We start from the raw sequence: 70,148 nt of genomic DNA on the forward strand, positions 1-70,148 counted from the left end.
CTTTCATTGGTAGATATTATCCTCCTGCTAAAATTATATCTTTGAGAAGTAGCATAATGAATTTTAAGCAATTGGATAATGAGCATGTTGCTCAAGCATGGGAAAGAATGAAATCTTTGGTTAAAAATTGCCCTACCCATGGACTGACTACTTGGATGATCATCCAAACCTTTTATGCAGGATTGAATTTTACTTCGCGGAACCTATTGGATTCAGCTGCTGGAGGTACTTTTATGTCCATCACTCTAGGCGCCGCAACAAAGCTTCTTGATGATATGATGATTAATTACTCTGAATGGCACACGGAAAGAGTTCCACAAGGTAAGAAGGTAAATTCTGTTGAAGAAACCTCCTCCTTGAGTGATAAGATTGATGCTATTATGTCTATGCTTGTGAATGGTAGATCTAATGTTGATCCTAATAATGTTCCTTTAGCTTCATTGGTCGCTCAAGAAGAGCATGTTGATGTGAACTTCATTAAAAATAATAATTTCAACAACAATGCTTATAGGAATAATTCTGGTAACAACTATAGGTAGTGGTAATGATTATGGTAATTCTTATGGTAATTCTTATGGTAGATCTGTTTCGCCTAATGAGGAAAATATGTTAGAAATTGAAAGATCTACTAAGAGCTTTATGCAATCACAATATGAGCAAAATCAAATGTTTACTAAAACTATGAATGAACAATCTGCCTTGTTGAAAATATAGGAAATCAACTTGAAAATTTGAATATGGAGATTTCTGGTTTGCAAACTAAGCTTTCAAATGCTGAAACCCGAATCTCATACATGTCTGCGCACAATCTTCTTTAATTAATAAAATGGCTGCTAAACCTGAGGATAATGATAATAAAATTGTTACTACAGCAAACGCCATCCAAGTTCGAATTAATGAAAATATTAGATTGATGGCTGAATTGCGTGCTAGGTGGGAAAAAGAAGAAAATGCTAAAGAGAATAATGTAGCTAAAGTTTGGACTATTACCACCACTAGTAATGTTGATGCTTCACATGTTGCTACACCCCCTACTATCAATGGTAAAATAATTGGTGTTGGCAATGTTTCTACTCCTAATGCAAAGCGTGCAAAACTGCCTGAAACTGCTAAAATCATTAAACTGCCTGTGATAAAACTGCTGAAATTTTTCAAAATATTGGGGACAATGATCCCATTGCTTTAGATCATAATGGTTTAGATTTTGATGATTGTCACATCTCTGAAGTTATAAAGTTCTTACAAAAAGTTGCTAGAAGTCCTAATGCTAGTGCTATAAATTTGGCCTTTACAAAACATATTACAAATGCTCTCATTAAAGCTAGAGAAGATAAATTAAAACTTGAAACTTCTATTCCTAGGAAGTTGGAAGATGGTTGGGAGCCCATCATTAAGATGAAGGTCGATGATTTTGATTGTAACGCTTTATGTGATCTTGGTGCAAGTATTTCTGTTATGCCTAAGAAAATCTATAATATGCTTGACTTGCCACAATTGAAAAATTGTTATTTGGATGTTAATCTTGCTGATAATTCTACAAAGAAACTTTTGGGGAGGATTGATAATGTTTGCATTACGGTTAACAATAACCTTGTCCCCGTTGATTTTGTTGTCTTGGATATTGAATGCAATGCATCTTGTCCCATTATTTTGGGAAGACCTTTTCTTCGAACTGTTGGTGCTATTATTGATATGAAGGAAGGTAATATTAAATATCAATTTCCTCTCAAGAAAGGTATGGAACACTTCCCTAGAAAGAGAATGAAGTTACCTTTTGATTCTATTATTAGAACAAATTATGATGTTGATGCTTCGTCTCTTGATAATACTTGATTCACACTTTCTGCGCCTAGATGAAAGGCGTTAAAGAAAAGCGCTTATGGGAGACAACCCATTATTTTACTTCTGCACTTTTGTTTTATATTTGAGTCTAGGAAGTTGTTACTACTGTAGCAACCTCTCCTTATCTTTATTTTATCGCATTGTTGTGCCAAGTAAAGTCTTTGATAGTAAAGATGATACTAGATTTGGATTACTGCAGAAACAGATTTCTTGCTGTCACTAATTTGAGTAGGATTCTCTGTAGGTAACTCAGAAAAATCTGCCAATTTACGTGCGTGATCCTCAGATATGTACGCAACTTTCATTCAATTTGAGCATTTTCATCTGAGCAAGTTTAGTACCCCAGAAAAATTCGTCTTTACGGACTGTTCTGTTTTGACAGATTCTGCCTTTTATTTCGTATTGCCTGTTTTGCTATGTTTGATGGATTTCTTTGTTCCATTAACTTTCAGTAGCTTTGTGCAATGTCCAGAAGTGTTAAGAATGATTATGTCACCTATGAATATGTGAATTTTTGATTATGCACTAACCCTCTAATGAGTTTGTTTTGAGTTTGGTGTGGAGGAAGTTTTCAAGGATCAAGAGAGGAGGATGATACAATAGGATCAAGAAGAGTGAAAACTCTAAGCTTGGGGATGCCCCCGTGGTTCATCCCTGCATATTTCAAGAAGACTCAAGCATCTAAGCTTGGGGATGCCCAAGGCATCCCCTTCTTCATCGTCAACTTATCAGGTCACCTCTAGTGAAACTATATTTTTATTCCGTCACATCTTATGTGCTTTACTTGGAGCGTCTTTATGCTTTTATTTTTGTTTTTGTTTGAATAAAATCGGATCCTAGCATTCTTTGTGTGGGAGAGAGACACGCTCCGCTATTGCATATGAACACATGTGTTCTTAGCTTTACTTTTAATGTTCATGGCGAAGGTTGAAACTGCTTCATTCATTGTTATATGGTTGGAAACAGAAAATGCTACATGTGGTAATTGGTATAATGTCTTGAATAATTTGATACCTGGAAATTGTTGTGCTCAAATAGATCATGTTTAAGCTCTTGCATCATGTACTTTGCACCTATTAATGAAGAAATGCCGTAGATCTTGTTGAAATTTGGTTTGCATGATTGGTCTCTCTAAAGTCTAGATATTTTCTGGTGAGGGTTTGAACAACAAGGAAGACAGTGTAGAGTCTTATAATGCTTGCAATATGTTTTTATGTAAGTTTTGCTGTACCGGTTCATACTTGTGTTTGCTTCAAACAACCTTGCTAGCCTAAGCCTTGTATTGAGAGGGATTACTTCTCGTGCATCCAAAATCCTTGAGCCAAAAACTATGCTATTTGTGTCCACCATACCTACCCACTACATGGTATTTTTCTGCCATTCCAAAGTAAATTGCTTGAGTGCTACCTTTAAAATTCCATTCTTTGTCTTTGCAATATATAGCTCATGGGAAAAATAGCTTAAAAACTATTGTGGTATTGAATATGTACTTATGTATCTTATTTCTTATAAGTTGCTTGTTGAGCGGTAACCATGTTCCTGGGGACGCCATCAACTATTTCACCTTTGTTGAATATCATGTGAGTTGCTATGCATGTTCGTCTTGTCTGAAGTAAGGGTGATTTATCATGATCAAATGGTTTGAGTATGCATATTGTTAGAGAAGAACATTGGGCCGCTAACTAAAGCCATGATCCATGGTGGAAGTTTCAGTTTGGACATCAATCCTCAATCTCTTATGAGAATATTATCTGTTGTTGAATGCTTATGCATTAAAGAGGAGTCCATTATCTGTTGTCTATGTTGTCCCGGTATGGATGTCTAAGTTGAGAATAATCAAAAGCGAGAAATCCAATGCGAGCTTTCTCCTTAGACCTTTGTACAGGCGGCATAGAGGGTACCCCTTTGTGACACTTGGTTGAAACATATGTTATGCAATGATAATCCATGTAAATCCAAGCTAATTAGGACAAGGTGCAGGCACTATTGGTAATCCATGCATGAGGCTTGCAACTTATAAGATATCTTATGCATAACACATATGAATTATTACTACCGCTGACAAAATTGTTTCTATGTTTTCAAAATAAAAGCTCTAGCACAAATATAGCAATCCATGCTTCCCTCTGCGAAGGGCCATTCTTTTACTTTTATGTTGAGTCAGTTCACCTACTTATTTCTATCTTTGAAGCAAACACTTGTGTCAACTGTGTGCATTGATTCCTACATACTTGCTTATTTGCATTCATCATATTACTTTGTGTTGACAATTATCCATGAGATAAACATGTTGAAGTTGAAAGCAACCGCTAAAACTTATATCTTCCTTTGTGTTGCTTCAAAACTTTCTACAAAGAATCTATTGCTTTATGAGTTAACTCCTATGCAAGTCTTATTGATGCTTGTCTTGAAAGTACTATTCATGAAAAGTCTTTGCTATATGATTCAGTTGTTTATTCATTGTCTTTACCATTGCTTCGAATCACTTCATTCATCTCATATGCTTTACAATAGTATTGATCAAGATTATGATAGCATGTCACTTCAGAAATTCTCCTTGTTATCGTTTACCTACTCGAGGGCGAGTAGGAACTAAGCTTGGGGATGCTTGATACATCTCAAACGTATCTATAATTTCTTATGTTCCATGCAACTTTTATGATGATACTCACATGTTTTATACACACTTTATGTCATTTATATGCATTTTCTGGCACTAACCTATTGAAGAGATGCCGAAGAGCCAGTTGCTGTTTTCTGCTGTTTTTGGTTTCAGAAATCCTACAAAGGAAATATTCTCGGAATTGGACGAAATCAACGCCCAGGGTCTTATTTTTCCACGAAGCTTCCAGAAGACCGAAGGGATTACGAAGTGGGGCGACGAGGTGCCGCCACCATAGGGCCGCGCGGCCTAAGGGGGGCCCGCGCCGCCCTATGGGGTGGGCCCCTCGCGCCGCCTCCAACCCTGCCCGTCCGCCTACTTAAAGCCTTCTTCGCGAAAACTCCAGTACCGAGAGCCACGATACGGAAAACCTTCCAGAGACACCGCCGCCGCCAATCCCATCTCGGGGGATTCAGGAGATCGCCTCCGGCACCCTGCCGGAGAGGGGAATCATCTCCCAGAGGACTCTTCATCGCCATGATTGCCTCCGGATTGATGTGTGAGTAGTTCACCCCTGGACTATGTGTCCATAGCAGTAGCTAGATGGTTGTCTTCTCCTCATGTGCTATCATTGTTTGATCTTGTGAGCTGCCTATCATGATCAAGATCATCTATTTGTAATGCTACATGTTGTGTTTGTTGGGATCCGATGAATATGGAATACTATGTTATGTTGATTATCAATCTATCATATATGTGTTGTTTATGATCTTGCATGCTCTCCGTTGCTAGTAGAGGCTCTGGCCAAGTTGATACTTGTAACTCCAAGAGGGAGTATTTATGCTCGATAGTGGGTTCATGCCTCCATTAAATTTGGGACAGTGACAAAAAGTTCTAAGGTTGTGGATATGCTGTTGCCACTAGGGATAAAACATCAATGCTTTGTCTAAGGATATTTGTGTTGATTACATTACGCACCATACTTAATGCAATTGTCTGTTGTTTGCAACTTAATACTGGAAGGGGTGCGGATGCTAACCCGAAGGTGGACTTTTTAGGCATAGATGCATGCTGGATAGCGGTCTATGTACTTTGTCGTAATGCCCAATTGAATTTCACACTACTCATCATGATATGTATGTGCATTGTTATGCTCTCTTTATTTGTCAATTGCCCAACTGTAATTTGTTCACCCAACATGCTATTTCTTATTGGACACTAGTGAACTGTGGACCCCGGTCCATTCTTTTATATCTGAAATACAATCTATTGCAGACATTGTTCTCTACTGTTTTCGCATACAAACATCATTTTCCACACCATACATTTAATCCTTTGTTACAGCAAGCCGGTGAGATTGACAACCTCTAAGTTAAGTTGGGGCAAAGTATTTGGATTGTGTTGTGCAGGTTCCACGTTGGCGCCGGAATCCCTGGTGTTGCGCCGCACTACACTCCGCCACCAACAACCTTCACGTGTTCCTTGACTCATACTGGTTCGATAAACCTTGGTTTCTTACTGAGGGAAACTTGCTGCTGTACGCATCACACCTTCTACTTGGGGTTCCCAACGGGCGTGTGCTTTACGCGTCAACAGTGGCCTATTGAGAGAACGACTAGATCGAGCAGTTGCAAACAATTATTGGTCGATGATGCATCCGGGAGCAGTTCTGCAACATCTGGAATATATAAAATTAGATCACATACCGATTCTACTCGATACTGCCTATCAAGATGTTTTAGCTCACCTAGATGCCCGTCCACATCGGTTTGAAGGAAAATGTCTGAAAGAAAAAGATTTCCGCGATGTGGTTCACAAGGCCTGGGAGAAGCCTCACATGTGATAACAACTGGGAGCGTGCTATCCAAACTAGCTCATCACAATTGGGATCGTTTGTGCTACAACGAACGAAAAAGAAGGTTGCGGAAGGCGCAACAGGAATCTGAAAAAGCTATTTCTGGTGTATTAATAGATGAGAGTGAAGCAAAGGCGAAAGAGATGGTGGAAATAATTGAAATGCTTCTCAGACAAGAGGAGGTGAAGTGGCTACAACGATCTAGAGTAAACTGATTGCAGCAGGGGGACTATAATACATCCTTCTTTCATAATTTCGCCTCAGCTCGGCAGAAGAAGAACTACATCAGTAAATTGAAAACTGATGATAGTGAATGGATCGAATGTACAGAGATGTTGAAGCCTCTAGTCTTTGAATTTTCTCTAACCTTTTTACCTCTGAGGTGCAGTTCACTGATCCGGTATTATTAGAAAAGATACAACCAAAAGTGCTCGAGGCAATGAATGAAAAAAATTCGCCCCTTTTCTGCGGAGGACATCAAGAAAGCAATGTTCATCATTGGCAACTTTAAAGCTCCGGGACCGGATGGCCTCCATACAGTTCTCTATAAACGCTTTTGGGGTGACATCTGCGGTGAATAAATTACTAATGAAGTCATGTAGGCCGTAAACACATGCATTATTCCCGAGGGGTGGAATGATACCACAATGGTCCTTGTTCCTAAAATTGATAATCCAGGGTTAATTACTTAATTTAGTCCATTAAGTTTGTGTAATGTGATCTACAAAATAGTCTCGAAGATGCTGGCCCTTCAGACTAAAGAAAGTACAACCTGAGGTTATTTCTCCTATTGAGAGTGCTTTTGTTCTGAATCGACTTATTACGGACAATGTCCTTGTTGCCTATGAGAGTGTTCATGCTATAAAAAATAAAAGGACTAGAGTTGTGGGTTCATGTGATGTCAAGTTGGATATGCACAAGGTTTATGATATAGTAGAGTGGATTTTTCTTGAAAATATGATGAGGAAGCTTGGTTTTGATGAAAGGTGGATCTCTATTATGATGGCTTGTGTAACTTTAGTGAGATACCAAGTGAAATTTAATTCTGAGGAGACGAACATGTTTATTCCTTAGAGAGGGCTCCATCAGGGGGATCCACTATCTCCATATTTGTTCCTTTTGTGTGCAAAACGATTATCGAGCTTATTGTTTTTTGAAGAAGAAGTTGGTGGCCTTGATGACATACGGGTGTGCAGGAATGCACCGTCAGTTTCACATCTTCTATTTGTTGATGATTTCCTTATTCTCATAACGACGGATATGAACAATGCAACTTCCTTGCAACGAGTGCTAGATACTGATACGTCCAAAACGTATCTACTTTCCCGAACACTTTTGCTATTGTTTTGCCTCTAATTTGTGTATTTTGGATACAACTAACACGGACTAACGCTGTTTTCAGCAGAACTGCTCTGGTGTCTCGTTTTTGTGCAGAAATCCAACTTTCAGGAAAATCCTCGGAATTCATGCAGAAGGCCCTATTTTCCCAGAATACTGACGGAGCCAGAAGGACAAATCAGGTGGAGGCCCGAGGGCCCCACACCATAGGGCGGCGCGGCCCAGGGGGGCCCGCGCGGCCATGTGGTGTGGCCCCCTCGGCCGGCCTCCGACGCCCTCCTTCGGACTATAAATTGCCTTCGACCTAAAAACGCACAGGGAGAAGTCGAAATCACCAGAAAGCCTCCAGAACGCCGCCACATCGCGAAACTCCGTCACGGGAGCCAGAAGTCTCCGTTCTGGAACTCCGCCGGGACGGGGAATTGGAGGAGATCATCGCCATCATCATCGCCAACGCCTCTCCATCAACCAGCCATGCTTCCCCCATCCATGTGTGAGTAATTCCCCCGCTGTAGGCCGAAGGGGATGGTAGGGATTGGATGAGATTGGTCATGTAATAGCATAAGATTGTTAGGGCATAGTGCCTAGTGTCCGTAATTGGTACTTTGATGATATTGTTGCAACTTGTTATGCTTAATGCTTGTCACGAGGGCCCGAGTGCCATGATCTCAGATCTGAACATGTTATTGTTTCATCATGATATTCATTGTATATGGTCTTACCTGCAAGTTGTATACACATGTCGCTGTCCGGAACCAATGGCCCCGAAGTGACAAGAATCGGGACAACCGGAGGGGATGGTAGTGATGTGAGGATCACATGTGTTCACGGAGTGTTAATGCTTTGCTCCGGTACTCTATTAAAAGGAGTACCTTAATATCCAGTAGTTTCCCTTGAGGCCCGGCTGCCACCGGCTGGTAGGACAAAAGATGTTGTGCAAGTTTCTCATTGCGAGCACGTACGACTATAATTGGAACACATGCCTATTGATTGCTTTGTACTTGGACACCGTTTTATTATTATCTGCAAATGCCCTGCTATGATTGTTACATGAGTTTCTCTCATCCATGCAACGCCCGTCATCCGTCCCCGTGCCTACAGTATTTTAATCCTGCTGTTTACTATAATCACTACTGCTGTCTCTGTTACTCTGCTGTTATTTCACTATCGCTATTGCTATAAAACTGTTACTACTGATAAACTCTTGCGAGCAAGTCTGTTTCCAGGTGCAGCTGAATTGACAACTCCGCTGTTAAGGCCTCCAAGTATTCTTTGTCTCCCCTTGTGTCGAATCAATAAATTGGGATTTACTTCCCGCGAAGACTGCTGCGATCCCCTATACTTGTGGGTTATCAAGACCGTTTTCTGGCGCCGTTGCTGGGGAGCATAGCTTTATTTGGAAGTTCACTTGGATTGATATTGTTCGCTGCAAATTCTCCATCATGGGTAAACCTCGCGATTCTAAAGTCGCCATATTACCATCCACTACAAGAAAAGGTACAATTCTGAGTACCTCCGCTACTCTTGATTCACCATCTGTGATAAGTCAACTTGTTTCACCGCCACAAGCTGGTACTTCTGCTGAATCTGAAAACTCTCATAATATTGATAATGTTTCTGCTGTGCTTGATGATAGTGGTTCATTGGGATCTTCTCTAGATGCTACAATTGCTAAGTCTAGACAAATTGAAAATACTGAAACTCCTAATGAAAATGCCACTACACCTGTTAATTCACCTGAACTTGATTATTCTAGTGATGATCCTGATGAAGATTATGTGGAGCTTAATGATGATTTTATTGATAAATGCAATTCTATTACTGATGCAAGAAACATTAAAAAGTTTCTCGCACAATATACTGTTAAACATAAGCTATCTCCTGATCCTGAATTTGCCACATCTCCTATATGCATTAAGGATAAAGATTATGATTTTTCTCTTGATCTATCTCATATAGCTATTGTAGAGAAAGCACCCTTTCGTGGTACTGAAAAAGAAAGTGCTGTAGAACACATGATTGAACTTTCTTCTATGAGTAGCTTGTTTTCTGATGATGTCAAGATGCGTACTTACTTTGTCGCTAAAATTTTTCCTTTCTCATTAAAGGATGATGCTAAAACTTGGTATAATAATTTGCCTCCTGGTTCTATTAAAAATCCAACTGAGTTGCGTGATGTTTTCTTTCAAAAATACTTTCCTGCTAGTGCTCAACATGCTGCTTTACAGAGAATTTACAGATTTGATCAGGGAGATGAAGAGAAATTGCCTGCGGCATGGGCAAGATTTTGTTCTCTTATCAGAGCTCGACCTGGACATGATTTAGAAAAGAATGATCTACTCGATATATTTTATAGTGGACTAACCATTGAATCTAGAGCATATTTGGATAGTTGTGCTGGTTGTGTTTTTAGGAAAAGAACTCCAGAAGAAGCTGAAGATTTATTGGCTAGAATAAGCCGGAATCATGATGATTGGGAAACACCTGAACCAACTCCAACGCCAATATTGAAGAAGAGGGGTTTAATTGAACTGAATGATGATGATATGCGGGAAGCTAAGAAGTCTCCCAAGGAGAAAGGTATTAAATCCGAAGATGTGAAGAATCTACTTCCTATAGAAGATATATGTGAGATAATTCCCCCTTCACCTATGATTGAGGTAAACTCCCTTCAACGCTTTACTAGAGAAGATATTCCGTATTCAAAACCTCCTGCGCAATGCTTAGATGAGTTTGATAATTATATTGTTAAGCAAGAAAATTTTAATATGAGAGTAGAGAATCATCTAATGGAAAATTCTCAAGCTATTAGCAATTTGCATGATATTGTGGAGAGAACCTCCAATGATGTTAAGGTGCTTGTAAAACATTTTCAAATGATTCAAACTCAAATTGATCAACTCACTAAAGTGCAAAATGACTTGCTAAATAATAATTCTAAAGAGAAACATGCTCATGAAGTAACAACTAGAGGTGGTGTCTCTACCCACGATCCTCTATATCCTGAAGGGCATCCCAAAAGAATTGAACAAGATTCTCAACGAATTGAACCTAGTGCTCCTTCTAAGAAGAAAAAGAAGAAGAAACATAAAAATGTTGTAGAATCCTCTGAACCTGTTAATGATCCTAATAGTATTTCTATTTCCGATGCTAAAACTGAAAGTGGTAATGAACATGATAATGATAATGATAATAATAAGAATGATGCTTCTGATAAAGAAGAGGTAGAAGATGAACCTGAAAAGCATGATAAAAATAAAAAGTATATTAAAGAAGATTTTATTGCTAAGAAACATGGTAATGAAAGGGAACCTTGGGTGCAAAAGCAAATGCCTTTTCTTGCTAAGAAACTAAAATCAAAGGAAGAAGAACACTATAATAAATTTTGCGATTGGATGAAACCCTTATTTTTGCAAATCCCTTTGACTGATGCTATTAAATTGCCTCCTTATTCAAAGTATATGAAAGATATTGTTACTAACAAAAGGAAAATCCCCAATGAGGAAATTTCCACTATGCTTGCTAATTACTCTTTCAATGGCAAAGTTCCAAAGAAATTGGGCGACCCAGGTATACCTACTATTCCTATTTCTATCAAGAATAATTATGTTAAAACTGCTCTATGTGATTTGGGAGCCGGTGTTAGTGTTATGCCTTTTTCTCTTTATAAGAGACTTTATCTAGATAAGTTGATACCTACTGATATATCTTTGCAAATGGCTGATAAATCTACTGCTATTCCTGTTGGTATATGTGAGGATGTTCCTGTTCAAGTTACTACTAACTGCTTGATATTAACTGATTTTGTTGTGTTGGAAATGCCTGAAGATGATAATATGTCTATTATTCTTGGGAGACCTTTTCTTAACACCGCAGGGGCTGTTATTGATTGCAATAAAGGAAAGGTTACTTTTAATGTTGATGATAAAGAGCATACTGTCTATTTCCCCAAGAAGATCGATAAAGTATGTGGAGTCAATACTATTTCTAATGTGAGAACTATCAAAGTCGGAACTATTGATTGTCCTATATATGAGCCTAAAGAAGGTTATCAAAATCTTATGATTGGATCCATATCAATACAATTCAAGGTAACATGATTGATTTGAGGTTTATTTCTTCTTATGTTATGTAAAAACTTATTCGGTGGCAAGACTTGATCAACCTTGTTAACGAATACTTTTTATATGCATAAAGGAGGTAAACAACATCTCTTTCTCACTCCACTTGTCTTATTTGCTGTAGCACTTTTGTTTTGCAAAGTTCCTTAGTTAATTAGAGTTTTCAAAAAAATTCCTGGCCAGTAATAATAAACTTAATACCCAGAAATGTGCATTTTTCAAAGTTTTCAAAAATTCACAAAAATTATACCGTTGGTCCTATTTTTTGAAAAGGCACCTGGGAGCACCAGAGGATGACCTGTGGGGCACCCCAGGGTGCCACACCACAGGCCGGCGCGGCCAAGGAGGGGGGCGTGCCACCCTGTGGTGTGGGCCCCTCCTTGCCCCACCACTTCATCTCTTTCTCCCAGCATCTTCTCTCTCCCAAAAAAAACTCGAACCAGCTTTCTCTCACTCGCGTTTTTGCTCAAGAGCTCAGGATTTTTCGATCTCTTTGCTCAGCCCAGATTTCTGTTTGAAATTTGGCACATTTGCTCTCCGGTATGTGACTCCTCCGCCTATCCAAGTAGAATTTTGTTTGGTTGAGTATATCTTGAATATTTTGCTGCTGTAGGTAACATGTTTAGTGAGCTTGCATGCTTGTTCTAAGTTGTATAAACTAGTTTTGATGCATGATTAGTACTCTAGCAAGTTCCTATAGTAGTTCCCCTTGATTATATGTCACCAAATCAAGTTTTATATCACTTGTTGAAAAATTTCAGAAAATGGAGTGGAATAGATATCAACTTAACCAACAAGAATTGGAGGTCCAACAAGTTATGAGAGTGAACCGTGAAGAGGGAGTATACCCCTCTTACTACCCGTGCGCGGATTTCATGAGAAGCGCGGGAATATTGGAAGATGTTCGGAGTCTAATTTCTCGTGCAGGGCTGAGTGATTTTGTTGAAGGAGAGCCAAGACAATATGCAAAATTAACTATGTCTGTTGTGCAGGACTTTAAGTTCAATTGGTCGCGATCTAACCCCACGGTTCAGTATAAAATTTACAATAAAGCTGTCAACTTGCCATTCAGTGATTTTTGTGCAGCAATTAGAGTACCGCAATGGGGATCATGCGAGAAGATAAGGGGATCGCCGCAAGAACTCTTAAGCCTCTTCAAGATGATTTGCTATGGAAGGAGTTTCTCAGAGGATAGTGGTAAAATCACTAGCATTCAGCTCCCGGCTATCCGCTACTTTGCTTATTTCATTACTAAATGCGTTCTTGCTAGAAAGATTGGTGGTAAACTTTCTATCCCGGATTTAGCTTTTCTAGCTGCGGCACTACAAAGTAGTAGGACTTATAATTTGGGGGCATTGATAGCTTATAGACTTGCTACTAACCGTGAGAAAGGTGGAATTTGTGGAGGTCTCATCGCCTCTCGTTTACTAGCTTTTCATAATGTAGAACCTCATCATCTTGATATTCCATTTTCCATAGAAAAACTTGACATAGCATCTATGATTAAACATGAATTTGTTTCTGATTCCTCCAACTTGGGTAACCTGTTTTACAAGATGACATTTTATAAGAAAGTCTGGAGAATAACTAAGAAAACTGAGAAACTAGTAAGATTGCCTGCGCCTGTTCTGTCTAACCTTGATTCCAGGGAGGATTGGTCGGTCACAGAAGGTGCACTGGATGCACACATAGAGAGAGGAGGCCATCATGCAAGAGACAACGCGGAGGAGGCCGAGGAACACCTCGACTCATCATCCGATGCAGCAAGTTCCTCGCGTCAACATGATGGGTATGTGGAGCCTCCACGTTTTTCTTCTGCACAGGAACTTTACTATGACTACGCCATGAATTATCCACCGGCGAGGAACAGCGACCCTCGTTGGGGTTGAACTCCACTTAGGCCAAAAGCCTAAGCTTGGGGGGAGGTATACCGGCATCACTCATTCTTTGCATATTATGATTGCTGGATACTTGTATATACTTGTTTTGTTTGTTTGAGTGGTTTTCTAATGAGAGGAAGATGATATTTGGGGAAGTGCTGCCTGAAAACAGATTCTGGACTGTTACCGTAAAAATTCTCAAAAATAGCCAGAACACTATTTTGCGAAGCCAATTTTTGTGCATGTTCCCCAGGTTGTTATCTAACTTTCATTAGTTGAACACTTTTCGATTTGAGCAGTGGAAGAATTTATTAAAAATCGAGTACTGTACTGCTGTCAAGTTTGACGAATTTCTGCTGCTTTGAGTTTATGCGAGTTTTCTAGTTTGCTATTTCTTGTTTTTGCTTTGTTTCCTTCCCAAAACACAAAAAGAACAAAAATATTTCTGTTGTTTCTCTTCATAATTTGTTTGCTTTGGTTTCTTGCATTTGTTTCGCTTTATTTGCTATTGCTAGTTTGCTATAACAAAACCCAAAAAGATTTTGCTTTGTTTGCTTGTTTCCTTTTGTTCTTGTTTCTAATTCGAAAACACCAAAAATATTTGCTGTTCTTCTTTGGTTTGTAAAGTTCATTATGAGTTCAATGGTCTTCGGTGGCTGGAGCGTGGTTTTCATTTCATATTATCCAAGCTACACAAGTGAAAGGCAATAATGACGATCTACGACAATTGGATTGTGGTGAGAGGCTGGTATGAACTCTATTTGTTTTCATTTTTGTACATATACTCATCCATGTGAGCATGCTTAGTTGGTTCACATGAGGTATATGTTATTTGAGAAAGTCTAGTAGTTTATGATCTCTCATGTTTAGCTCCAATTTATTAATATGAGTAGCATGTCATGGATGTTTGCTTGCATTGTTTTATTCATAAGTAAGTATGCCATTGTGGTATCCTCCTCTGAATAATTCATTTATATCGACTTGGCACATGCTCACGCATGCATATGACTGAACCAAAGTCAATTAAGCCTCGATGATTTATATTGTTTCAGAGTTCTTGTATCACTTTTATGCCTCCGTTAATTTATTTTGCCGCAAGCATGATTATGACAGTTACTGCTCTCTTGATTTGTCGCTCCCTAGTCTTTTGCTAGCCTTCACTTGTACTGAGCGGGAACACTGCTCGTGCTTCCAAACACCTGAAAACTAAGTTGTTCCAAAGTGTCCACCATAAATACCTATGCATGGCATTTCAAACCATTCCAAGTAAATTCTCATGTGCTACCTTTAAAACCTTCAAAATGCTTCTCAATTTGTGTTTATGTTTCATAGCTCATGAGGAAGTATGTGGTGTTTAGCTTTCAACCTTGTCATTTACTTTTGAAGGACTCTCATATGGACTAGTGGCACATCCGCTTATCCAATAATTTTGCAAAAAGAGCTGGCAATGGGATTCCCAGTCCCGAATTAATTAACTTAAATAGACACTCCTCCATGGTTTGTGATTGTTGGACGGCACCCGAAGGATTCGGTTAGCCATGGCTTGTGTAAGCAAAGGTTGGGTGGAGTGTCATCATCATAATAAAACTAAAATAAAAAGGCACTCCTTCATGGTATGAGATTGTTGGCAGGCACCCGAGGATTCGGTTAGCCATGGTTTGTGTAAGAAAGGTTGGAAGGAGTGCCACATAAATATGCAAATAATTCATGGGAGCCGCTCTTGGGAGTCCGGTTGGCGAGGTAGTTGGTGTACCCATTACCATTCGTTGACAACAACAAACACCTCTCAAAATAATTTTACTCCTGATTTCAAAAATGAAAAGCTCTAGCACATGTTAATCCCTGCTTCCCTCTGCGAAGGGTCAATCTTTTACTTTTATGTTGTGTCTCCATTATTTCTTTGAGCACTATCTTGAGAGCACAACTGTCATTCTTAGTATAATATGCTTGTCTCAAAATATGATTGATTGTGGTATAACTTTGATGCTTTTATCTTTGACAATCACTACTTCTAGTCTTTCTATGAACTCCAGAGGTGCCTGGGCATTTATGTTTTGCCAATCAAATACGGGCAAGCGAGATACCACTTTATCATACTCACTTATGAACATTGCAATCCTGCTTATATACATGATTCATGATGCTTATTATTAATTGTTGGTACCTCTCCATGATTGACACAGCTGTTAGATGGTCCTATTTGCATATATCTCATTATGAACTGCTTAAGTATTAGCCATAGCATGAGAATATATACATCATATGAGCAAATGTGTTCGTGAAAGTTCTTTTATCGCTCAGTTGTTAACTGAATTGCTTGAGGACAAGCAATAAGCTAAGCTTGGGGGGAGTTGATACGTCCAAAACGTATCTACTTTCCCGAACACTTTTGCTATTGTTTTGCCTCTAATTTGTGTATTTTGGATGCAACTAACACGGACTAACGCTGTTTTCAGCAGAACTGCTCTGGTGTCTCGTTTTTGTGCAGAAATCCAACTTTCAGGAAAATCCTCGGAATTTATGCAGAAGGCCCTATTTTCCCAGAATACTGATGGAGCCAGAAGGACAAATCAGGTGGAGGCCCAAGGGCCCCACACCATAGGGCGGCGCGGCCCAGGGGGGGCCCGCGCGGCCATGTGGTGTGGCCCCCTCGGCCGGCCTCCGACGCCCTCCTTCGGACTATAAATTGCCTTCGACCTAAAAACGCACGGGGAGAAGTCGAAATCGCCAGAAAGCTTCCAGAACGCCGCCACATCGCGAAACTCCGTCGCGGGAGCCAGAAGTCTCCGTTCTGGCACTCCGCCGGGACGGGGAATTGGAGGAGATCATCGCCATCATCATCGCCAACGCCTCTCCATCAACCAGCCATGCTTCCCCCATCCATGTGTGAGTAATTCCCCCGCTGTAGGCCGAAGGGGATGGTAGGGATTGGATGAGATTGGTCATGTAATAGCATAAGATTGTTAGGGCATAGTGCCTACTGTCCGTAATTGGTACTTTGATGATATTGTTGCAACTTGTTATGCTTAATGCTTGTCACTAGGGCCCGAGTGCCATGATCTCAGATCTGAACATGTTATTGTTTCATCATGATATTCATTGTTTATGGTCTTACCTGCAAGTTGTATACACATGTCGCTGTCCGGAACCAATGGCCCCGAAGTGACAAGAATCGGGACAACCGGAGGGGATGGTAGTGATGTGAGGATCACATGTGTTCACGGAGTGTTAATGCTTTGCTCCGGTACTCTATTAAAAGAAGTACCTTAATATCCAGTAGTTTCCCTTGAGGCCCGGCTGCCACCGGCTGGTAGGACAAAAGATGTTGTGCAAGTTTCTCATTGCGAGCACGTACGACTATAATTGGAACACATGCCTATTGATTGCTTTGTACTTAGACACCGTTTTATTATTATCTGCAAATGCCCTGCTATGATTGTTACATGAGTTTCTCTCATCCATGCAACGCCCGTCATCCGTCCCCGTGCCTACAATATTTTAATCCTGCTGTTTACTATAATCACTACTGCTGTCTCTGTTACTCTGTTGCTGTTATTTCACTACTGCTACTGCTATAAAACTGTTACTACTGATAAACTCTTGCGAGCAAGTCTGTTTCCAGGTGCAGCTGAATTGACAACTCCGCTGTTAAGGCCTCCAAGTATTCTTTGTCTCCCCTTGTGTCGAATCAATAAATTGGGATTTACTTCCCGCGAAGACTGCTGCGATCCCCTATACTTGTGGGTTATCAGATACCTACTGTGCTAATTCGGGACAATTGGTGGGTTTAGCTAAGTCAAGTATTTTCTTCTCTCCAAACACACATGTGTTAACAAGAGCAGTGATTTGTGAGTGCCTACATATTGATCAAGAAGCCCTTTCTGACAAATACCTTGGCCTTCCCTCTCTCATGGGGGTGGATAAGAGTGACATCTTTAATCACTTTATTGAAAGGATTATACAACGCATTAATGGTTGGAAGGAGCAGCACTTATCTATTAGAGGAAAGACGATTCTCATTAAAGCAGTGGCACAAGCAATAACCAGTCTATGCAATGTCGGTATTCCAAATTTCTAAAGGTGTGTGTAAAAGAATGATGGATGCTATTTCCAAATTTTGGTGGGGGATGATGGCAATAACAATAAAATGCAGTAGTATACATGGTAGAAATTGTGCTACCCAAAGAAAGAAGGAGGTATGGGATTTAGAGATTTCCATTCATTTAATTTGGCCATGTTAGGGAAACATGTTTGAATGCTCCTTCTTGAACCAGAATCTCTATGTGCGTGGGTTTTGCGTGCTAAGTATAATCCTAATGGTGATGTTTTATCAGCCGGGCCCAAGGCAGGCTCGTCATTTACTTGGGAAAGTATCATCACATGTTTAGCCACTTTTAAAAGAGGATATATTTGGAGAGTGGGCAATGGAGAGAGAATTAACAGATGGACTGATCCATGGATCCCTAGCAGTCCAAATAGATGGATTTTATCGGTAAGAGGGATGTTATTGGAAACATTTTCTGAAAACAAATCCAATGGTATAATTTTTGTGCATATATCTCATATTTTGTTGACCAAATTTATAGTCAAACTTGTTCTCGAAGTGTGTAATTGCCCTGTGTAAACTGGTATGGAGGGAGTAGCTATTGTGCTTACTTTGAAGGCACTCTATACTACGTATAGTAGTATGTGCTAGATGTACAACATCAACTGATAATGTAGTTAATTGATAATTAGTTTGCGGTAGCTAGTCAAGTATATGATTATTATGATGGATGCTATTTCCAAAATTTGGTGCGGCATACCTTTTGCCAAAATCCTAGGCCCGCCACTGGCCATCGGACGCTAGCTTCGATGAATGCAGGAAAGTAGGGATAGTTTTCTACAAAGTTTCCATGACATATATTGACGTGGGAATTACCCTTCGAGTAACCGACGTTGCCCTATCCTGTATTGACCAACTGGAGGCCCATGAAGACACCCGAAGGCTAGATGGGCCACTAGGTCGGCGCACCAGAAGATTCCTTTACGGGCAAGACAAGGAAGCGAACAAACAAGGAAAGATTGGATCTAAACTACTGTAAATCTAGTCGTATTCGGTTAGACCTCTTGAGACCTGGCCTCCTATATAAAGGCCAGGAGAGGGGCTGCCGAAGGACACGAGCAACTTTAGCAATCTTAGCTAGGAAAAGCTTAGAGCTAGGAAACCCTAGCAACAGCAATCTCGCCTAGATCTCAGCCGATCTATTCGGCACCCCATTGTAACCCATTGTTTTCATAATCAAAGAACAGACAGGCAGGACATAAGGGTTTTACCTCATCGAGGGCCCCGAACCTGGGTAAATCGCTCTCCCCGCTTGTCTGTGAACCGATGTCTCGTGTTAGCCTACAGGATTCCATCAACCCTAAGCCCCTATCGGAGGGCATTGGCGAGGAGTACCCTCGACAATTGGCGCCGTCTGTGGGAACCCTGTCGGCACAAGATCGGACATCGGATGAACCCGTCATGTCATCAGCAGCTTCATCAGCACCATCATCGTCTCATCTGGGAAGCCCGATCCGTTTTGGCTCCTACGAATTCACCCCGCACAGCGAATCGTCTCGCTCCACCTTCTCTGGTCTGCAAGGCAACATGGACATGACGTTCGGGAGCGTCCACTACAACGTCAACTCAGAGGGAATTCTCCGGCTACTGGAATCTCCTATCTCCAGATCGACAAGCCCAAGTGCGTCATCGACACCCGACCTTTCGGCTGGCCAAGAAAACCCGTCGAGTTCGTCCGCGCCATCGACTCCTCGCTCGGCATCTTCCATGTCAGTTGGATCTGACGACCCCGTGCCCTCGGAGATGACCTCGTACTACTTCATAAACTGCGACACCAGGCATGGACTAGGGTCAAGCGACACGCCATTCATCTGCAACGCCTACTATTCGTCGGGAGAGGACAGTATCGGTAGCGTCGTCCGAGGAGACACCCGAAAAGTGGCGCCCCTCCAAGTCTACATCGCTAACAGGGGAGATGGGGAACGCACCCCCCGTTCCAGCAGGCGGGCTAGTTTCGGAGATAGCGCCAGCAATGACAACAGCGACCACACCATTACAGAAGAAGAGTGGGCAGCAGCCAAGGCAGCCGTGCTCAACAACACACCGCTTTCGGCAGGAACCACGGTTGGTACGCTCAACGCTTACCGCTCCATATTGGAGAAAAATCGGGAGCGCCTGTCTAAGGAGCAGGCCACCCTCGAGAAACCACTATCTGCGGCAGACCGGTCCAGCGAGCGACGAAGGGCCTCGCAGGGGAGCGCCTCCCGAAGTACCCACGGAGGGGGCAAACATCGATCGAGGATGTCCAGGCTCTCGGAAGATGATGCGAGGGAGATGCCATCAAACTTGACCAAGTCCTTTATGACCACGGACACCGCAGGCATGCCACGGCCAAAAACCGTCGCAGGAGCAACAGCCAATCTTGCAGCGTACCTCATTAACCAGCGTCCTGAAGGATCCATGGCTCAGGCCCACCGCGGTGCTTTGGAGAGTCTTGCGATACTAGGACATAATCTAGTTCCGCCGAAAGAGAAGACCCTGCAGGCCAGCGGGTCAAAACATCGCGCAAGAGACGCTCGGGACGAAATCACACAGAGCAGGATTGACAAAGCAAGGCGACGACGCGCCATGAGAGAAGAACTTGACAGCGATTCTTCGGACGAGACCCAGGAGAACGACGGCGAGCTTAGAGGAGCCGACTGTCTGAGCTACAAAATTCGGGAGGCAATGCCACCCAAAAAGTTCAAACCTACACCTACCGACGCTGCCAAATACGATGGGCAGCAGGAGCCAAGATCCTGGATAGAGGACTATCTGCAGACAGTAATTCTGCAAAAAGGGAATCAGATAGCAGCAATGCAATGTCTGCAGCTTTACCTAAAGGACTCAGCACGAGCCTGGCTCAGAGGGCTGCCGAAGGGTTCCATCAAGTCATGGGATGACTTAGTAAAAGCTTTTGTTGCTAACTTTCAAGCAACCTACAAGAGGCCCGTCGGGATCGAGGAGTTGCGGCATTGCCAACAGAAGCAGAAGGAGTCGATGCGCGCGTACATCGGGAGGTTCACCAAACTCCTAAATGCTGCGGAAGACGTATCTGTCGACAGGGCAATTGACGCTTTCAGCGATGGCATCCGACGTGAAAGCTATATAGAAGAGCTTGGGCGCAAAAAGCCGAAGACCATAACCAAGCTAATGGAAATCGCCAACAGCTGGGCCGATGGTGAAGACAATGTCCGAAAAGCACGGCAGCAGCCGACGATTTAAGAGGATGACCAGCCGAAGAATGATTCGGGTGGTCGAAGGGACCGGAGTAAGAGAAGGAAGAACCGCAGTTACGATGACAACAACCTAGTGGCCGCAGGTTATTCTGATCGACAGGATGATCGGTATGACAACAGGCGAGACGATCGGCAGGACGGTAATCGGAACGACTCTGGGAACCGTGGCAACTATAAACCACAACCTCAGAGAACTCCCAAATTGCCTTACGCTGAACAGATCAACGCCCCTTGCTACCTGCATTCTTATACCGATTCCAAGGATGGAAAAGTAAAATCTAGCCACCTGCTTAGGGATTGTCGGCAGTTCCTCGATATGCATGAGCTCATCCAGCAGGCAGGCCAGAAACAGCTACCGCCACCACCACCGCCACCCCCGCCATAGCATCAAGTCCAGCAAGCTCAATCTCATCAACCCAACGAGGCATTTCCACCGCCACGTGGGCAAATGAACATGATTCACAGGACAGGTGTTTCAAGGAGAGAGATGAAGAAGCTCACCCGAGAAATCAACCTGGCAGAAAGCATCATGGCGAACATTCTCAAATATGTCGAATGGTCGTCTCAGGAAATCACGTTCAGTCGAATGGATCACCCGATGACCATACCAAAGCCAGGGCACGCCGCCCTAGTGGTCGAAGCACAGATAGGAGGGTTCAAGATGAGCAAAGTCTTCATGGATGGAGGAAGTGGACTCAACTTGATATTCCTTGACACAATTCAAAGTATGGGGATCACCATGAGAATGCTGGAGGACTCAGATACTCGCTTCCATGGGATACTCCCTACTTCACCAGCGCATTCTCTTGGCAAAGCTTACTTGAATGTCGTTTTCGGTAAACCCGACAACTTCAGGAAGGAGAAGATCGAGTTCGAAGTCGTGAGCTGGGAATCACAGTATCACGCCATACTCGGGAGACCAGCTTACGCCAAGTTCATGGCCGTGCCGCACTACGCATACCTCAAGCTGAAGATGCCAGGGAACAGTGGAACAAACATCACAGTCTATGGGAGCTTTTCACGCTCGGACAATTGTGACCGTGACTTTCAAAGGATTGCTGCTAAATTTGGGCCACGGCGAGATACTGTCGACCCCCCGCCCAAGCTGACGATACAAGAAATCAAGGAGGAAAAACTCGACAGAGAAATTAAGAAGAAGCCAGCTCCCGAAGGCCCAGCAGCAATAGCATCGGCAGAAAAAGTTTCGGCAGAAGATGCAGGAGGCGGCAAGATACTAACAATTGCTGCTCAAGCATCTGGCGAAATCAATAGCACTGTTGCGACCACCAGCATGACGAAGAAATCGGAAGATCCTTCTCAAGAAGAGAAGAACCCCTTTCTTGATAAAACACTCCCTTAGTTCTTAAATTTTTCCCCTTTTACTTTACACAGGGCCTCTTGTTTTCGCCCTTCAGTTTCATATTTACCCTATCAATAAGTACTTAAGTTCCGATTCTTGTTAAAGTATTGCAGTAATCTAAAGCATCTATGACCGTGCTGCCGCCAAGTAGCGGCATAATTTAATGTGCGGCAGAAGATAGCGCTCAGGACAAAAACCTTTACGGGCACTGCAAAGAAGAATAAGGACATCAATCCGCTCCTCTGCTTCAGATGCCTCTACGAGTGCCGTACAAAGCAAGAGTTTGGAAAACTTACACACAACCCACGCTTGATATTTCACTTATGGAAATATCAGAGTACAACGGGTTCATCGGCAGGATCATTACACCCGAAAAATTCGGGAATGACTGTCGAAATTTATAAACGGTTGAAAGCAAAGTTGCGCATACAACAGGTTTAGCAAAACCTGCAACACGAGCTGATCACTCATAATAATTTGCTAACCAACTAGTACACATACATCCAACGGGCAATTAAGCTTCGCCCCTTTTAGTATTTGCCAATGGCATGGTAAAATTACATATTCATGTATCAACCAAGACAAAAAAGTTGCGGCTTAAAAATCTGAACACTCGGAAGAACTAGCCAAAACAATTTACAAAAGTAATTTTACACCTTTACATCACCCTTGCGGAGTTTCCTTTTCCTCAGGTACCTTTGACATCTCCTCAAGCCTGTCGACAATTATATGGGCAGGTGCCAAAACCTTCGGGTACAACTCCTCGAGATCGCCAGTTGCATTGGCGATAGACAACAAGCAAGCCGAAGGATAACAAGCAAGCACAAGGGAAAGCGTGCACTTGGCCCCTGCAAAGACTTGAGATTTTACCAGCTCCCGAACCTTCTTGGCGCTCCCAAATTCAGACATCAAAGTCAAGAGGGTAGGAGGAACTGCATTCAGAGGAAACATTGTTTTCCAAACTACCCTCATAGCCTTGTAGCACTTGTCGAAGAACTGGTGGACCCGGTGTACTCGATCTTGAAATTTGACGACAGCCGAGGCCTTCGAGTGTTCCCGCCAGAAAATTTCTTCGGATGAGGACAGCTGAGTCAAAGCATGCACCCGCTCGTGTATCCGTTTGTTCTCTTCCGCATGGTTCAACGCTATGACTGCCAAAACAGTTAGTCAAGACTCAGACAAGAAGTCGCTAGCAAAGAGGCAAAGGGATCAGGAAACTTACAGTTTAGACTTTCGGTAGCCTTATGCAGTTCGCCAAGAGTATACCGCTCCACGTCGGCTGCAATCTCACTCTTTTTGTTGATGATGGCAGCTAAAGCATAAGTGCTGCGTAAGTCCTTTTCCATCTGCGTGATCCGGTCTTTCATGCACTGGATCCGATCACTTTCAGGAAGAGCACCCGATGAGTCGTCTGCAAACGAGGGTACTGGGAAGACCTGCAAAAAATACTGGTTATAAAGAAGTGATGGATATGGTACAGCCAAACATCCAAAATAACTCCCATCGGGAGAAGTGCAAGAAAGTGATATCATAACAAAAGTGTGCTAACAACAATGCTAGCACGGAGTTTATTACAAAGCATGAGTTGTGCGGCAGAACAATGTTTTGCATCAGCTCAAGGCACAAGTTTGTTACAAGAATCAAGGGAGCTGGGTTTGAGTCGATGAACTAGGGCCAGTCGACGATTTCCTTGATGAAACCAGCTCAAGAAGCTGACGGGCGCAAGTAAGAGCAGAAGCCTTAAAGGTGCTCAAATCAACAGGCTGCCCGTCTTGCTCTTTTGGAAGCCCCTTAGTCATTTCTTCGATGTCACCCTTAAAGCCGTAACCCATCATAAGTTGGAAGGCAAGGACAGCACCAAAAGTGCGCGATGTACGCTTGAATACCTCGATGACCTCCTTGGTATCAACCGCAAAGGTATCGATCAGCTGTCCCAGGGTCTTCTCCTGCTTGATCTTGGGAAAGATCATCGAGTGCATCCGCGCCAGAGCACCCTTCCCCTTCACAAGAAGCTCTTGTGTAAGCTGGTGAGAAGCGAGAATCGTTGACACAGCATTCGCTGGGGAGTTATTTGGAACTCTTTCCAGGGCATCAACAGGAATGTTTGCTGCCTCTGCAGTAGAAAGGAAGGAGAAAATTCAGTCATTGACAAAAAGTTTAAATCCATAAGAATGTTACTCGACAGAAGTATGTTAGAAATTACCAAGCAAGGCCAAAGAAGATTGGCGAAGGACTTCATCCTTTTCGGCTGCTCGAGCCTCAGCCACCAGCCTGGATGCTTCTTCCTCCTTCAGCTTCCCTTTCAGTCTGGCCAGCTCATCCTTCAGAGAATCAATCTCTTGGCGAGCCGCGGCAGCTATCTTAACTGCGCCATCCAGTTTTGAGGAGGAAGATTCGACTTCCTCTTGCAGCCGAACTTTGTCGGCCTCTAGAGAAGTAAATCGGGAGGCGAAAACCTCCAGAGAAGAGATAACGCCGCGCAGGTCCTTAAGAGAGAAAGAAAAACAATTAAACAAGGCACGCTCCAAGAAATCTGTACTAAGATCAGAAGAGAACTTACAGAAAAAGGAACCGCAGTAGCAGCAGTTGGAGAAATATCCTTCCCTTTGGAAAGGGAAGACGCAGTCGATGCTTGAGCCACAGGGGCAGCCTTAGGAGCCGAAGCTTCGGAAGCCACCACGACCGGCGAAACGGCATCGGACTTGGCCTTTTTAGGAGGAGGCTCGATAAAGCCCTCATCACTGTAAAAGAAAACAGTCGACTGTGATTATAACAGGAGTATGAAAGGTAAAAAAGGCACAGTATAACTTTCAGAGAAGAACTACTTACATATCGAAGAGATCATCTTCATCGGCAAAGCCGCCGGTTGATCTCTTCGCAGGAGAAGCTCTGGCCCCATCAGCAGCTGCATAAACAAAAGTATCATGATCAGTGTCGATGTTACGCACTAATCCATCTGCGATACAAGTGTTATCGGCTGAGGGGCGAAGATCAGCGTGGGCAACTTCAAGGTTCATCGGACTGTTATATTCATCCTCTAGACCTATTTCATCGGTGGTGTGAAAATCTATGGGGATTGAGGAGCCTCTCCCCTCGGAAGTATCATCCGGCGAATCACGTGTATTTTCAGAAGCCATAGGGATCTGGCAAAGAAAAATGAAAAAGTAAGAACAAAAGTAATCATGTCGGCTGAACAAGAAGTTATAATAAAGATGTGAAGAAAGGAAAATACCCCTGATGGTGGATGATCAACGTCAAGGGGAGCATAAGAAGAGATTAGCGGGATCGAATCTTCCTGGTTGAAGGAAGTAAGACGACGAACTTCATCAAGCAACTCCTTTTCTAATAGATCGGCAGCATTAATCCTGGTCTCATCCTTTGGACCTGAGTACAACCACATCGGGTGAACTCTGGCCATGACTGGCTGGATTCGACGCTTCAGGAAAACTGCTGCCACCTCCGTACCAATCATAGTTTGGCCGTCAGCCTCTTTGATTCGAAGGAATTTGGCAAACAATTCTTCGGCTAAAGCCCTTTCGTCGGCTGAGAGGATGTTCTTCCAAGAATCCTTAGGCTTGGCTTCAGAAACGTCGGCATAGCAGGGGAGTCGACATTCGGGTGACGAGGAATCTTTGACGTAAAACCATTTCAGCCTCCATCCTTGTACAGACTCTCTCATTGGGAAATTGAAGTAATTAACTTCTGAACGGGCAACGAAACCTACCCCTCCGGTGACAAAGTATCCATTACTACTGCTGTATCTCTTCACATAGAAGATCTTTTTCCACAATCCGAAATGAGGTTCAATACCCAAAAATGCCTCACAAAGGGTGATAAACACGGCAACATGGAGGATTGAATTGGGGGTGAGTTGCCATAGTTGGATCTCGTACGTCCGCAAGAAATGGAGGAGGAATCCATGAGAGGGGAGTGAAAGGCCTCGATGAAGAAAAGATAAGAACATCACAGAAAATCCCGCGGGAGGATCAGGCCGAGAAATCGCACCTGGAAGGATCACATCACCCATGTCGGAGGATATCAATCCTAAGCTTCGGGACCTCTTCTCGTCACGCTTGGTGACGGTTGAAGCTACCCAGTCCCCAGGTTTGACCGTCGAGCCCGACGGCGCTGGCGGCGCCGGAGCTGGGGGAGGGGCGCTTGGGGCGCTCCCCTTCGGAAGAGAAGAGGAGGACTTGGCAGCAGCACCTCCGCTGGTGGAGCTTGCGGCGGCGGCGGTGTTCTTCTTCTTCACCATCGCGAGATCTGAGGAAGATTGAAACTGTGGCGGCGGCGCGACAATGGCGAAAGAAGGGAGAAGAGGGAGAACGAGGAGATGCTGCGGGAACCGTGGAGAAGATTGAGAATTTTTTGCCTTTGGAAATTTTAAGGAGAAGTTAAGGGGTAAGTGATACGTCTCCGACGTATCGATAATTTCTTGTGTTCCATGCCACATTATTGATGTTATCTACATGTTTTATGCACACTTTATGTCATATTCGTGCATTTTCTGGAACTAACCTATTAACAAGATGCCGAAGTGCCAGTTGCTGTTTTCTGCTGTTTTTGGTTTCAGAAATCCTAGTAAGGAAATATTCTCGGAATTGGACGAAATCAACGCCCAGGGTCCTATTTTGCCACGAAGCTTCCAGAAGACCGAAGAGGAGACGAAGTGGGGCCACGAGGTGGCGACACCATAGGGCGGCGCGGCCCAAGCCCTGGCCGCGCCGACCTATAGTGTGGGCCCCTCGTGTGGCCCCCTGACCTGCCCTTCCGCCTACAAATAGCCTCCGTCGCGAAACCCCCAGTACCGAGAGCCACGATATGGAAAACCTTCCAGAGACGCCGCCGCCGCCAATCCCATCTCGGGGGATTCAGGAGATCGCCTCCGGCACCCTGCCGGAGAGGGGATTCATCTCCCGAAGGACTCTACGCCGCCATGGTCGCCTCCGGAGTGATGAGTGAGTAGTCTACCCCTGGACTATGGGTCCATAGCAGTAGCTAGATGGTTGTCTTCTCCCCATTGTGCTTAATTGTCGGGTCTTGTGAGCTGCCGAACATGATCAAGATCATCTATCTGTAATTCTATATGTTGCGTTTGTTGGGATCCGATGAATAGAGAATACTTGTTATGTTGATTATCAAAGTTATGTCTATGTGTTGTTTATGATCTTGCATGCTCTCCGTTACTAGTAGATGCTCTGGCCAAGTAGATGCTTGTAACTCCAAGAGGGAGTATTTATGCTCGATAGTGGGTTCATGTCTCCGTGAATCTGGGGAAGTGACAGAAATCTCTAAGATTATGGATGTGCTGTTGCCACTAGGGATAAAACATTGGTGCTATGTTCGAGGATGTAGTTACTGATTACATTACGCGCAATACTTAATGCAATTGTCTGTTGTTAGCAACTTAATACTGGAGGGGGTTCGGATGATAACCTGAAGGTGGACTTTTTAGGCATAGATGCATGCTGGATAGCGGTCTATGTACTTTGTCGTAATGCCCAATTAAATCTCACAATACTCATCATAATATGTATGTGCATGGTCATGCCCTCTCTATTTGTCAATTGCCCAACTGTAATTTGTTCATCCAACATGTTGTTTATCTTATGGGAGAGACACCTCTAGTGAACTGTGGACCCCGGTCCAATTCTCTTTACTGAAATACAATCTACTGCAATACTGTTCTACTGTTTTCTGCAAACAATCATCATCCACACTATACATCTAATCCTTTGTTACAGCAAGCCGGTGAGATTGACAACCTCGCTGTTTCGTTGGGGCAAAGTACTTGGTTTGTGTTGTGCAGGTTCCACGTTAGCGCCGGAATCCCTGGTGTTGCGCCGCACTACATCCCGCCGCCATCAACCTTCAACGTGCTTCTTGACTCCTACTGGTTCGATTAAACCTTGGTTTCTTACTGAGGGAAACTTGCCGCTGTGCGCATCACACCTTCCTCTTGGGGTTCCCAACGGACGTGTCAACTGCACGCATCAAGCAAATTTCTGGCGCCGTCGCCGGGGAGATCAAGACACGCTGCAAGGGGAGTCTCCACTTCCCAATCTCTTTACTTTGTTTTTGTCTTGCTTAGTTTTATTTACTACTTTGTTTGCTGCACTATATCAAAATACAAAAAAATTAGTTGCTAGTCTTGTTTGCACTCTATATCAAAAACCCAAAAAAAATTAGTTACTTGCATTTACTTTACTTGATTCATCATGTTTCCTTTTAATTTTACCACGAAAGACATACCGGTAGGACGTGGGTCTATAGTTGGGAGAAATAATATAGACGAATTTTTCAATCATGTTAGTACCGTTGAAGATTTTGAAGATAGACACTTGGAAGAACTTGCTCCTACTTATGAAATTGCTGCTGCTGCTTTAGTTCGCATGTTGGAAACTAAATTTGTTAATCTCAATCCTATAATCCAACACATGTTTCTCACACTTGGTGATATGGAAGAAGGGGAAAAGAAAGATTTTGTTTTAGAAACCCTTCTTAGAGAATTTGGTGGTATAGCAAGAGAAGCTAGAAAGGTCTTTGCTAAATATGATATGCTTGGTTCTTATACCAATTTTGTTAGTCTCCTTGAAAAGATGGATATGGATAGAATAAAGTACACTAATAATATTAATGATGGTGGGGAGATCAAAGCACCAATACCATGTAAGCTCCTAGCGATGAATGATGCACTAGAAAATAATTATGCTTGGCTTGTTCCTGAAAATTTGTTTCATGAGAGTAGAAAGCCCAAGACTAATGAAAAGGGAGCCGCTGAAACTTATGTATCCAATATACTATGCATGGTTGAGAAAACTCCAAACCCCGCTGAAGATGCTTCGTCTCTCGATAATACTTGATACACACTTTCTGCGCCTAGCTGAAAGGCGTTAAAGAAAAGCGCTTATGGGAGACAACCCATGTTTTTACTACAGTACTTGGTTTTTATTTTTGTGTCTTGGAAGTTGTTTACTACTGTAGCAACCTCTCCTTATCTTAGTTTAGTGTTTTGTTGTGCCAAGTAAAGTCGTTGATAGTAAAGTTCATACTAGATTTGGATTACTGCACAGAAACAGATTTCTTTGCTGTCACGAATCTGGGCTGTTTTCTCTGTAGGTAACTCAGAAAATTATGCCAATTTATGTGAGTAATCCTCAGATATGTACGCAACTTTCATTCAATTTGAGCATTTTCATTTGAGCAAGTCTGGTGCCTCGATAAAATTCGTCAATACGAACTGTTCTGTTTTGACAGATTCTGCCTTTTATTTCGCATTGCCAGTTTTGTTATGTTCGACGGATATTTCGATTCCATTGACTTTCAGTAGCTTTGTGCAATGTCCAGAAGTGTTAAGAATGATTGTGTCACCTCTGAACATGTTAATTTTTATTGTCCACTAACCCTCTAATGAGTTATTTTGAGTTTGGTGTGGAGGAAGTTTTCAAGGATCAAGAGAGGAGTATGATGCAATATGATCAAGGAGAGTGAAAGCTCTAAGCTTGGGGATGCCCCGGTGGTTCACCCCTGCATATTCTAAGAAGACTCAAGCGTCTAAGCTTGGGGATGCCCAAGGCATCCCCTTCTTCATCGACAATATTATCAGGTTCCTCCCCTGAAACTATATTTTTATTCCATCACATCTTATGTGCTTTTCTTGGAGCGTCGGTTTGTTTTTGTTTTTGTTTTGTTTGAATAAAATGGATCCTAGCATTCACTTTGTGGGAGAGAGACACGCTCCGCTGTTGCATATGGACAAGTATGTCCTTAGGCTCTACTCATAATATTCATGGCGAAGTTTCTTCTTCGTTAAATTGTTATATGGTTGGAATTGGAAAATGATACATGTAGTAATTGCTATAATGTCTTGGATAATGTGATACTTGGCAATTATTGTGCTCATGTTTAAGCTCTTGCATCATATACTTTGCACCCATTAATGAAGAAACACCTAGACCTTGCTAATTTGGTTTGCATATTCGGTCTCTCTAAAGTCTAGATAATTTCTAGTATTGAGTTTTGAACAACAAGGAAGACGGTGTAGAGTCTTATAATGTTTACAATATGTCTTTTATGTGAGTTTTGCTGCACCGTTCATCCTTGTGTTTGTTTCAAATAACCTTGCTAGCCTAAACCTTGTATCGAGAGGGAATACTTCTCATGCATCCAAAATACTTGAGCCAACCACTATGCCATTTGTGTCCACCATACCTACCTACTACATGGTATTTCTCCGCCATTCCAAAGTAAATTGCTTGAGTGCTACATTTAAATTTCTATTCTCCACCTTTACAATATATAGCTCATGGGACAAATAGCTTAAAAACTATTGTGGTATTGAATATGTACTTATGCACTTTATCTCTTATTAAGTTGCTTGTTGTGCGATAACCATGTTCACTGGGGACGCCATCAACTACTCTTTGTTGAATATCATGTGAGTTGCTATGCATGTCCGTCTTGTCTGAAGTAAGAGAGATCTACCACCTTATGGTTAAGCATGCATATTGTTAGAGAAGAACATTGGGCCGCTAACTAAAGCCATGATTCATGGTGGAAGTTTCAGTTTTGGAAATATATCCTCAATCTCATATGAGAACAATAATTGTTGCCACATGCTTATGCATTAAAGAGGAGTCCATTATCTGTTGTCCATGTTGTCCCGGTATGGATGTCTAAGTTGAGAATAATCAAAAGCGAGAAATCCAAAATGCGAGCTTTCTCCTTAGACCTTTGTACAGGCGGCATGGAGGTACCCCATTGTGACACTTGGTTAAAACATGTGTATTGCGATGATCCGGTAGTCCAAGCTAATTAGGACAAGGTGCGGGCACTATTAGTATACTATGCATGAGGCTTGCAACTTGTAAGATATAATTTACAGGATACATATGCTTTATTACTACCGTTGACAAAATTGTTTCTTGTTTTCAAAATAAAAGCTCTAGCACAAATATAGCAATCGATGCTTTCCTCTATGGAGGACCATTCTTTTTACTTTTATGTTGAGTCAGTTCACCTATTTCTCTCCACCTCAAGAAGCAAACACTTGTGTGAACTGTGCATTGATTCCTACATACTTGCATATTGCACTTATTATATTACTCTATGTTGACAATATCCATGAGATATACATGTTATAAGTTGAAAGCAACCGCTGAAACTTAATCTTCCTTTGTGTTGCTTCTATACCTTTACTTTGATTTATTGCTTTATGAGTTAACTCTTATGCAAGACTTATTGATGCTTGTCTTGAAGTATTATTCATGAAAAGTCTTTGCTATATGATTCACTTGTTTACTCATGTCATATACATTGTTTTGATCGCTGCATTCACTACATATGCTGTACAAATAGTATGATCAAGGTTATGATGGCATGTCACTCCAGAAATTATCTTTGTTATCGTTTTACCTTCTCGGGACGAGCAGAACTAAGCTTGGGGATGCTGATACGTCTCCGACGTATCGATAATTTCTTGTGTTCCATGCCACATTATTGATGTTATCTACATGTTTTATGCACACTTTATGTCATATTCGTGCATTTTCTGGAACTAACCTATTAACAAGATGCCGAAGTGCCGCTTGTCATTTCTGCTGTTTTTGGTTTCAGAAATCCTAGTAAGGAAATATTCTCGGAATTGGACGAAATCAACGCCCAGGGTCCTATTTTGCCACTAAGCTTCCAGAAGACCGAAGAGGAGACGAAGTGGGGCCACGAGGTGGCGACACCATAGGGCGGCGCGGCCCAAGCCCTGGCCGCGCCGACCTATAGTGTGGGCCCCTCGTGTGGCCCCCTGACCTGCCCTTCCGACTACAAATAGCCTCCGTCGCGAAACCCCCAGTACCGAGAGCCACGATACGGAAAACCTTCCAGAGACGCCGCCGCCGCCAATCCCATCTCGGGGGATTCAGGAGATCGCCTTCGGCACCCTGCCGGAGAGGGGATTCATCTCCCGGAGGACTCTACGCCGCCATGGTTGCCTCCGGAGTGATGAGTGAGTAGTCTACCCCTAGACTATGGGTCCATAGCAGTAGCTAGATGGTTGTCTTCTCCCCATTGTGCTTAATTGTCGGGTCTTGTGAGCTGCCGAACATGATCAAGATCATCTATCTGTAATTCTATATGTTGCGTTTGTTGGGATCCGATGAATAGAGAATACTTGTTATGTTGATTATCAAAGTTATGTCTATGTGTTGTTTATGATCTTGCATGCTCTCCGTTACTAGTAGATGCTCTGGCCAAGTAGATGCTTGTAACTCCAAGAGGGAGTATTTATGCTCGATAGTGGGTTCATGTCTCCGTGAATCTGGGGAAGTGACAGAAATCTCTAAGATTATGGATGTGCTGTTGCCACTAGGGATAAAACATTGGTGCTATGTTCGAGGATGTAGTTACTGATTACATTACGCGCAATACTTAATGCAATTGTCTGTTGTTAGCAACTTAATACTGGAGGGGGTTCGAATGATAACCTGAAGGTGGACTTTTTAGGCATAGATGCATGCTGGATAGCGGTCTATGTACTTTGTCGTAATGCCCAATTAAATATCACAATACTCATCATAATATGTATGTGCATGGTCATGCCCTCTCTATTTGTCAATTGCCCAACTGTAATTTGTTCACCCAACATGCTGTTTATCTTATGGGAGAGACACCTCTAGTGAACTGTGGACCCCGGTCCAATTCTCTTTACTGAAATACAATCTACCGCAATACTGTTCTACTGTTTTCTGCAAACAATCATCATCCACACTATACATCTAATCCTTTGTTACAGCAAGCCGGTGAGATTGACAACCTCGCTGTTTCGTTGGGGCAAAGTACTTGGTTTGTGTTGTGCAGGTTCCACGTTGGCGCCGGAGTCCCTGGTGTTGCGCCGCACTACATCCCGCCGCCATCAACCTTCAACGTGCTTCTTGACTCCTACTGGTTCGATTAAACTTTGGTTTCTTACTAAGGGAAACTTGCCGCTGTGCGCATCACACCTTCCTCTTGGGGTTCCCAACGGACGTGTCAACTGCACGCATCAGTAAGTAAGCACGTGGCGCTTGAGGAAGGGAAGGAACTGACGGCCCACTACGCCCACGATTGCGCGAAAATCGAGGAGCCACCTCGGTCGTTACGCGTACAGTGGTCAAGCCCTAAAACACTGATTGAACAGGGCTAGGGCTAGCTCGTCATGATGGACCTGTCAGATTAGCCTGCAGCAGTAACACGTCAGCAATGACGTCATAACTTGGAAGCATTCGAAGGAAATATTAAAAGTCATCGGATGGAGGCTTTGAGTCCACGCACGGATTGCAAGCATCCGAACCTGGACTCGGGGGCTACTCCCATCGGGAGCGCTGACGCGCACCCGATAAAAAGGAAGACTCGACAGAGTAAGCAGTCGAAGGAAAAAGGACTGAGTCTGTCCTCGGTTACAAGCAATTACACCTAGACACTCCCATCGGGAGCGCATGATGTACATCCAGTAAAAGTTTTTTGCACTCCAGGATCATGCCCGGGGACTTGATTCTGTGTAGAGTAACGTTGTTTTGCCATTGGCAGTTAACCAACAAAAGTTGGGCACGTTGCTCATTATCCTTTGCGTGAAGAAAATATATCGGATGACCTATGAAGCCTTGCGAAAAACTCGGTAGAGGAAAGTATTCGAGTAGTACAACTTGAGTCTACGCACGGATTGCAAGCATCCGTACCTAGACTCGGGGGCTACTCCCATCGGGAGCGCTGACGCGCACCCGATAAAAAGAAGATGGAGTAAAATCGAGATGAACAAGAATAAAGAAGGAGAAGAATATCATGAGAGGACATGCATTAGTCTCTACCCGAATTATCTTCGGCTAGACACTCGGGGACTACTGACGTGGGTATTACCCTTCGAGTAACCGACGTTGCCCTATCCTGTATTGACCAACTGGAGGCCCATGAAGACACCCGAAGGCTAGATGGGCCACTAGGTCGGCGCACCAGAAGATTCCTTGACGGGCAAGACAAGGAAGCGAACAAACAAGGAAAGATTGGATCTAAACTACTGTAAATCTAGTCGTATTCGGTTAGACCTCTTGAGACCTGGCCTCCTATATAAAGGCCAGGAGAGGGGCTGCCGAAGGACACGAGCAACTTTAGCAATCTTAGCTAGGAAAAGCTTAGAGCTAGGAAACCCTAGCAACAGCAATCTCGCCTAGATCTCAGCCGATCTATTCGGCACCCCATTGTAACCCATTGTTTTCATAATCAAAGAACAGACAGGCAGGACGTAAGGGTTTTACCTCATCGAGGGCCCCGAACCTGGGTAAATCGCTCTCCCCGCTTGTCTGTGAACCGATGTCTCGTGTTAGCCTACAGGATTCCATCAACCCTAAGCCCCTATCGGAGGGCATTGGCGAGGAGTACCCTCGACATATATATTTTCTTGGTATGTATGTTAGTTTCCATGTTTGTTTTAAAATTCTCTTAGTATGTATGTTAATTGCCATATTTGTTTTTGAAAGAAGGATGCAATTTTATTAAAGCAAGCAAGCCGCCTCACTAAAAACCTTCCAGTCCCCTTAGGTACCCTGGTAAGAAAAAGAGTGCGTCCAAGAACTGGCCGCTGAGAGTTCAAAGATTACATCCTACTAGAGAAACCAAGCCTTAGGTAAGATCCGCCACAGGCGGCGGAATAGACCCATACAGGATGACACTATCCCCAATTTTTCCTAACTTAGCCAGACCGTCAGCTATAGCATTGCAATCACGGTGCACCTTCGCCACAGTGATGAAAGGGTAAAGATTCAACATCTCCTGTCCTTCTTTGTAGTAGCACCAGCTATTTGACCGATTAGTCTTAGTGCTTTGCAAATTCGATATTGCATGTAGACAATCGGATTCAAGTACTCCCGAGATGCACCGCAGGTTAACCAAGTGTTTCAGCCCTTCAATGCAACCAATGCTTTCGGCGTCTTCTGCACTAGGGCACCAGATAATGTGCTTCCATTCAGACAAGACCGCTGAATTTGTATGATCGCGGATCACAATTCCAATTCCCGCTATCTTCTTCACCGCGTCCCAGCCTGCATCAACGGTGCACTTCAGAGTGCCCGGCGGCGAGGCAGACCAGCGGGCTGTGACTGTCCTGGGCGCAGTTCGTTCCTGCTTGATAGAGTCTTTTCCTTTATCATCAAACCTTCTTCCTTGAGCAGCTGCATAAGATTCATCATAACTATGTAAGTACGGGATTGAAGCCGATATCAAAGCCTTACCATCACCATGCACCAGATTATTTCGGTGATGCCAAACCCGCCACATGAGAAAACAAGACGGGCTTTCCCAGGGGCCGGTGCATCACGTAGCAGCTGTAGAAACCATTCATGGCCATCGCGATTAAACACTTCTTCCGACGGTAGATCCCAGTGCTGGCGCATACCATCCCTGAGCGCTCGGGCCAGGGTGCATCTCACCAAAGCATAGTGGTGATTTTCCTCCTCTCTGCCACAGATAGAACAAATAGGATTAACCGTATTAATTCTTCGGTGCACATTTTCCATTACCGCCAGCGTGAATGTGGCCGCCTTCCAAGCGAACACACGTAGCTTCTGTGGCACCCTATCCTTCCAAACATCGTTCCACACCTTGCGATCTCCCAGAGGGGCACTACTAGATTGACCAGGGCACATAGCATCGAGAGCGGGCTGTAAGCCTAGGAGATAGGCTGAGGATTCCGTTACTCTCCGGCAACCAGGCTACGAAGTCTTCACATTGTCTCAACGGGAGCTTGATGGACAGGATAGCCTCTGAATCAATTTGATTGCAACATTCCTAGATCACACCTTCATTCCAAGTTTTTGTTGTTGCATCAATAAGCTCTGACACCCAACGATGTCGGGAGTTGCCTCAGCTCCCCATTAGCTTCATTGTTCCAAGTCCATACCACCATGAGCCTTCGACCGAGCCATCTTATCCCAGGCCATCCAATGCATGTGCTTCTTATTTTCCTCATCTCCCCACTAGAAATCACGGATTATATTTGATAAATCTTCTAATAACCCCACTAGAAATTTAAAAACACCCATTGCATAAGTTGCTAGAGCTTGCAACACCGATTTTATTAGTCTCTTTAGCCCCAGAAGACATGTACCGTTTAGACCAATCCGAGGCGCGCTTCTGGAATCTCTCTTTGATAGGTTTAAATTTTCCTTTCTTCATGCTTCCTTCCGGCACCGGCAGGCCAAGATACTCTTCTTCAAAAGTCTTAGTTTCATAATTTAGGATATTTTTAATCTCGGCCTGAACCTCCTGGTTGCATCCAGCCCCATACATAATAGAACACTTGCCGAGGCTGATCTGTTGGCCTGTGCTCCATTCATAGTGATTCAAAATTAATTTGATAACCATGGCTTGATTCACCGAACCTTCAAAGAATAATAGACTATCATCGTCTAACAGCAAGTGGGATATGCCCGGCCCCCGGCGGCAAATGTGCAACTCCTTTAGTGCACCCAAATCAATCTCCCTTCTAATCATACAAGATAAACCGTCGGCGACAAAAAGAAACAAGTAGGGCAAAAGTGGATCACCTTGGCGCAGGCCACATGTAGGGGAGAAGGGATCCAACATATGTCCGTTAAAGCGAATTGAGTATCGTACAGAGGTCACACACGCCATGATCCACTGTATCCATTGACTGTGAAAGCTGATCTTCGCTAAAATCCTCTCCAAAAAACACCCAGTCCACACGGTCGTACGCTTTAGCTAAATCCATCTTGTACGCGCAATACTTAGAACGAGCCGCTGATCCAGTCTGAATTGCATGTATACATTCAAAGGCAATGACGACGTTGTCTGTGATCAAACACCCAGGAATGAACGCACTTTGAGTCGGAGAAATAATGTCCTCAAGGATAGGCCGAAGCTGGTTTACCAAACACTTTGACACCACTTTATATATAACATTGCACAGGCTTATAGGCCGAAAGTCCTTCGTCTCCTCTGGATCGTTCTTTTTTTGTATCATCACAATTGTAGTATCATTTACTTCTTCTAGCATAATTCCTGTCGCGAAAATTTGTTGCACCCCTTTTATAACATCCTCTTTCAAAATCCCCCAGTTCCATTGCAGAAAGCGCCCAGGGAAGCCATCAGGTCACCAATCTCCTGCTTCGTAAACGCTGCACAAAGAATTCTATTCATCTCATCATCAATACATGCCTGGACAAGGTTAGCAATTATTTCAGGTTCAAGGGCATCATCTTTTGAGAATAGATTTTGGAAGAAATCTGAAGCAATCTGTTCCATGTCTTTAGTATCACATGTCCACGTACCATCATGCCTCTTCAATTTTCTAATGTGAATTTTCTTATGTCGTCTAGAGGCCTGCCTATGGGAAAATTTGGTGTTACGGTCACCCTCTTTTACCCACGAGACCTGAGACCGTTGCATCCACGCCATCTCCTCACGGTAGAGAAGCTCGTCCATATCAGTAAGAAGGTTCTGCCTTTGTTGCGTGCCCTCCAAATCGGACCGTTGAGCCAACTCTTCGAGCAGTTTTCTTTTCTTCTCTATTTCTTTTGGGATTGATTTGAAATGGCTGTTTTTCCATTGATGCAGATTTGTCATCACATCCTTTAGGCTATTGTTAATATCACCCAGATCGCTTTCAGGGAGACGCCGCGACCAAGCTTCCTAAACAGCCACTGCTAGCGACGGCTCCCTCTCCCACGCCACTTCATAGCGACGGATTGGTCTAGGCTGCCGAGCATTGTGCGCCTTCTCCTCAGCTAACAGTAAGGAAACATGGTCAGAACGTGACGACACAATGTGCCTCAGTCTCATTTCTGGGAAGCACGTAGACCATGCCGAACTCGCAGCCGCCCGATCAAGTCTAACTTTTACATTCCTCTCTCCCTGTTGTTTGTTATCATATGTCCACGACACACCCACAAAGACAATATCATAGAGGTTACAATGCTGAAGGGCTTCCCTGAAGTTACACATAAGATCTTCTGCCCTTCGTGTCCGAGAAAATTGCTCCTCCTGCCACATAGCTTCATTGAAATCCCCCATCATAACCCAAGGTTCACTAGATTGATTTCAGAGGCCTTCCACAGTCTCCCAGAAAATATACCGGTCACTAGCCTTCGGTTCGCCATAAACAAAAGTAGCCCTCCACTTATGAGTATAAGGACCCCCACTAAAATGGACATCAATGTGTCTTTTGATGAATGAGAGTAAGTCCACAGTAACTCCATCCTGCCAATATAGAGCTAAACCTCCTCCTTTGCCATCCCCATTCATCACAAAACAGCCAGCCATACCAATACGAAAACGTAAATTGTTTACTCGCTCTTCACTTTGCCTGGTCACACAAAGAAATACCAAACAGGGCTTGTAGGTCTGCACAAGGCAGTCCAATTCTCGAATTGTCGCAGGATGCCCCGACCCACGACAGTTCCATCCCAACGTACTCATTGGGCCCGGCGGTCCCCCTCGAGAGGGGCCGCCGATGTTGCCAGTGGATTTGTGTCACTCAAGCTAGTAGAATTTGTACTCCCATCTCCTTTCTTGGTTCGTTTCTTCTCTCTTGGACCAATGTAGGGTGGCGGCAGTGGGGGAGTTCCATTGCCATCAGCTCCTATTTCCTCTGTACCCAGCACCCCTTCCTCTCCAGGATCTTCAACAAAATTTAGCCTATGCATCAGATCCTTTCTAACACCTAGAGCCAGTACATTCTCCTCCTCCATGGCTACAGCCGGACCATTTTTCAGCGGGCTAGATGTTGTATCTTTCTCCTCCTCATCCTCAAAATCATCCTCGGATGATCGCTTCTGTTCCGCATTCCAATCTCCTCTACCTCCACGACCTCTACCTCTTCCTCTCGCAGCAAACGAGGCCCTGAAGCTAGGCAGGCTGTTAATTTGGTTTCGGTGTTGCGCATACATCCAGTTACCATACTGCACATCTTCTTCATTATGCATGCCATCTCCACATTCCTCCATGTCATGTCCCATAACACCACACACATGACAGAAATATCCAATCTTCTCATATTTGACCTGGAGCGTCTATCTTCCCTCTCCTTCTATATTCAACGGGGTGAACCGAATCAGAGGTTCGTTGGCATTAATGCTAGCACGAACCCTAACATAATCTCATTCAAACCACCGCTGATGGTTCATCTCAATGCTCTTCACTTTCCCAATCCTCCTTGCCAACTGATCAACTATTTCCACTTCTCTGTTTAGTTCTGGAATCGAATGAATTTGACTCCAAACCTCGGTTCTTTCCAGGGGAACTGATCTTGGGTTCCCTTTGCCATCATATTCAGATATCACCACCACCAACTTGCGGAACAGCCATGGCCCTTGAAACATCACTTCATTCCAGTCGCCTAGACAGAAAAATTTGAAAGTGAACAGGTTGTCGTCCACCTCCCTCAGCTCTGGATCGATTGCAAGTCCCCATATGTAGCGCTGGGTTTGGAAGAGGGCATCCGTACTGAGCGCCTTCCTGGTGTTGACCCTCGCCGCCGCCATCCATCGCGATCGCTTCTGGAGGACCTCCAAATCCTTTTTCCCTATGATCACATCGTCGAGCTCCCATTCCCGCAGTTCTAAGTTCTTCAGCGCCCTCTCCAAAGCTGCACTATCACCTCCCTTTGTTTCTGCCCCCGATCTTCCACCTGAGGCCGCCATAGACATAACCAGTACAAGGAAAACCACGCCCAAACCCTAGAACCCCACGCTCGGAGGCAGGAAGAGAGACAAGGCCGGGTAGGTGGGCAAGGCCACCCCCTTGATCAGCCCGATCTCCTTCACCGACTTGGGAACGGCAGGGGTTGGAGTTGGGGCGGAGAGGAAACTCACGCCAAGACGAGCGCCGGCGGAGAAGCCAAACCCTAGTCGCCAAGGGTAACGATTGTAATTGCCATATTTGTTTCTGATGTAACTTGGTTTTCTATTAATGAAACACCTGGTTGCTTAAAAAAAAGGATAGGAGAAAAATGTAGGCACAGTACCGAAGCAGGCACATTGTGTATCATCATCGTCATAATGAAGGAAAGCGCCGGCGCCACCCGTTGGGCGAGCCGAACCGGTGGAATGAACCCACGCGCGTACGTACGAAGCAGTAGGCGTCCGATCGAACACAACGACCCAAACCTATATTTACTCCAACCCGGCAGAGCGAGACCCACTCCGGCACGAGCACGACGCCACCCTAACCGTGACCGTGACCGTGACGATCTGACGACGAGGCGCCAACTTGCCTTTGGCGCGCGTCTCTCATAACTCGAATCCGATCGCTTCTCCCCCTGCCTCCACCTCCGTCTTAATGGTCGCTCCGGTGGTTGCACCCACCTCCGCCCTCCTGCCGCAGCTCCTATATATCGCTCCCCCTCTTCCCTCCCCTCCCGGACAAACACATCCCAACCCGACCAACCGCCGGCCGGCCGCCACGCACGCACGCCAGCTTTTACAACCCTCCCACACGCACGCACGCTAGCCGGCCGGTGACCAACACTTTCACGCCACCATGAGCGGCGCCGCCCAACAAACCACGACCCCCGGCGGCGGCGGCGTCAGCAACATCAAGCACCAGCGCCCTCGCGGTCCGGGCCGCCTCAAGCTATGCTACCACGTCGCCGTGTCCAACGCGGTCTACATACTGCTGGCCCCGTTCGTGGCGGTGCTGGCGCTGCGCGCGTCGCGCCTCGCCCCGTCCGACCTCGCCGCCTTGCGCGCCTACCTCCTCGCTAACCTCTCGCTCGTCGTCTCCCTCTTCTCCGTCGCGTCGGCGCTCGCGACGGTCTACCTCGCGCGGCGGCCCCGCGCGGTGTACCTGCTTGACTTCGCGTGCTACAAGCCCGGGCCCGAGCACGTGGTCACCCGGGAGACCTTCATGGGCCAGTCCAAGGAGGCCGGGGTGTTCACCGACGACAACCTGGCGTTCCAGCAGAAGATCCTCGAGCGCTCGGGGCTCGGCCAGGGCACCTACTTCCCGGCCGCGGTGCTCAACTCGCCGCCCAACCCGTGCATGGCGGAGGCGCGCCGGGAGGCGGAGGCCGTCATGTTCGGCGCCATCGACAGCCTGCTCGCAAAGACCGGGGTGCGGGCCAGGGACATCGGCGTCGTCGTCGTCAACTGCAGCCTCTTCAACCCGACGCCATCGCTCTCCGCCATGGTCGTCAACCACTACAAGCTCCGGGGCAACGTCGCCAGCTACAACCTCGGCGGCATGGGCTGCAGCGCAGGCCTCATCTCCATCGACCTCGCCAAGCAGCTGCTCCAGGTAACTAACTCTCCGGCCATCACTACACTCCCCACCAGTTTGTTCAGTATTGATTTCGCGGTCGGTTTGAGCTGGGTGGGGGTCGCTAGGGCAGTTCAGCCACCCTAGGTGCCAGCTGCGTGCTCGTACGAAAGCCGCCGATGATTCGGAAATTAACGGCCTAGATCGAACACAGCGAGATGTTGAGTTAGATAGAAAAACATGGACTTTCTTTGACTTAACTTGCATGGCTTGCATCAACCTACGTACTAGCACCTTTCAGCAATTCACATACGACATATTGGTCCAAATCATGTTACTTCATACGATGTTTTTCTTCATTTACAACCTACGTACTAGTGTATACTAGTATATACTCCGTGCTTTTATATGTATAAGGTCACTTCGTATTTCGAGACAAAGTTTTGACCAATAGAATAGAAGTTATATGACACCAAAATTATATTCTTAGAAACTATCTTTCAAATATGAATCCAATGGTATACCTTGATAACATATAACTCATATTTTGTTTGTCAACTTGTTAATCAAAGTTCTAACTTGCTTCAAATACGTGGTGGCCTTATATTTTAGAAGGGAGGTAGTAATAAGAACAACAAGGACATGGATATTGAAACTATCTTGCAAGACATATTTCAGAAATATTTTCATCTACTTTTGTAATCTGTCTATGTTATCGTTGTAAATAATCATTGCTGCTATGTGTATTGGATTTTAACATGTATGGATGATGGCGATACATATACTTCCTCTTTTCACAATTACCTCGCGTTGTAGGTTTAGGCAAAGTCAAAAAAAATTAAGGTTGGCCAAACTTAGAAAAAAATATTTATAATATCAAATGTATATAATAAAAAAAATATATACTATATGATGATTCTAATACAATAGATTTCATATTGTAGATGTTGATTCTTCTTCCTACATATTTAGTCAAACATTACAAAGTACGATTTTGACTAGAACACGAGGTAATGGTGAACGGAGAGACCGAGAGAGTATATATCCTCAATCGGTAATAGTTACTACATCAGTTGTTAGGCATATGTAACTTCTGATGTACCCTAGTGTCGAAAATGATCATACAAACATTTCTGTTGAAGCAAACATACAATTCAAACAGGGATCTTTTTGATTACCTGATTGACCTTTTGCTTACTTTTGGCGTTGTTGTTAAGCTGATAACATCCCAACAATTAACACCCTTCTCTCTGGAAAAAGAATCAACACCCAACCACCCGTCCTAGCACTCCATGTACTACACTGATCAAAACCTGTTGGTATCTCTGTTTCATTCGTGGTACTATAGGTAGACCGTTGACGTGTGCAGGGATGGATCGACCAGCTGATCACCCTAATTCAACACTTCTCCTAATAGCCATTGATGAGCGCAGCTAGGTGACAGAAAGAGCCCGTCCAATAAATCCTGCATTTAAATCTTGTGATGTTGCCAGTACCCAAGTAGGCCCAATAATTCGTCGAAAATAGCTGTCGCGGATGCGGATGCACAGGCTGACGAATAGTCGTGTCCATGTGTTTGCAGTAGTACCGATTTAACTCGTTTCTAATAGATTGATGGATACGCAGGTGCACCGCAACTCGTACGCTCTGGTGGTGAGCATGGAGAACATCACGCTCAACTGGTACTGGGGCAACGACCGCTCCATGCTCATGTCCAACTGCCTCTTCCGCATGGGAGGCGCGGCGATCCTCCTCAGCAACCGCGGCGCCGACAAGCGCCGCTCAAAGTACCAGCTGGTCCACACCGTGCGGACGCACCACGGCGCTGACGACCGCGCCTACCGCTGCGTGTTCCAGGAGGAGGACAAGGCCGGCCGCGTCGGCGTCGCTCTCTCCAAGGACCTCATGGCTGTCGCCGGCGAGGCGCTCAAGACCAACATCACTACCCTGGGGCCCCTAGTCCTCCCCATGTCCGAGCAGGTCCTCTTCTTGGCCTCCCTCATTGGCAAGAAGATCTTCGGCCTCAAGATAAAGCCCTACATCCCGGACTTCAAGATGGCCTTCGAGCACTTCTGCATCCACGCCGGCGGCAGGGCCGTGCTGGACACCATCGAGAAGAACCTGGAGCTCAGCGACTGGCACATGGAGCCGTCGAGGATGACGCTGAACCGGTGGGGGAACACGTCGAGCAGCTCGCTATGGTACGAGCTGGCCTACACGGAGGCCAAGGGCCGCGTCCGGCGAGGGAACCGCGCGTGGCAGATTGCGTTCGGGTCAGGGTTCAAGTGCAACAGCGCGGTGTGGCGCGCGCTCCGAGATATCCACCCGGCAAAGGAAGGCGGCAGCAACCCCTGGGTGGAGGAGATCCACCGGTTCCCCGTCGAGGTGCCAAAGATAGAGAGCGTAGTCTCGTCCTCATCATCATAGACTCGCTAAGGTTGTTTTTTTTAGAAAATAAATATTATTTTCCATGTTGAAACATATATATTTGTATCATTGTGATGTAAACATCCAATTTATTAATTTTGTGGTTTGAGCAAGCTCGATTGATTTAGAACTTCAAACTTGGGGACAAACTTCAACTTGGCCGACTTAAATTGGGGCTAGGAAGAAATGAGCATATCCAAATTGCACAATACTCCTTTAATATACAATCATCTTTTTGCCGACACTGGGCCTTCTATTTTATGTTGACTACTAGTATTTATAAACCTTGGCTTGTTCATGCTTTTACAAATGGGCTTATACAGATGATTGGGCATGTCACCCTTATATAAGCATATCTACCATCTTAGGCCAATAAGTGTATGTTTTTGACACCCTCCAACTTAGGGTTTAGTGCTCCGCCTGCAATCCGATCACCAGCGTGAGATTCATTGGTTTCCAATCACTTCTTTGACTATGTTCCGTGGGATCCTCTAATCGATACGAACTTGTTCATCGATCTCCTTCTGCATAGACCCCAATTTCCTGAAGCCCGTACAACTAGGGTTTCTAGAGATTGAGATGGCATATGGGAGTGTTTGCCAAGGGCACTGGTGGAGGTAAAGATGATGGATAGATAGATGATATGTTTGCAATTGGGAAAGTTCTCACAAAAAGACCATCCAGCGCTGAGAAACATATGATCTACCTTCTGCTAATAATTTCTTAGTGTTGACATGTTTCATCTTATTTGTGCCATTTGGGATTCATTGTGATAAAATATACCATGGATGTGGTCATCCCCTTAGTATTTGGCTTGAAAGCCAAGATAATTCAGTCAGACATGGTAGCAAATTTTTGTGAAGATGTTTCTAGCAAAATTGTCACTAAACAAGCAATTCATGGAAACTAGTTGGTACAAAAGGACTTTTCTTTTGTTGGATTTTCTTTGGTACTTTTTGAAGACAGTAACAATTTACTTTTAACAAACGGGTAAAATTTTGAAATATATTTAAGACTAGTGCATAGAATCCTAGTATGGCAACTTAATTATAGGGGTTCATGAAAATTATTCCAAGGGCCAAAGTATAGCACACCGCTTGTAGTACAAATTAGACCTGTACTTTATGCATATCGACCGAATCTCATTTAAATGGAAAATGTTAGTTACAGTCGATGAAAAAACATCATACCCATGACTTTTATGTATCATACGATGAACCTACCGCTAAATTTTGGCTTGGACTCAATATTTATTTGCTTGAGGAGGTTAGGCCACTCATATCAAAGGTCAAAGTTTTTAATATATTTGTGGCTGGGCTACTCAATTTTTTAAAATATATCAAAGCTGAAACAGCCGGTTTGGAAACAGTTTGTAAACCCTATTTTTTAACTTACTTTTTGAGATGGGAATGGGTTGTAACAGCTCAGAACATGTCACTTATAGGTAATTTGTTTGAATATTCCTTATCACATCACCATTCGCCCCCTAGCTAAGCTTCACAAAATTTTCAAATATGCAAACTTCCCCTCATTTTCTCCCATTAGCGCCCCGCCAATTACAACCTTTCCTGTCGATCTGGTCCACCACCTGTTGCACACCCAGCTAGCGCTGCCACCGTCTAAACGACTCCCCTTAGTTGTTGCGATGAGACTGGCGCGTTCCTTGTTTCCGTCGGCAGAGGTGGAGGCAGCGGGTGCCGTCAAGCGGAGGCGGGTGGAGCCAGATACGCAAGGTCCCCGCCTAGCCTCGACCTCATCAGTAACCTCCCACAAGATGTCTCCCTCCTTCCCACCACCTAGCCTCGACCTCATCAACAACCTCCCCGATGAGATGTTGGACAACCGTCCTCTCCTGGAGGTGGTGCTGTTGGACATATGCCCAAGATGCAATAATAAAGTGGTTATTATATATCTTTGTGTTTATGATAAATGTTTGCATACCATGCTATAATTGTATTAACCGAAACATTGATACATGTGTGTTATGTAAACAATAAGGAGTCCCTAGTAAGCCTCTTGTATAACTAGCTTGTTGATTAATAGATGATCATGGTTTCGTGATCATGAACATTGGATTTTATTAATAACAAGGCTATTTCATTGGATGAATGATATAATGGACACACACCCATTTAAGCGCAGCATAAGATCACGTCATTAAGTTCAATTTGCTATTTGCTTCCGATACATAGCTACCTAGTCCTTCGACCATGAGATCATGTAAATCACTTATACCGGAAGGGTACTTTGATTACATCAAACGCCACTGCGTAAATGGGTGGTTATAAAGATGGGATTAAGTATTAGGAAAGTTTGAGTTGAGGCATATGGATCAAGAGTGGGATTTGTCCATCCCGATGACGGATAGATATATTCTGGGCCCTCTCGGTGGAATGTCGTCTGATTAGCTTGCAAGCATGTGAATAGTTCACAAGAGATGATATACCACAATACGAGTAAAGAGTACTTGTTGGTGACGAGGTTGAACAAGGTATGGAGATACCGATGATCAAACCTCAAACAAGTAAAATATCGTGTGACAAAGGGAATCAGTATCGTATGTAAATGGTTCAATCGATCACTAAGTTATCGTTGAATATGTGGGAGCCATTATGGATCTCCAGATCCCGCTATTGGTTATTGGTCGGAGAGGAGTCACGACCATGTCTACATAGTTCACGAACCGTAGGGTGACACACTTAAGGTTTGATATCGTTTAAATAGATATGGAATATGGAATGGAGTTTGAATTTTGTTCAGAGTCTCGGATGGGCTCCAGGACATCACGAGGATGTCCGGAATGGTCCGGAGAATAAGATTCATATATACGAAGTCACTTTCCAAGTTTGGAAATGATCCGGTGCATTTATGGAAGGCGCTAGAATGTTCTAGAACATTCTGGAAGAAATCACCATGGAAGGTGGAGTCCCGGAAGGATTCCACAAACCCTAACAGCCAACCAAGTGGGAGGGTGGAGTCCATGGTGGACTCCACCTCCTTGGCCGGCCACTAAAGGGGGAAAGGGAGAAGTCCTTGTCCCCCTAGGTTTCGTCCATATGGCAGTTTTTGAATTGGGGTCTTATTCAGATCTTTGGGCAAACCCTTGGGTGTTCCACCTATATAAAGAGGAGGAGAGGGGGGCTGGACGGCCACATCAAGGCTGCCCTTGGCTGCACCCCTCCCTCTCTCCCAAACCCTAGCACCACTCCCTCCTCCACCTCTCTCCCGTAGCGCTTAGGCGAAGCCCTGCCGGAGATCTCCACCACCGCCGACACCATGCCGTCATGCTGTAGGGATTCCGAGGAGGATCTACTACTTCCGCTGCCCGCTGGAACAGGGAGAAGGACATCGTCATCAACACTAAACGTGTGACCGAGTACGGAGGTGCTGCCCGACTGTGGCACCGTCAAGATCTTCTACGCGCTTTTGAAAGCGGCAAGTGATCGACTACATCAACAACGAGATCTAATCTTGTAGGCTTTGGAAATCTTCGAGGGTTAGTCTCATGATCTTCTCGTTGCTACCATCTTCTAGATTGGTTCTTGGCTTGTTATTTGTTCTTGCGGTAGGAATTTTTTTGTTTTCTATGCTACGAATCCCAACAGGTGCCACCTCTGGCGCCCCCCCTCAACCTCATCGCCGACCGCAATCTATACCAATAGGAACGCAAACGCGCCACCGCAGTCTCCAAGATTCTCATGACACAGCCTGGCCTTGTCGTACACATCAACATCTTACATACCAAATCCAAGCTCGACACCAAGTTCAATAGGTGTTTCCAATCAGGGACCCTAAATGGCCTCGAGGAACTCACATTCCATGGTGGAAAATTGCGACGGTCGCTACCGTGGACCACGCTCACGCTGCGAAAAGCTCGCTTTTGTGACTTCTATTTCCCTTATATTCATGCTGATCCCCTTATTTTCCCTAGATTAAAAGCATCTCGAGCTCTACGACGTCCTCATCTCGTAGGTGGCCATCCAAAGCCTAGTCACCGACTGTACTGCGCTCCAGAGCCTCGAGCTTTAGAGGATCCACGGTTTCATAACCCTCTGCATTGTCTCACCGAGTATCCGTACAATTGGTGTGTCTGGTTTGGAGGAGCACAAAACCCTTATGGTTTTCCAGGAGCGGATCATTCATGATGAACCTTGCCTTGAGAAATTGATCATACTTGCTCCAATGGCTCTATCAAGAATCTGTGTTATCGAGGCACCGAGATTGTTAGTGTTTGCCTGCTTCTCCAATGAAAGGTCCCAACTTGTTATTGGAGACATAATCATTGAGGTACACCAATCTTTGTCTTCATTTTTTTTTTGAAAATCACCCTTTTCTTCATCTTAAAACCACATTTTTATTTATATATATGTGCCGTTGTCCTCTAGAGAATGATCCCCACCAGCTTGACATATTCTCTACGCACGATAAATATCTTGGATCTAAATTCTATTGGCCCCAATCTAGTTGCATTTGTTGGATACCTTAGATGTTTTCCTTGCACGGGAAGCTATACATCGAGGTGAATATATTTTCCATGAAATGTTAACCACTCCAGCATAGAGTTGCACAAATATGTTGTGAGCTTTGGAACAATACATGGTACATGAACATAATTTTTGGGTAACTTCTAAGTTTATTACAATGAAAAATCTTGTGGCCACACATCCATCTATGAGACTTTGAAGGTCATATACATAAGCACCATGGCATGTGACTATGTTGTTCAACAGTCCTCAATTCACACATGATGCAACTCAAATGATGTTGATTAAAATTGAGCTATGAAGAAGTGATACGTCTCCGACGTATCGATAATTTCTTATGTTCCATGCCACATTATTGATGATATCTACATGTTTTATGCATACTTTATATCGTTTTTATGCGTTTTCCGGAACTAACCTATTGACGAGATGCCGAAGGGCCAGTTGCTGTTTTCTGCTGTTTTTGGTTTCAGAAATCCTAGTAAGGAAATATTCTCGGAATCGGACGAAATCAACGCCCAATATCTTACTTTGCCCGGAAGCTTCCAGAGCACCGAAGAAGGGCCAGAGGGGAGCCAGGGGGCCCCACCCCACAGGGCGGCGCGGCCAAGGGGGGGGGGGCGCCCCCCTAGTGTGTGGGTCCCCCGTGGCCCCTCCGACTCCGCCTCTTCGCCTATTTAGTCGTCCCTGACCTAAATCCTCGACCCCGTTCGACGAAAAAGCCACGGTACGAGAAACCTTCCAGAGCCGCCGCCATCGCGAAGCCAAGATCTGGGGGACAAGACTCTCTGTTCTGGCACGCCGCCGGGACGGGGAAGTGCCCCCGGAAGGCTTCTCCATCGACACCTCTGCCATCTCCACCGCCATCTTCATCATCGCTGCTGTCTCCCATGAGGAGGGAGTAGTTCTCCATCGAGGCTAAGGGCTGTACCGGTAGCTATGTGGTTAATCTCTCTCCTATGTACTTCAATACAATGATCTCATGAGCTGCCTTACATGATTGAGATTCATATGAGTTTTGTATCACTATTCATCTATGTTACTCTAGTGATGTTATTAAAGTACTCTATTCCTCCTGCACGGTGTAATGGTGACAGTGTGTGCATCGTGTAGTACTTGGCGTAGGTTATGATTGTAATCTCTTGTAGATTATGAAGTTAATTATTGCTATGATAGTATTGATGTGATCTATGCCTCCTTCATAGTGTGATGGTGACAGTGTGCATGCTATGTTAGTACTTGGTGTAGTTGTGTTGATCTATCATGCACTCTAAGGTTATTTAAATATGAATATCGAATATTATGGAGCTTGTTAACTCTGGCATTGAGGGTTCGTGTAATCCTTCACAATTAGTGGTGTTCATCATCCAACAAGAGAGCGTAGAGTGTAGCATTTATCTATTCTGTTATGTGATCAATGTTGAGAGTGTCCACTAGTGAAAGTATAATCCCTAGGCCTTGTTCCCAAATACTGAAATCACTGCTTGTTTCGTTCTCATCGCATCCAGATCTGCTGCAATATTACCACCATCAACCACACGCCAGTTGTAGCATCAAGCTTTTCTGGTGCCGTTACTACTGCTCATATATATTCATACCACCTGTATTTCACTATCTCTTCGCCGAACTAGTGCACCTATTAGGTGTGTTGGGGACACAAGAGACTTCTTGCTTTGTGGTTGCAGGGTTGCTTGAGAGGGATATCTTTGACCTCTTCCTCTCTGAGTTCGATAAACCTTGGGTGATCCACTTAAGGGAAACTTGCTGCTGTTCTACAAACCTCTGCTCTTGGAGGCCCAACACTGTCTACAAGAACAGAAGCACCCGTAGACATCAAGCACTTTTCTGGCGCCGTTGCCGGGGAGGAAAGGTAAAAGGTACTCACACTCCGGATCTCGGCTACTAAGCTATTTTCCGGCGCCGTTGTAAGTACTCGAAGCTATTTCCTTTAGATCTTGCAATTGCATCTTTTTGTTTCTTGTTTTACACTAGTTTGGCATAATGGAAAGCAACATGGATCTTTTATTCTATTTCCTGAGTTAAGACATGGATGGTTTGATGCGAAAATTAAAAAACCCATGGAACATATTAGTATGAACACTTTGAACACCATTGTTGCTAACGATATGGAAAATTCTAAGCTTGGGGAAGCTGGCTTTGATAAGCATGATCTTTTTAGTCCCCCAAGCATTGAGGAGAAAATTTACTTTGATGATACTTTGCCTCCTATTTATGATGATTATAATGATAGTAGTCTTTTGGTACCGCCTGTTATGGAGGATAAATTTGATTATGATTACAATATGCCTCCTATATTTGATGATGAGAATAATAATGATATCTACTTTGTTGAATTTGCTCCCACTATTACTAGTAAAATTGATTATGCTTATGTTGGGAGTAGTAATAATTTTATGCATGAGACTCATGATAAGAATGCTTTATGTGATAGTTATATTGTTGAGTTTGCTCATGATGCTACTAAAAGTTATTATGAGAGAGGAAAATATGGTTGTAGAAATTTTCATGTTACTATACTAAAAGTTATTATGAGAGAGGAAAATATGGTTGTAGAAATTTTCATGTTACTAAAACAACTCTCTATGTGCTGAAATTTTTGAAGCTACACTTGTTTTATCTTCCTATGCTTGTCACTTTGCTCTTCATGAACTTGTTTATTTACAAGATTCCTTTTCATAGGAAGCATGTTAGACTTAAATGTGTTTTGAATTTTCTTCTTGATGCTCTCTTTTGCTTCAACTCTTATTTCTTGGGAGTGCATCATTGAAATCACTGAGCCCATCTTAATGGCTATAAAGAAAGAACTTCTTGGGAGATAATCCATGTGTTTATTTTGCTACAGTAACTTTGTTTTATATTTGTGTTTTGGAAGTTGTTAATACTGTAGCAACCTCTCCTTATCTTATTTTATTGCATTGTTGTGCCAAGTAAAGTCTTTGATAGTAAGGTTCATACTAGATTTGGATTACTGCGCAGAAACAGATTTCTTGTTGTCACGAATCTGGGTCTAATTCTCTGTAGGTAACTCAGAAAATTATGCCAATTTACGTGAGTGATCCTCAGATATGTACGCAACTTTCATTCAAATTGAGCATTTTCATTTGAGCAAGTCTGGTGCCTCAATAAAATTCGTATTTACGGACTGTTCTGTTTTGACAGATTCTGCCTTTTATTTCGTATTGCCTGTTTTGCTATGCTTGATGGATTTTTCTATTCCATTAACTTTCAGTAGCTTTGTGCAATGTCCAGAAGTGTTAAGAATGATTATGTCACCTCTGAACATGTGAATTTTGAGTGTGCACTAACCCTCTAATGAGTTGTTTTGAGTTTGGTGTGGAGGAAGTTTTCAAGGATCAAGAGAGGGAGATGATACAATATGATCAAGGAGAGTGAAAGCTCTAAGCTTGGGGATGCACCAGTGGTTCATCCCTGCATATTTCAAGAAGACTCAAGCATCTAAGCTTGGGTATGCCCAAGGCATCCCCTTCTTCATCGACAAATTATCAGGTTCCTTCTCTTGAAACTATATTTTTATTCCATCACATCTTATGTATTTTACTTGGAGCGTCTGTTTGTTTCTATTTTTGTTTTTGTTTGAATAAATAAATGCTTGTGTGGGAGAGAGACACGCTCCGCTGGTTCATATGAACACATGTGTTCTTAGCTTTTAATGTTCATGGCGAAGGTTGAAACTGCTTCGTTAATTGTTATATGGTTGGAAACGGGAAATGCTACATGTAGTAATTGGTATGATGTCTTGAATAACTTGATGCTTGGAAATTGTTGTGCTCATATGGATCATGTTTAAGCTCTTGCATCATATACTTTGCACCTATTAGTGAAGAAATACATAGAGCTTGCTAAAATTTGGTTTGCATGATTGGTCTCTCTAAGGTCTAGATATTTTCTAGTAAGGGTCGAACAACAAGGAAGACGGTGTAGAGTCTTATAATGCTTGCAATATGTATTTTATGTGAGTTTTGCTGTACCGGTTCATACTTGTGTTTGTTTCAAATAGCCTTGCTAGCCTAAACTTTGTATTGAGAGGGAATACTTCTCATGCATCCAAAATCCTTGAGCCAAGCACTATGCCATTTGTGTCCACCATACCTACCTACTACATGGTATTTCTCCGCCATTCCAAAGTAAATTGCTTGAGTGCTACCTTTAAAATTTCTATCCTTTGCCTTTGCAATATATAGCTCATGGGACAAATAGCCTAAAAACTGTTGTGGTATTGAATATGTACTTATGCATTTTATCTCTTATAAGTTGCTTGTTGAGCGATAACCATGTTCCTGGGGACGCCATCAACTACTCTTTGTTGAATATCATGTGAGTTGCTATGCATGTTCGTCTTGTCTGAAGTAAGGGCGATTTACCATGAGTTGAATGGTTTGAGCATGCATATTGTTAGAGAAGAACATTGGGCCGCTAACTAAAGCCATGATCCATGGTGGAAGTTTCAGTTTTGGACAAATATCCTCAATCTCATATGAGAATATTAATTGTTGCTAAATTCTTATGCATTAAAGAGGAGTCCATTATTTGTTGTCTATGTTGTCCCGGTATGGATGTCTAAGTTGAGAATAATCAAAAGCGAGAAATCCAATGCGAGCTTCCTCCTTAGACCGTTGTACAGGCGGCATAGAGGTACCCCTTTGTGATACTTGGTTAAAACATATGTATTGCGGTGATAATCCAGGTAATCCGAGCTAATTAGGACAAGGTGCGGGCACTATTAGTATACTATGCATGAGGCTTGCAACTTGTAGGATATAATTTACATGATACATATGCTTTATTACTATCGTTGACAAAATTGTTTCTTGTTTTCAAAACCAAAGCTCTAGCACAAACATAGCAATCAATGCTTCCCTCTTCGAAGGGCCTTTCTTCTACTTTTATGTTGAGTCAGTTTACCTATTTCTCTCCATCTCAAGAAGCAAACACTTGTGTGAACTATGCATTGATTCCTACATACTTGCATATTGCACTTGTTATATTACTTTATGTTGACAATATCCATGAGATATACATGTTACAAGTTGAAAGCAACCGCTGAAACTTAATCTTCCTTTGTGTTGCTTCACTACCTTTACTTTGAATTATTACTTTATGAGTTAACTCTTATGCAAGACTTATTGATGCTTGTCTTGAAAGTACTATTCATGAAAAGTCTTTGCTATATGATTCAATTGTTTAATCATTGTCTTTACCATTGCTTTGAATCACTACATTCATTACATGTGCTTACAATAGTATGATCAAGGTTATGATGGCATGTCACTCCAGAAATTATCTTTGTTATCGTTTACCTACTCGGGACGAGCAGGAACTAAGCTTGGGGATGCTGATACGTCTCCGACGTATCGATAATTTCTTATGTTCCATGCCACATTATTGATGATATCTACATGTTTAATGCATACCTTATATCTTTTTATGCGTTTTCCGGAACTAACCTATTGACGAGATGCCGAAGGGCCAGTTGCTGTTTTCTACTGTTTTTGGTTTCAGAAATCCTAGTAAGGAAATATTCTCGGAATCGGACGAAATCAACGCCCAATATCTTATTTTGCCCGGAAGTTTCCAGAGCACCGAAGAAGGGCCAGAGGGGAGCCAGGGGGGCCCACCCCACAGGGCGGCGCGGCCAAGGGGGGGCGTGCCCCCCTAGTGTGTGGGTCCCCCGTGGCCCCTCCAACTCCGCCTCTTCGCCTATGTAGTCGTCCCTGACCTAAATCCTCGACCCCGTTCGACGAAAAAGCCACGGTACGAGAAACCTTCCAGAGCCGCCGCCATCGCGAAGCCAAGATCTGGGGGACATGACTCCCTGTTCCGGCACGCCGCCGGGACGGGGAAGTGCCCCCGGAAGGCTTCTCCATCGACACCGCTGCCATCTCCACCGCCATCTTCATCACCGCTGCTGTCTCCCATGAGGAGGGAGTAGTTCTCCATCGAGGCTAAGGGCTGTACCGGTAGCTATGTGGTTAATCTCTCTCCTATGTACTTCAATACAATGATCTCATGAGCTGCCTTACATGATTGAGATTCATATGAGTTTTGTATCACTATTCATCTATGTTACTCTAGTGATGTTATTAAAGTACTCTATTCCTCCTGCACGGTGTAATGGTGACAGTGTGTGCATCGTGTAGTACTTGGCGTAGGTTATGATTGTAATCTCTTGTAGATTATGAAGTTAATTATTGCTATGATAGTATTGATGTGATCTATGCCTCCTTCGTAGTGTGATGGTGACAGTGTGCATGCTATGTTAGTACTTGGTGTAGTTGTGTTGATCTATCATGCACTCTAAGGTTATTTAAATATGAATATCGAATATTGTGGAGCTTGTTAACTCCGGCATTGAGGGTTCGTGTAATCCTACACAATTAGTGGTGTTCATCATCCAACAAGAGAGTGTAGAGTATAGCATTTATCTATTCTGTTATGTGATCAATGTTGAGAGTGTCCACTAGTGAAAGTATAATCCCTAGGCCTTGTTCCCAAATACTGAAATCACTGCTTGTTTACTGTTCTACTGCATATGTACTGCCTGCAATATTACCACCATCAACCATACGCCAGTTGTAGCATCAAGCTATTTTCTGGTGCCGTTACTACTGCTCATATATATTCATACCACCTGTATTTCACTATCTCTTCGCCGAACTAGTGCACCTATTAGGTGTGTTGGGGACACAAGAGACTTCTTGCTTTGTGGTTGCAGGGTTGCTTGAGAGGGATATCTTTGACCTCTTCCTCCCTGAGTTCGATAAACCTTGGGTGATCCACTTAAGGGAAACTTGCTGCTGTTCTACAAACCTCTGCTCTTGGAGGCCCAACACTATCTACAAGAACAGAAGCACCCGTAGACATCAAGAATTTACATTTTTGTTGTTGTAGGCCATATATACATATAATATACTTAACTTGTTCTCTTATTAGTTGATATGGATTTGCAAAATGAGCTGGAATATAATAGGCTATATCCCATCAAATGTCTTGATCTCCATCTCACATAAATTAGTTTCAACTACTACCAAGGCAAGAAACATAATTTTAACTTAGCCAAGTTTTTTGTTCTGCATTCTGAAATGCTCAAGGTTATGAGGTTCGTCATCATCTATTATCAAAACAGTCGATGGTGGGCTAATCAGCAGATGCAGCTACATGTGAGTAACAAAGATTCTAGAGAATTGGGTTTTGAGTTAAGGAGTTTTTCCGGTGATGATGAAGAGTTCTATAACTATACAAGTTTTAGAAAGGGAACACATGACTTGTCAATGGTTGATCTCTTTGGTGGTTCAATATGAGCAGTTGTTGATTGATGTCTACGCACGTTTATATTCCTATAGACAGTGTTGGGCCTCCAAGAGCAGAGGTTTGTAGAACAGCAGCAAGTTTCCCTTAAGTGAATCACCCAAGGTTTATCGAACTCAGGGAGGTAGAGGTCAAAGATACCCCTCTCAAGCAACCCAGCAATTAAGATACAAGAAGTCTCTTGTGTCCCCAACACACCTAATACACTTGTCAGATGTATAGGTGCACTAGTTCGTCGAAGAGATAGTGAAATACAAGTAATATGTATGATTATAAGTAGTAATTGCAATCTGAAATAAAAATGGCAGCAAGCGAACATGTAGCAGAACTTGTTGGAAATGGTGTTTCAATGCTTAGAAACAAGGCCTAGGGATCATACTTTCACTAGTGGACACTCTCAACAATGATCACATAATTGAATAAATAAATGCTACTCTCAAACACTCTCTTGTTGGATAACAAACACCATTCATTGTGTAGGGCTGCAAAAGCACACCTCAAGCCGGAGTAAACAAGCTCCACAACGTCATAAAGGAATCACACACGATGCGCACACTGTCACCATCACACCGTGGAGAGTAACTCCGGAGTTCATATTAAAGTAACCTCTAGAGTGTATAATAGACAAGGGCAACATCTACATATTCAACTAGATTACAAAGCTCATGATCACATAAAGATCACACCATGGGAGAGAGATATGAACCACATAGCTACCGGTAGAGCCCTCAGCCTCGGGGGAGAACTACTCCCTCCTCATCATGGGAGTCAGCAGCGGCGATGAAGATGGCGGTGGTGTCGATGGAGATGACTCCGGGGGCAATTCCCCGTCCCAGCAGGGTGCCGAAACAGAGACTTCTATCCCCCGAATTAGGGTTTTTGGTGGCGGCGGAGCTACGGAACTCTTCTGGAGAAATCGTCGATCGTAATAGGGTTTTCGGGGACGAAGCTTAATATAAGCGAAAGGGCGGCGCGAGGGGGTGCCCGAGGGGCCCACCCCATAGGGCGGCACCGCCCCCCTCCTGGCCGCACCAAAGTATGGGGAGGAGGCCGTGGCCCTCCTCTGGCCTGGCCCTTCTGGCTCCGTGGGTCTTCTGGCGAAATAGAATTTCTGTGATTTTTCTGGATTTTTCTGAGCACTTTGGTTTTTGGGACTTTTCTCTGCACAAATGTACATAATAAAATGTAAACTGCACTGTGGCATCTTGTTAATAGGTTAGTCCAATAAATGTCATAATATGATATAAAGTGCATATAAAACATGTAGCTATTGGCATAAAACTAGCATGGAACATAAGAAATTATAGATACGTTGGAGACGTATCAATCATCCCCAAGCTTAGTTCTACTCGTCCTCGAATAGGTAAACGATAACAAAAATAATTTATGAAGTGACATGCTACCAACATAATCTTGATCAATACTATTGTAAAGCATATGAAATGAATGAAGTGACCCAAAGCAATGGTCTATAGTTTGCTAACAAAAAGATAATGACTAAACAACTGAATCATATAGCAAAAACTTTTCATGAATAGTACTTTCAAGACAAGCATCAACAAGTCTTGCATAAGAGTTAACTCATAAAGCAATAGATTCTTAATAAAAGGTTTTGAAGCAACACAAAGGTTTAAGTTTCAGCAATTGCCTTCAACTTTCAACATGCATATCTTATGGATAATTGTCAACACAAAGTAATGTAATAAGTGGAATAAGCAAGCATGTAAGAATCAATGCACATAGTTGACATAATTGTTTGCTTCTAAGATAGAAAGAAGTAGGTAAACTGACTCAACATAAAGTAAAAGAAAGGCCCTTCGCAGAGGGAAACAGGGATTAAATCATGTGCTAGAGCTTTTCAAGTTTTGAAATCATAAAGAGAACATAAAAATAAAGTTTTGAGAGGTGTTTGTTGTTGTCAACGAATGGTAGTGGGCACTCTAACCCCCCTTGTCAAACAGACTTTCAAAGAGCGGCTCCCATGAAGGACGTTATCTCTACCAGCAAGGTAGATCATCCCTCTTCTCTTTTGTTTACACATGTATTTTAGTTTTATTTATAGATGACACTCCTCCCAACCTTTTGCTTTCACAAGCCATGGCTAACCGAATCCTCGGGTGCCTTCCAACATTTCACATACCATGGAGGAGTGTCTATTTGTAAAATTAAGTTGCTTACTGATAATTTAGGGCAAAACATGTGAAGAGAATTATTAATGAAAGTTAATTAATTGGGGCTGGGCACCCCGTTGCCAGCTCTTTTTGCAAAATTATTGGATAAGCGGATGTATATGCCACTAGTCCATTGGTGAAAGTCTGCCCAACAAGATTGAAAGATAAAACACCACATACTTCCTCATGAGCTATAAAATATTGACACAAATAAGGAGTAATAAAGTTTTGAATTGTTTAAAGGTAGCACATGAAGTATTTACTTAGAATGGCAGAAAAATACCACATAGTAGGTAGTTATGGTGGACACAAATGGCATAGGTTTTGGCTCAAGGTTTTGGATGCATGAGAAGCATTCCCTCTCAGTACAAGGCTTTGGCTAGCAAGGTTGTTTGAAGCAAACACAAGTATGAACCGGTACAGCAAAACTTACATAAGAACATATTGCAAGCATTATAAGACTCTACACTGTCTTCCTTGTTGCTCAAACACTTATACCATAAAATATCTATACCTTAGAGAGACCAATCATGCAAACCAAATTTCAACAAGCTCTACGGTAGTTCTCCACTAATAGGTTTAAACTACATGATGCAAGAGTTTAAACATGATCTACTTGAGAGCTCAAAACAATTGCCAAGTATCAAATTATTCAAGACAATATACCAATTACCACATGAAGCAATTTTTGTTTCCAACCAAATAGCAATAAATGCAGTAGCTTTCAACTTTCGCCATGAACATTAAAAGTAAAACGAAGAACACCAGTGTTCATATGAAAAAGCGGAGCGTGTCTCTCTTCCACACAATTATTGCTAGGATCCGATTTGATTCAAACACAAACAAAAATAAAACCACACAGACGCTCCAAGTAAAGCACATAAGATGTGACCGAATAAAAATATAGTTTCACTAGAGGTGACCTGATAAGTTGTTGATGAAGAAGGGGATGCCTTGGGCATCCCCAAGCTTAAATGCTTGAGTATTCTTGAAATATGCAGGTATGAACCACGGGGGCATCCCCAAGATTAGACTGTTCACTCTTCTTGATCATATTATATCATCCTCCTCTCTTGATCCTTGAAAACTTCCTTCACACCAGACTCAAAACGATCTCATTAGAGGGTTAGTGCATAATCAAAAATTCACATGTTCAGCAAGGACACAATCATTCCCAACACTTCTGGACATTACCCAAGGCTACTGAAATTTAATGGAGCAAAGAAATCCACTCAAACACAGTAAAAGAGGCAATGCGAAATAAAAGGCAGAATCTGTCAAAACAGAACAGTCTGTAAAGATGAATTTTTTCGAGGCACTTAACATGCTCAGATGAAAAAGCTCAAATTGAATGAAAGTTGCGTACATATCTGTGGATTACTCATTATTTTTTTCAAGATTTTACGAATTTTCTACAGAGAGAAAAACACGAAACCGTGACAGATAGAAATCTGTTTCGGCGCAGAAATCCAAATCAAGTATCAACTTTCTATCAAAGACTTTACTTGGCACAACAATGCAATAAAGTAAAGATACAAAGGTATTGCTACAGTAGTAACAAGCACCTTGACTCAAATATAAAACAAAATTGCTGTAGTAAAATAATGGGTTGTCTCCCATAAGCGCTTTTCTTTAACGCATTTTAGCTAGGCATGATAGTTTTCATGATGCTCTTATAAAGATGAGATTTGAATATAAGAGAGCATCAAAAAGAAAATACCAAACACATTTAAGTCTAACCCACTTTCTATGCAAACGAATCTTGTAAGAAAACAAATTATTGAAGCATGAAGCTACTATCATAGAAAGACAAAGCAAGTGCAACTTCAAAATTTTCAACAAAAAGAGAGGTGACTTAATATTATTGAGATATATAAAACCATGTCTCCCTCTCTCAAAATAATTTTCAGTGGTATCATTGATAAACTCAACAATATAGCTATCGCGTAAAGCATTCTTATCATGATCCACATGCATAAAAGTATCATTACTCTCCACACAAGCATAATCAATTTTATTAGTAATAGTGGGAGTAAAACTATCACATCCATCATTATAATCATCATAAATTGGAGGCATAGAATAATCATAATGAATTTTATCCTCAATAGTAGATGGACTGAAAATATCACAATCACCATAACAAACTTGAATATGATAGACAAGCTGTATATTAGAGAGATGGTTTTGGGTAATCCCTCCATAACTATGACGAGTTTCATGAGGATGACTGTAATTATAACCTATGTCATAGTATTCTTTATAATAATTTTCAAAGATTGGAGGCATAGTGTCATCATAAGAAATAGAATAGTTATCTTCCAAAGTGTGCTCATCTGTAAACATACCATCATTGTTACTAGAAGGAGATGTATCAAACATATAATCATCAGTAGCAAAAGGATTTTCAAACACATCATCCCCAAGCTTAAAGTTTTCTATATCATCATGGGAAGAAACATGGATAGTACTAATACTATGGCAATTATTAACATCATCATTTTCAGAATTAGTGTCCCAGAGATCTTCAATATCAAAAGAAGTGTGCTTTTACCAATCATGATCACTAATATAAATAACAGGCATAGGTTCATCATCAAGTTCAGAATCATCAAATTCAGAATTATAAGTATCAATTGTAATAGGAGCAACAAGTTTGGGAGAAGATACCGTTTCCTCTCTCCTTTTACTCCTCTTCTTCTTCTTCTTTCCCTTCTTCTTCTTCTTCTTCTTCTTCTTCTTCTTCTTCTTCTTCTTCTTCTTCTTCTTTTCCTCTTTAGGAGGGAGAGGCTTGAAAGGAAGCTTCTCCACATAACCTAGTTTATTATTAGAAACAATAGAAGAAACTTGGGAGGATACCTCTCTTTCATTAATAAGAACAAAACACATAGTAGTCCTGTCATATTTTGGTAAAGTCCCATCCTTTATAGCACTTTGTATGTAGGTGTTGGCATGGCAATTATTAACACAATAGAGATAACATCCATGCAACACACTATTCATATCAAGATCACTCATATCTAACAAAGAAAATTTTCTTGATAACTCTTCACACCCCAAAAATAAAGTAAGTTCATCATGCTGATTAGGAGCGATCATGTTATCACAATATAGAGTTGAAGTTCTCATTAAATTCCAAATACTATCATCATGACCAGAACATTGAAAATTAAAATGACCCACTTCATAGTAAAGTTCACAAATAAAAGGATGGAGGTCACAAACTTTTTCACCAAGATCTTTTAGAGCCTTGTACCACATTCTAGTTTTTTCATTCCTATGATGGATACAATATTCATCTTCGATTTGATTAATTCCACAAGGTCTATGCATTCCACAAAAATTAACATGCTTATAAGAAATAGTATTTTCAGAAGTTTGAGCATGTTTATTGCAATCATTAACAACAATTTCATTTTCCATGCAAGTGTCTTTGAAAGGTTCATGATACACGTCCCAATTTTCTTTAGGAACATTAATATGAGAAGCAAAGGTTCTACAACAATCAACAATAATTTGAGAATCAAGACTATAATTATCACTAAGCTTTTGAAAACTAGCAGTTTCAATGAAAGACTTAATGCATTCATATTCATAGTTTATACCTGATTCTTTACCTTTGTCGTTCTCCCAATCTTCAGTATTTCTTTGAATTCTTTCAAGAAGATCCCATCTAGCTTCAACCTTCTTACTTGTGAAAGAACCCTATGAACATGCATCTACATAATCCTTATAATGACTTGAAAGCCTTGCATAAAAATTAGTAACAATTATTTCCTCAGAAAACTCATGGTTAGGACATTTGAGTATTAATGTTTTTAGTCTTCCCCAAGCTTGAGCAATGCTTTCTCCATCATGAGGGTAAAAATTATAAATGTGATTCCTATCTAGATGCACTTCATGAAGAGGATAAAATTTAGAGTAAAAGAGAGAGATTCAAGCTGTTTCCAATTCGATGGTTGTTCATCCATCAACCTATACCATTCCTTTGTTTTGTCCTTAAGTGACAATGGAAATAGTTTCCTCATAACATTTTCTCTTGATAAACCTGCAATCTCAAATAACTCACAAAGTTTTGTAAGTTTAGACAAGTGAACACTTGGATGGATTGATCCATCCCCTACATACTAATCATTCATAACCCTTTCAACAATTTTCATAGGTATTTTAAAAGGAATACTTTCAATAGGTGGATTTGAAATATCACAAGCATCATTCGAATTACCACATGTTGGAGACAAAGCATTATCAGAGCAAATTTTCTCCCCTAAAGTTGGGGAGCTAAAAAGATCATAAAAACTACTTTCCCCAAGCTTAGACTTTTCCATAGCATAGCAGTAATTGCGTTCATACTAATAACAATGCTACTAGCATGCAAATAAGGTTCCATAGGTTTTTTAATTTTTGCATCAAACAATTCATGTCTTAACTCAGGAAAAAGATTAAAAAGCTCACTAAATTTTTTGTTGTTTTCCGTTATGCCTAACTAGTGAAAATAAAAACAAGAAACAAAAAGATGCAATTGCAGAATCTAAAGGAAATAACTTCGAGCACCCACACACCGGCAACAGTGCTAGGAAATAGCTTAGTAGTCGGAGGATGTGAATACCTTTTACCTTACCTCCCCGGCAACGGCGCCAGAAAATAGCTTGATGTCTACGCACGCTTCTATTCCTGTAGACAGTGTTGGGCCTCCAAGAGCAGAGGTTTGTAGAACAGCAGCAAGTTTCCCTTAAGTGAATCATCCAAGGTTTATCGAACTCATGGAGGTAGAGGTCAAAGATATCCCTCTCAAGCAACCCTGCAATTAAGATACACGAAGTCTCTTGTGTCCCCAACACACCTAATACACTTGTCAGATGTATAGGTGCACTAGTTCGGCGAAGAGATAGTGAAATACAAGTAATATGGATGATTATAAGTAGTAATTGCAATCTGAAATAAAAATGGCAGCAAGCGAACATGTAGAAGAACTTGTTGGAAACGGTGTTTCAATGCTTAGAAACAAGGCCTAGTGATGTAGCCCTACCCAAGGTCGACACTACATCAAGACCGACAAGCCCTCCTCGTGGCCCAATGACACGAGATCGAGCCCAAGCCCTACACCAAGAGTTGAATTCGCTCATTTCCACGTATGCATTTGATACCCCTTTGGACGGCATGCTACTTCATGCAAATACCTTGTGTTCAATCAGGTACATTGGTCAAGACGAGAGCCATGGAGACCAAGCCAATGGAGAGAGAGCTGGAAATGATGAAGATGGAGCTACAGCGCCCAGGCCGGAACTTCCGCCCCCCAGGACCGGAACTTCTGGCCAGATGCCTTCCAGCGCCTAGGGAAAAGGATCCAGCCGGAACTTCCGCCCCGAGGGACCGGAACTTCCGCCCACCGGAACATCCGCCCAAGTTCCGTCGTAGTTCCGAAATTGCGCCATAACACCCCTGGATGTTACTGCAAGGAAATTGGCCATTTCCGGAACTAGGCCGGAAGTTGGTCGGAACTTCCGGCCCACAAGATCGGAACTTCCGCCCGTGACCGGAACTTCCGCCCAGGACGACCGGAACTTCCGCCCTGTCGAACTTCAGCACAACAGCACTTTTCAGCGTGTAACTTACCCCTTCGCCCCACCACTATAAATAGCCTTGTTGGCTCAGATCTGAGATTAGACTTGATGTGAAATTAAACCTGAGCTTTGCTCACCCTTGTGGGAACCTGATACGTCTCCGACGTATCGATAATTTCTTGTGTTCCATGCCACATTATTGATGATATCTACATGTTTTATGCACACTTTATGTCATATTCGTGCATTTTCTGGAACTAACCTATTAACAAGATGCCGAAGAGCCGATTCTTTGTTTTCTGCTGTTTTTGGTTTCAGAAATCCTAGTAACGAAATATTCTCGGAATTGGACGAAATCAACGCCCAGGGTCCTATTTTGCCACGAAGCTTCCAGAAGACCGAAAAGGAGACGAAGTGGGGCCACGAGGTGGCCAGACTATAGGGCGGCGTGGCCCAGGTCTTGGCCGCGCCGACCTATAGTGTGGGCCCCTCGTGTGGCCCCCTGACCTGCCCTTCCGCCTACTTAAAGCCTCCGTCGCGAAACCCCCAGTACCGAGAGCCACGATACGGAAAACCTTCTAGAGACGCCGCCGCCGCCAATCCCATCTCGGGGGATTCAGGAGATCGCCTCCGGCACCCTGCCGGAGAGGGGATTCATCTCCCGGAGGACTCTACGCCGCCATGGTCGCCTCCGGAGTGATGTGTGAGTAGTCTACCCCTGGACTATGGGTCCATAGCAGTAGCTAGATGGTTGTCTTCTCCCCATTGTGCTTAATTGTCGGGTCTTGTGAGCTGCCGAACATGATCAAGATCATCTATCTGTAATTCTATATGTTGCGTTTGTTGGGATCCGATGAATAGAGAATACTTGTTATGTTGATTATCAATTTATATCTATGTGTTGTTTATGATCTTGCATGCTCTCCGTTACTAGTAGATGCTCTGGCCAAGTAGATGCTTGTAACTCCAAGAGGGAGTATTTATGCTCGATAGTGGGTTCATGTCTCCTTGAATCTGGGGAAGTGACAGAAATCTCTAAGATTATGGATGTGCTGTTGCCACTAGGGATAAAACATTGGTGCTATGTTCGAGGATGTAGTTACTGATTACATTACGCGCAATACTTAATGCAATTGTCTGTTGTTAGCAACTTAATACTGGAGGGGGTTCGGATGATAACCTGAAGGTGGACTTTTTAGGCATAGATGCATGCTGGATAGCGGTCTATGTACTTTGTCGTAATGCCCAATTAAATCTCACTATACTCATCATAATATGTATGTGCATGGTCATGCCCTCTTTATTTGTCAATTGCCCAACTGTAATTTGTTCACCCAACATGCTGTTTATCTTATGGGAGAGACACCTCTAGTGAACTGTGGACCCCGGTCCAATTCTCTATACTGAAATACAATCTCTTGCACATCTTTGTTCTACTGTTTTCTGCAAACAATCATCTTCCACACAATACGGTTAATCCTTTGTTACAGCAAGCCGGTGAGATTGACAACCTCACTGTTTCGTTGGGGCAAATTACTTTGGTTGTGTTGTGCAGGTTCCACGTTGGCGCCGGAATCTCTGTTGTTGCGCCGCACTACATCCCGCCGCCATCAACCTTCAACGTGCTTCTTGACTCCTACTGGTTCGATTAAACCTTGGTTTCTTACTGAGGGAAACTTGCCGCTGTGCGCATCACACCTTCCTCTTGGGGTTCCCAACGGACGTGTCAACTACACGCATCAAGCAAATTTCTGGCGCCGTTGCCGGGGAGATCAAGACACGCTGCAAGGGGAGTCTCCACTTCCCAATCTCTTTACTTTGTTTTTGTCTTGCTTTATTTTATTTACTACTTTGTTTGCTGCACTAAATCAAAATACAAAAAAAATTAGTTGCTAGTTTTACTTTATTTGCTATCTTGTTTGCTATATCAAAAACACAAAAAAATTAGTTACTTGCATTTACTTTATCTAGTTTGCTTTATTTACTACTGCTAAAATGGCCACCCCTGAAAATACTAAGTTGTGTGATTTCACAACCACAAATAATAATGATTTCTTATGCACACCTATTGCTCCACCTGCTACTACAGCAGAATTCTTTGAAATTAAACCTGCTTTACTGAATCTTGTTATGCGAGAGCAATTTTCTGGTGTTAGTTCTGATGATGCTGCTGCCCATCTTAATAATTTTGTTGAACTATGTGTAATGCAAAAATATAAAGATGTAGATGGTGACATTATAAAATTAAAATTGTTCCCTTTCTCATTAAGAGGAAGAGCTAAAGATTGGTTGCTATCTCTGCCTAAGAATAGTATTGATTCATGGACTAAATGCAAGGATGCTTTTATTGGTAGATATTATCCCCCTGCTAAAATTATATCTTTGAGGAGTAGCATAATGAATTTTAAACAATTAGATACTGAGCATGTTGCACAAGCATGGGAAAGAATGAAATCTTTGGTTAAAAATTGCCCAACCCATTGACTGACTACTTGGATGATCATCCAAACCTTTTATGCAGGACTAAATTTTTCTTCGCGGAACCTATTGGATTCAGCTACTGGAGGTACCTTTATGTCCATCACTCTTGGTGAAGCAACAAAGCTTCTTGATAATATGATGATCAATTACTCTGAATGGCACACGGAAAGAGCTCCACAAGGTAAGAAGGTAAATTCTGTCGAAGAAACCTCTTCCTTGAGTGATAAGATTGATGCTATTATGTCTATGCTTGTGAATGATAGGACTGATCCTAATAATGTTCCGTTAGCTTCATTGGTTGCCCAAGAAGAACATGTTGATGTAAACTTCATTAAAAATAATAATTTCAACAACAATGCTTATCGGAACAATTCTAGTAATAACTATAGGCCATATCCTTATAATAATGGTAACGGTTATGCTAATTCTTATGGGAATTCTTACAGTAATAATAGGAACACACCCCCTGGACTTGAAGCCATGCTTAAAGAATTTATTAGTACACAAACTGCTTTTAACAAATCTGTTGAAGAAAAGCTTGGGAAAATTGATATACTTGCTTCTAAAGTCGATAGTCTTGCCTCTGATGTTGATCTTTTGAAATCGAAAGTTATGCCTAATAGGGATATTGAAAATAAAATTGTTACTACAGCAAATGCCATCCAAGTTAGAATTAATGAGAATATAAGATTAATGGCTGAATTGCGTGCTAGGTGGGATAGAGAAGAAAATGAAAAACTAGCTAAAGAGAAAAATATAGCTAAAGTTTGGACTATTACCACCACAAGCAATGTTGATTCTTCACATGTTGCTGCACCTCCTACTATTAATGATAAAATAATTGGTGTTGGCAATGTTTCTACTCCTAGTGCAAAGCGTACAAAATTGCCTGAAATTGCTAAAACTGCTGAAACTGCCTGTGATAAAGCTGCTGAAATTTTTTCCAACATTGGGGATGATGATCCCATTGCTTTAGATTATAATGGTTTGAATTTTGATGATTGCCACATCTCTGAAGTTATAAAGTTCTTGCAAAAACTTGCTAAAAGTCCTAACGCTAGTGCTATAAATTTGGCTTTCACGCAACATATTACAAATGCTCTCATAAAAGCTAGAGAAGAGAAACTAGAGCGCGAAGCCTCTATTCCTAGAAAGCTAGAGGATGGTTGGGAGCCCATCATTAAGATGAAGGTTAAAGATTTTGATTGTAATGCCTTATGTGATCTTGGTGCAAGTATTTCTGTTATGCCTAAGAAAATCTATAATATGCTTGACTTGCCACCGCTGAAAAATTGTTATTTGGATGTTAATCTTGCTGATCATTCTACAAAGAAACCTTTGGGGAAAGTTGATAATGTTCGCATTACCGTTAACAATAACCTTGTCCCCGTTGATTTTGTTGTCTTGGATATTGAATGCAATGCATCTTGTCCCATTATATTGGGAAGACCTTTTCTTCGAACCGTTGGTGCTATCATTGATATGAAGGAAGGTAATATTAAATATCAATTTCCTCTCAAGAAAGGTATGGAACATTTCCCTAGAAAGAGAATGAAGTTACCTTTTGATTCTATTATTAGAACAAATTATGATGTTGACACTTCGTCTCTTGATAATACTTGATACACACTTTCTGCGCCTAGCTGAAAGGCGTTAAAGAAAAGCGCTTATGGGAGACAACCCATGGTTTTTACTACAGTACTTTGTTTTTATTTTGTGTCTTGGAAGTTGTTTACTGCTGTAGCAACCTCTCCTTATCTTAGTTTAGTGTTTTGTTGTGCCAAGTAAAGTCGTTGATAGTAAAGTTCATACTAGATTTGGATTACTGCGCAGAAACAGATTTCTTTGCTGTCACGAATCTGGGCTGTTTTCTCTGTAGGTAACTCAGAAAATTATGCCAATTTACGTGAGTGATCCTCAGATATGTACGCAACTTTCATTCAATTTGAGCATTTTCATTTGAGCAAGTCTGGTGCCTCGATAAAATTCGTCAATACGAACTGTTCTGTTTTGACAGATTCTGCCTTTTATTTCGCATTGCCTCTTTTGCTATGTTGGATGAATTTCTTTGATCCATTAATGTCCAGTAGCTTTATGCAATGTCCAGAAGTGTTAAGAATGATTGTGTCACCTCTGAACATGTTAATTTTTATTGTCCACTAACTCTCTAATGAGTTGTTTTGAGTTTGGTGTGGAGGAAGTTTTCAAGGATCAAGAGAGGGAGATGATACAACATGATCAAGGAGAGTGAAAGCTCTAAGCTTGGGGATGCCCCGGTGGTTCACCCCTGCATATATCAAGAAGACTCAAGCGTCTAAGCTTGGGGATGCCCAAGGCATCCCCTTCTTCATCGACAACATTATCAGGTTCCTCCCCTGAAACTATATTTTTATTCCATCACATCTTATGTGCTTTGCTTGGAGCGTCGTTTTGTTTTTGTTTTTGTTTTGTTTGAATAAAATGGATCCTAGCATTCACTGTGTGGGAGAGAGACACGCTCCGCTGTAGCATATGGACAAGTATGTCCTTAGGCTCTACTCATAGTATTCATGGCGAAGTTTCTTCTTCGTTAAATTGTTATATGGTTGGAATTGGAAAATGATACATGTAGTAATTGCTAAAATGTCTTGGATAATGTGATACTTGGCAATTGTTGTGCTCATGTTTAAGCTCTTGCATTATATACTTTGCACCCATTAATGAAGAAATACATAGAGCATGCTAAAATTTGGTTTGCATAATTGGTCTCTCTAAAGTCTAGATAATTTCTAGTATTGAGTTTGAACAACAAGGAAGACGGTGTAGAGTCTTATAATGTTTACAATATGTCTTTTATGTGAGTTTTGCTGCACCGTTCATCCTTGTGTTTGTTTCAAATAACCTTGCTAGCCTAAACCTTGTATCGAGAGGGATTACTTCTCATGCATCCAAAATACTTGAGCCAACCACTATGCCATTTGTGTCCACTATACCTACCTACTACATGGTATTTCTCCGCCATTCCAAAGTAAATTGCTTGAGTGCTACCTTTAAAATTCCATCATTCACCTTTGCAATATATAGCTCATGGGACAAATAGCTTAAAAACTATTGTGGTATTGAATATGTACTTATGCACTTTATCTCTTATTAAGTTGCTTGTTGTGCGATAACCATGTTTCTGGGGACGCCATCAACTATTCTTTGTTGAATATCATGTGAGTTGCTATGCATGTTCGTCTTGTCTGAAGTAAGAGCGATCTACCACCTTATGGTTAGAGCATGCATATTGTTAGAGAAGAACATTGGGCCGCTAACTAAAGCCATGATCCATGGTGGAAGTTTCAGTTTTGGACATATATCCTCAATCTCATATGAGAATAATAATTGTTGTTACATGCTTATGCATAAAAGAGGAGTCCATTATCTGTTGTCCATGTTGTCCCGGTATGGATGTCTAAGTTGAGAATAATCAAAAGCGAGAAATCCAAAATGCGAGCTTTCTCCTTAGACCTTTGTACAGGCGGCATGGAGGTACCCCATTGTGACACTTGGTTAAAACATGTGTATTGCAATGACCCGGTAGTCCAAGCTAATTAGGACAAGGTGCGGGCACTATTAGTATACTATGCATGAGGCTTGCAACTTGTAAGATATAATTTACATGATACATATGCTTTATTACTACCGTTGACAAAATTGTTTCATGTTTTCAAAATCAAAGCTCTAGCACAAATATAGAAATCGATGCTTTTCCTCTATGGAGGACCATTCTTTTACTTTCATTGTTGAGTCAGTTCACCTATTTCTCTCCACCTCAAGAAGCAAACACTTGTGTGAACTGTGCATTGATTCCTACATACTTGCATATTGCACTTATTATATTACTCTATGTTGACAATATCCATGAGATATACATGTTACAAGTTGAAAGCAACCGCTGAAACTTAATCTTCCTTTGTGTTGCTTCAATGCTTTTACTATGAATTATTGCTTTATGAGTTAACTCTTATGCAAGACTTATTGATGCTTGTCTTGAAGTACTATTCATGAAAAGTCTTTGCTATATGATTCACTTGTTTACTCATGTCATATACATTGTTTTGATCGCTGCATTCACTACATATGCTTTACAAAT

At 42.6% G+C, this 70,148-nt stretch overlaps 1 protein-coding gene across 1 annotated transcript; it reads left to right on the plus strand.

Moving 5' to 3' along the window:
- Positions 1-40,658: 40,658 nt before the first annotated feature.
- Positions 40,659-44,097, plus strand: LOC127295219 (3-ketoacyl-CoA synthase 2). Its single transcript, XM_051325129.1, has 2 exons — positions 40,659-41,596; positions 43,184-44,097. The coding sequence occupies exons 1-2, from the start codon at positions 40,841-40,843 to the stop codon at positions 43,982-43,984; spliced, it is 1,557 nt and encodes a 518-aa protein (XP_051181089.1). The 5' UTR covers positions 40,659-40,840; the 3' UTR covers positions 43,985-44,097.
- The last annotated feature ends 26,051 nt before the right edge of the window (positions 44,098-70,148 follow it).

This window comes from Lolium perenne, chromosome 4 (assembly GCF_019359855.2).
Source record: "Lolium perenne isolate Kyuss_39 chromosome 4, Kyuss_2.0, whole genome shotgun sequence".
Taxonomy (NCBI): domain Eukaryota; kingdom Viridiplantae; phylum Streptophyta; class Magnoliopsida; order Poales; family Poaceae; genus Lolium; species Lolium perenne.

Coding starts and splice junctions, on each gene's coding strand:
- LOC127295219 (XM_051325129.1), top strand. CDS start 40,841: ATGAGCGGCGCCGCCCAACAAACCACGACCCCCGGCGGCGGCGGCGTC. Junction 41,597..43,183: donor TCGCCAAGCAGCTGCTCCAG/GTAACTAACTCT, acceptor ATGGATACGCAG/GTGCACCGCAACTCGTACGC.